The sequence below is a fragment of the Leuciscus leuciscus genome (genome assembly GCF_965113295.1).
Source record: "Leuciscus leuciscus genome assembly, chromosome: 12".
Taxonomy (NCBI): domain Eukaryota; kingdom Metazoa; phylum Chordata; class Actinopteri; order Cypriniformes; family Leuciscidae; genus Leuciscus; species Leuciscus leuciscus.
The window spans coordinates 29,092,743-29,164,831 of NC_138736.1; the positions used below are offsets into that span (position 1 = coordinate 29,092,743).

General features: G+C 39.0%; 4 protein-coding genes and 1 pseudogene across 6 annotated transcripts; all 5 read left to right on the forward strand.

The window, feature by feature from the left end:
• The first annotated feature begins 6,709 nt into the window (after positions 1 to 6,709).
• Positions 6,710 to 13,035, forward strand: LOC309510354 (interferon-inducible GTPase 5-like; annotated as a pseudogene). The gene is made up of 3 exons (XR_014211658.1): positions 6,710 to 6,895; positions 10,934 to 11,507; positions 11,747 to 13,035. The product of XR_014211658.1 is annotated as an interferon-inducible GTPase 5-like (transcript).
• Positions 13,036 to 24,540: 11,505 nt separating this feature from the next.
• Positions 24,541 to 30,976, forward strand: LOC309510361 (interferon-inducible GTPase 5-like; the record flags this gene model as incomplete). The annotated part of the gene is made up of 3 exons (XM_082185112.1): positions 24,541 to 25,102; positions 25,323 to 25,462; positions 30,241 to 30,976. 3 exons carry the CDS (start codon positions 24,541 to 24,543, stop codon positions 30,727 to 30,729), a joined length of 1,191 nt encoding a protein of 396 aa, XP_082041238.1. The 3' UTR covers positions 30,730 to 30,976.
• A 1,966-nt stretch (positions 30,977 to 32,942) lies between these two features.
• Positions 32,943 to 38,772, forward strand: LOC309510352 (interferon-inducible GTPase 5-like). The gene is made up of 4 exons (XM_082185103.1): positions 32,943 to 33,086; positions 33,338 to 33,420; positions 36,050 to 36,617; positions 36,846 to 38,772. The coding sequence occupies exons 3-4, from the start codon at positions 36,050 to 36,052 to the stop codon at positions 37,472 to 37,474; spliced, it is 1,197 nt and encodes a 398-aa protein (XP_082041229.1). The 5' UTR covers positions 32,943 to 33,086; positions 33,338 to 33,420; the 3' UTR covers positions 37,475 to 38,772.
• A 1,771-nt stretch (positions 38,773 to 40,543) lies between these two features.
• On the forward strand, positions 40,544 to 52,587 carry LOC309510353 (interferon-inducible GTPase 5-like). The gene is made up of 4 exons (XM_082185104.1): positions 40,544 to 40,821; positions 41,050 to 41,132; positions 47,756 to 48,323; positions 48,546 to 52,587. The coding sequence occupies exons 3-4, from the start codon at positions 47,756 to 47,758 to the stop codon at positions 49,172 to 49,174; spliced, it is 1,197 nt and encodes a 398-aa protein (XP_082041230.1). The 5' UTR covers positions 40,544 to 40,821; positions 41,050 to 41,132; the 3' UTR covers positions 49,175 to 52,587.
• A 13,693-nt stretch (positions 52,588 to 66,280) lies between these two features.
• Positions 66,281 to 71,458, forward strand: LOC309510355 (interferon-inducible GTPase 5-like). Of its 2 annotated transcripts, none has more exons than XM_082185105.1 (4): positions 66,281 to 68,287; positions 68,416 to 68,526; positions 68,642 to 69,203; positions 69,423 to 71,458. In XM_082185105.1, exons 3-4 carry the CDS (start codon positions 68,642 to 68,644, stop codon positions 70,049 to 70,051), a joined length of 1,191 nt encoding a protein of 396 aa, XP_082041231.1. In that variant the 5' UTR covers positions 66,281 to 68,287; positions 68,416 to 68,526; the 3' UTR covers positions 70,052 to 71,458. The 2 variants fall into 2 exon arrangements, with proteins under 2 accessions (XP_082041231.1, XP_082041232.1); XM_082185106.1 differs by having other exon boundaries at positions 68,471 to 68,526.
• The last annotated feature ends 631 nt before the right edge of the window (positions 71,459 to 72,089 follow it).

Here is a 72,089-nt window from a genome sequence, read left to right on the forward strand (position 1 = left end):
CTACAAAACGTTGAGGTATGCTCCATGCACATTTTATGGAATGAAACACAGCAATGTGTTGCTATGCGTTACTTGCAACAGCTGTTACTAAGGCTAGCCTTCAGTCAAATATTGGTGTGCTGGTGAAGAGTTCTTCTATGGATTTTAATGACATCTCAGTTAAAGCTTTTCAAACAATCATTTCAATGTGCTATCAATACATTTAAAAACTTTTAGTGTGTCCAAATCTTGTAGGAAAGATAATATTTATGTTGAGTTGAACACACCTGAATGCCATACAGTTACTATAAGTGCGTGGGGAAACTTTTTTTTGGTGTGTTCAAGTCCTTCTGGGAAGTTCGTATTTATGAGTTGGGAAGTCATAATTGACACACTTTGTTGGCGCAAGATGGCGATGTACCAATTCTAAAAAACGTAAAAATCCAGCAAGATTTTTTTTTTAACTCTACTTCTTTCAAAATGATGAGTAAGGAATGCACATCAGTATATGTTTACAATTTCATCATTGTATTTAATCGTTATTTACGGTTATCATAATTATAGAATACTATCGTATTTTGAATAAGTGACTTATATAAGTGACTTATTTACCATCAATACACTTTGCATCTCCTGTTGCGTCCGCCATATTTTCTCACTGACACGCCCCCAACTCAGAAACTCTGGGGTTAAAGAAAGTTCCACTTGTAATTACATTAAATTTGTGTATTTTAAATGCGGTGTTCCTGTGCATTCAACTCAAAAATACAATCTTTCGGACATGACTTGAATACACCATTAATTTTAGCCCAGAGTTTCCAAATTGAAGGCATGTCAGTGAGAAAATGCATCTGTATTCATGGTAAATTTGTCAAAATTAATGAAATTATTCATTTTTATCTACAATAAAATGAGCTACGTTGCATGTACAAAATATAATAGTATTGTACAATTATACAATAATTCAGTTTACAGTGTCTCATAAATTAAATAGAAACATTAAACAAAACACACCTGAAGTGCATTCTTAATCCATAATTTTGTAGAAGTAGAGTTCAAAAAATCTTGCTGTATTTTTTTTTTAGAAAAGGTACATCACCATCTTGCTCCGACCAAAGTGATTTGAACGCACCATTTGACTATCCACCACTAAACTCAAGCATAAAGGTGATTAGCTGTAAAGATTCGGGAGTGCCTACAATCAAAAGGTAATGCAAACATGCACCACTGCCTTTAATCAAGAAGCTAATCTTTAAGGGCCTAATATAATCTCTTTGTTCAAGTTTTAATTAGACATTTGAAGTCAGGAGGACTTGGACGTAAGTAAGTGAGTAACGCTAACTGTGCTGCATCATAAAATCCCATATCAGTGTGTGCTGACACACAAAGAGATTTCTATCTGCTTATGGCCACCCAGCTCCAGACTGATCGCTCTCCAAAATTCTTCCACCTCCACTAAAGTTTATGGTCTTAAAAATGTGCGGCATACTGTGTTTCCTCCAAGATACAAGACTACGTGGAGTCTGTTAGGAGATCAAAGTATTTTTAGCCGTTCTGCTAATCCACAGAACATGATCTTTCTCTCTCTAATAACTTGGAATTCTTCTCATTCCTGTTGGTGTCTGGCAGAGGAAAACTCAGGAGGCTTCAAACCCACATTGTTCTCGTGCTCGGGGCGCAAGGCCCGCAGAAATGGAGAGCTATACGGCCGAGGCCAGTGTTTGACTTGGCTCGTGAAAGGGAGACACTGCACCACCCTGCCTGCCATCTGGCTAAACCGGGCTTTTAAGAATAGAGTACTGAGAAACACAAGAACACCATCAGTGTTTTTCTGACAGGACCGTAAAACACAACGCAATTTCTCTTGCACCTGCAAGTCATTTCACAACACGGCTGAAAAAGATGCCATAAAAAAAGACTTGTGTAATAATCAGCTCAGGAATGTATTACGGTCTCCAAGACTAATTTTTTTTGCTGGTGACATATTATCCATCAAGTTTTACAATGAGGATTTATGGCAGGCTTTGTTGGAATTTTGGCTGTTATTTTAGACGTTTAATCCAAGCCAAGTAATTATATTTATCATAGGACAAACATAATTTATCATGAACTGTAGCTACTAGCTAATAATATTTAATATATTATTTTTTTTTTAGATCATTGAGATACTCTTCCACAGTATTTTTTTATTATGCTTATGGAAATAATATTAAATACATTTAATTTTAAACGTTTTTTTGTCTTGTTATGCAAAATGTCATGATGAATATTTTATTTATTTTTATTTAAAAATTGTGCATAATTTGTGTGTGGTAATTATTATTAATATTATTATTAATTAATATTATTATAATTGTTTATTATTATTTATTTATGTTCTGCCAGAGATGCCGAGATAGGCTCCAGCATCCCAAAGTGGTTTGGACTGATAAATTGGATGGATTGATTATTATTATTAATATTATTTAAATCATGCATTAAACCATAAAATTATGACAGGTCCAAAGTATGCACATTTAGGATATTTCTCCAAGCAATATACAATAATGCTATTTATATTCAATTGAAAAACAATAAATGCAATGCACTTGCTGAAAAGCAACAATCAAGAAAATCACTTCTTAAAAATCCACCAAAAAATTAACTATAAGGCTTATGACAGTATTTTAACTGAAGGCAAATGTCAAAGTGTACCCAGAGATTGAGTAAAGACCTAATTTGGCAGAAACTTTGTTTATAGATTGTGTTACCTAGATGTCTGATTTGGTTATATCTGTGACAAACAGACGTCACACTCCTTTTGCAGAAACTCTTCAGCTGGTAAGTTCACACGGAGGATTTCCCGTCTTTTCCTCACAGCTCACTCAGGGGTTATCGGGCAAGTAAATGAGTGTGCCTTTGCATGAACTCTCTCACGTCATTCATATAAGAACAGGATAGAAGGTTATCGCCTGTTATTTCCTTGTTCTCCAGCAGCTCTTGCTGTGCCTGATCCTTTGGCCTGGTGTGCAGACCAACTCTGAGACATCCTGCATGCCACATCATTCCATGAGCACACGTCAAAAACACAAACTTATGCAAGACCTGTATCTGATTTTCAAAACATTTTTTAAAGAATGCTTCAAACCTATATGTTAATTAAGACTTTAGCTGGGATTTTTACAACAGATCTTTGAGTATGGACTGCAATAGCGCCTCTCTATGGTCAAATGCAGGCATTTTTTTGCCTTATTTAAAAGACAATAAATACAATTTCCAAACATTATCTTGCTCACTTTCATGAGAAAACTGAAAGGGAGGTCAGATGGTCAGATAAACAACTCTTATTAATAATACTGAAACACTATGAGTCAATAAAGTTCTGTTGTAGCCTTTCAGACCCCCATCCCCCAACAAAAACATTTCCCTGTATTTTGATACTGCTTTTTTTAATAATGTTTTGGATAGATGGTTATAAATTGTCTTTTCCTGGCTGCAGTACAGAGTGTGTTGCTCTTTCACAAGCTGCACGCACACAATGAGCTACTTCATATGCATGTAAAAACTCATCTTCGCATATAATTGCACTATAAATACAATGCAGAGACGCATTTCATGAGATCGGGTTGATAGAAGACATATACAAAAAAATAAGTATCGCCTACTTCAAGTATACTTGAAGTATACTTCATTTTAAGTATATTTAAGTAAAGTTCAAGTATATGCAGTATTTATTATACTTTGGCTGCGTCCGAAAACTGATCAATTTGCTGCCTTTGGAAGATACAATCCAAGGTCGGAAGACATCAAGGCACGTCTGAATGCAATGCTAGTTTCACTTCTTGTCTCCTGAGATACCTTCATATGATAGATTTTTTGAAGGCAGCATAGATGTATCCTTCCCTGCCTTTGATGTCCCACAATCCTGTGCTTTCCATTCTGTGACAGTTGAGCTAGAACAATAAAGATGGCGTCTGAAAGTTGCGGCTAGTCGTCAGTTTGTCTGTAAATGTACATTTTTTATCAATGTTTTCCACTTATAATGTAATTTCTAGCGAGAAATCACTATTGTAGTCATTAAATATTCACTTAGTTTTCACCAAAGCTCGCTCTATTTTGCTGTAGATCATTAAACCGCTACGCTGCCTCAGAAGTCTGAAATCAGTTTCGTGAGGGACCTTTGTGCGCTAATGCTGCCTACAAAGTCATTGCCTGATAGGGCAGGGAGGCAACAAGTCAGCTGCCTTCGTTTTCAGATGCAGCCGCGATGTAGTAATTATCAATGTACTAATAGTATACCTGTAAGTGTACTATACTTTGGACTAAATTGGCCCTCTTTTTAGTGTATAATAGTATACTTTTAAGTATACTTTAAGTGTAACAGTAGTAAACTTTTCAGTTTGTACTGCAATTATAATACAAGGGAACTTATAGGTATACTGATTCTTGTAGCACATTTTGTAGTTTATGAAAGTAGACTTTGAAGTATACTTTGTTAACTACTAATTTAGCAGTTTTATACTGCAAGTGTACTTGTAATTTTTTTTTTTATTCTGAACAAATAGTTTAGTATCTATATATTATTTTGCACACTACTATGTTCCTATTTACTGTATCTGAAATACAGTATACATATACTTTTTTTTTTGTAGATTTGAAGTAAATTCCTATATGAAATTCCAGTTCAAAACAAAACAAACAGAATAAACACAGTGTTTAGGGTAGGACAAGCAATAGTCTCTCCGGAATCAGTCAATATAAAGTATGTAGAACACCTATACTTTTAAGTTCTCACTATAGTTTGAATGGCCAATATTAATTTAAATGTAGTGTTTTGCATATGTTTCTGTAATGGTTAGGTCTGGGGGTTGGGTTAGGCGAAAATATCATTAACCTGATATAAAATCGATGGAAGTCTGTGCAATGTCCTCACAAATAGAGTGAAACAAACGTGTGTGTGTGTGTGTGTGTGTGTGTGTGTGTGCGTGCGTGCATGCGTGCGTGCGTGCGTGCGTGCGTGTGTGTGTGTGTGTGTGTGTGTGTGTGTGTGTGTGTGTGTGGTTCTGGTATTTCCTATGTTTTGGGGACATCTTGGTCCCCATGATGAAAACAGCTTATCTTTATTTAATTCTTTTTAAATGTAAAAATGAAAACAACATTTTTTTGTGAGGGTTGTGTTATATAGGGGATATAATATAGTTAGTAGAGTAGACCTATAAAAGTCATTATGTCTATGGGGAATGTCCCCATAAAACATGGAAACCCAACATGTGTTAGTGTTATATCTATTATTATCCACCTGCAAATACATTGTGTATTTGTATTGGTGTGTATATTGCAGCAGCTGCAGCATATGTAACTGATCTTTCTGAGATGTATAAGATTTCATGTTACGTGTGTCACACAGTGTGGGGAGTTGATAAATAGTGCTAAGGCAGGACAGAACATTCTAAAGAGCTAGACATGTCTTGGAACACAGTGTACAAACGTGTGTGTTTGTGTGTGTGAGTGAGAGCGATAGACTTTCAAAGTTGTTTTAGTGAGATATCTAACCTCAACTATCCCTTAACACTCCCTCTAGACAAAAAAATGTAGTTTTCAAAATAAAACTTCACATTGATTCAGGCACACAAACATTCAAATCTCAACTGTGGGGAAAATAATGGGTGGACAGAGGTTCAGTAAACAGAAACGCCAGATAAGGACATTGCTGACGAAGCTACACTGATTATAATTTCCTCGTTTCTCTTCTTGTTGTTCTCATGATCTGAAGAGCATCACACCATCAACAGCAAGGAAAGGTGGTTGTAATACAGTAACCAATAAGGAAAACATCTCCCTGAGAGGTACAAAGACAGAAATAAAGATGTGTTTGTTTGTATTCATGAATCAAACATATATATATCTGAACTATTTTTCAGGAAACTATGTAGATGTTATAAGCAAAATGAACTGGTTGTCACAGTGTTACATTGTTATGTTAACAGCAGCATACTTTTGGGGGGTTTATGTTAACTTGCAGACAGTCATTTTTATACAAGTTAACCATATAGTTTATTGTAGTGCCTGGTCAAGCCCCTTCATGTAACCTGGTTTCTTAAGCTTCTACGTTATCTTCTGAGGGCATTGCATAGAAAAGCAAGCAGCAAATAGGCCTATATGTTGTGCGAATAGATCCAGATCTCACAATGATTTTTATCTTGCAATAAAACGGTCACATCTGTTCCACAATTATCTTTCAACAAGGTAGTCACAGGCTATGACCCCATTTCTCCTCCCTCACACTAATTTATTAACAGACTTTCCATTTAACAGAAGCTTTTCAGTAAAGGTCATTGTGTCATCTTTGCTGTAAATGCATAGAATACCACCTGAGCCTATGATGCGCGCGCACAACCTCAGACATCTCTGGGGGGGAAAGCACATCTGAAGTGTTTGAGACCGTTTATCATGTAAAACCCTAATGCGACAGAGACCTCTGGTGGAACATTTTGGAATATTCAAGACGTCTAGAGGCATTAATGAAACTGTAAGTTGAGAAACATTGATTATTTATTATGACAAATCCCTGAAGTTCCACAAGTAATAGCCTACCATAATATGGAGACGCATCGCGAAAATCGTGAATGTGCAAGTTGTGTTTTTATTTTTACGCACTTCATCTGTGCAGCGTGTTGCGCGTGAGAACTACACACTTCTGATTGGCTGTGATTTGTGACATATTGTGTCGCGTTGCGTCTTTCGTGGTGTTTATGCGCAGATATTAACCAATAGAATCTATTTTGGCCATATATAGACTATTTATAGGCTATCTGACAAGTATTTACAAGTCTCTGCCTGTTTCAGCTGTAGTGAAAGTGACAGTATTGCAGTGGAAAAGTTCAAGTTCAAACAAAGGGTTCAAGTTGTTGCTGTGTGAATTGCACCGAACATTTTGGTAAGGTCTCTACGGTCGCCACTGTAATGACTTCTTACTGTTTCACTGCTCATCCAGATGTTTTGACAGCAATCACGTTAATGTTGTAAACTGAAAGTCAAAAATTCTGGTCTATCTGAGCTATCATCATACATGACTAGTGTGAGGCAGCAAAATACAAACATTTATCAAGTATGTATGTGTCTAGCAATACTGTCATGTGGAATACATGTGTTAGAAGTTTATTTTAGCAATCAAATACAACATTTTAAATGGCAGATGAACCTTGCATTATTAGTAATGAATTCTTACCACAGTGAATTTCACATTTGTGAAGGAAACAACAGCACTTCTTGCATCTTTTGTGCTTTGAAACATAATATGAGATTGAGAAACTGATCTTGATTTTCTTTATAGGACAAACTATGATAAGCAAAATAAAGGACTGTTGAGTTCCAGCATGGAAAGGGACTTCAGACATTTAAATATCATGGCATAAGCTGTTGTTTGTGCATATTTCCTTAAAGGCAGGGTAGGTAGGATTTAAAAAAAAAAAAAAAAAAAACATTCCAAATTTGTTTAAACTGTCTTTATATACCAATACATAATTAAAATGTAAGTACTCTGAAAAAGAGAGTATAAAAATCGAGTGTCTGTAGACCTCTCACGACTGTTTGCTGGACCTGGTTTACACACGCAACTGCGTCACAGACAACATTTTGGTGAGACCGCTCCATGTTTCAGATCATTTCCTCATTACTTTCAGTCTACAACTCTCTACCCCTGCACCTCCAACCCCACCACCAGTCACTTTCAGACGAAACCTGCGCTCACTTTCTCCCTCCCACCTTTCCTCTGCCATGTCATCTTGTCTTCCCCCACCCTCACAATTCTCATCTCTGGATGTTAATACCGCAACGGATACCTTATGCTCCACTCTAACCTCTTCTCTAGACAATATCTGCCCTCTCTCCTCCAGGCCTGCACGCGCTACTCCCTCCAACCCCTGGCTATCTGAGGTTCTTCGTGAACACCGGACCGAACTCAGGGCAGCGGAGAGGAAATGGCGCAAATCAAAAGACACATCCGACCTGAGTATGTATAAATCTCTCCTCTCTTCCTTTTCTGTGGATGTTCATGCTGCAAAATCTTCATACTTCCACAACAAGATCAACAGCTCCTCCAACACACGATCTCTCTTCAAGACATTCAACTCTCTCCTCTGTCCACCTCCACCACCACCCACCTCCTCTTTAACTGCCGACGATTTTGCGAACTTCTTCACCAACAAAACAACAACTATCAGCAGTCAATTCTCAACTCCACACACACAGGAACCCAGTCTGACCCCTTCCACAGCCGATACCCCTTTGTTCTCCTTTTCTCCGCTAACCGAGGAAGAAGTATCTACACTTCTCCTCTCCAGTCATCCTACCACCTGCCCTCTAGACCCCATCCCCTCACACCTTCTTCAAGCCATCTCTCCCACACTTCTACCAGCACTCACACACATCATCAACTCATCCCTACATACTGGCACTTTCCCTATAGCATTCAAGCAGGCTCGGGTTACTCCACTACTTAAAAAAACCAACACTAAACACATCATCTGTAGAGAATTACAGACCTATCTCTCTCCTACCATTCATTGCGAAAACACTTGAAAGAGCTGTTTTCAACCAAGTAATATCCTTCTTGTCTCTAAACAACCAGCTGGATGTCAACCAATCCGGCTTCAAGAAAGGGCATTCAACTGAGACTGCATTACTGTCGGTCACAGAAGCCCTACGGACCGCAAAAGCTGCTTCCAAATCTTCAGTCCTCATTCTCCTGGATCTGTCTGCTGCCTTCGACACTGTGAATCATCAGATCCTTATGTCCAGCCTCTCATCACTGGGCATCACAGGAACTTCACTCCACTGGTTCAAGTCCTATCTCATGGGTAGGTCCTTCAGGGTCGCATGGAGAGGCGAGGTATCCAGAGCACATCAGCTGACCACAGGGGTTCCCCAGGGTTCAGTTCTTGGTCTCCTCCTCTTCTCCATCTACACCACATCACTGGGACACATCATACAGGCCCACGGCTTCTCCTACCACTGCTATGCTGATGACACACAGCTCTTCCTCTCGTTTCAACCAGATGATCCCACAGTAGCTGCACGGATCTCAAGACTGAGCTTCTCGTCCTCCCTGCCAATCCGTCTCTACAGCACGACTTCACTATCCAGCTAGACTCATCATCAATCACCCCATCAAGGTCGGTCAGAAATCTTGGAGTAACGTTTGATGACCAGCTGACTTTCACAGATCACATTTCAAAGACAGCTCGATCATGCAGGTTTGCACTGCACAACATCAGGAAGATCAGGCCTTTCCTTACTGAGCATGCAACACAACTTCTCGTCCAGGCCCTGGTCATTTCTAGGCTTGACTACTGCAATGCTCTTCTGGCCGGACTTCCATCATGTGCAACTAAACCTCTACAAATGATTCAGAATGCTTCAGCTCGTCTTGTCTTCAACGAGCCCAAAAGAGCCCACGTCACTCCTCTGTTCACCTCTCTGCACTGGCTACCTCTCGCTGCTCGCATCAAGTTCAAGGCATTGACGCTTGCTTACAGATCCATCACACGCTCAGCTCCCTCCTACTTTCACTCACTCCTACGAGTCTACACCCCTACCAGAAGCCTACGATCGGCCAACGAGCGACGTCTCGTGGTTCCATCACAGAAAGCCACTAAATCTCTTTCCAGAACATTCTCATTCACAGTTCCATGCTGGTGGAACGCTCCCCTGACCCTCATCCGGAATGCAGAATCCCTGACAACATTCAAAAGACAACTGAAAACCCATCTCTTCCGTGAGCACTTAACCTCTTAAAAATTTTTTTTTTTTAAAAAACCTTCCCTTTAAAAACCTCGCTTATCGGGCTTATGCTACTCTGAATAATGCCTGAACTTCGTATTTTGAGCACTTCTTGCGTTGTTTTTGCCTCTTCATGATGACTTGCTTAACTTAGTCCTAATCTGTAAGTCGCTTTGGATAAAAGCGTCTGCTAAATGACTAAATGTAAATGTAAATGTTGTAAACACAGCTAATTATTTCCATTCACTCCACCCCCTCCCTTCTGAGCTCCTTCCAAAGCCACGCCCCCAAAACACATGAACGCGCGACGCCAAACGCTCAGGCTCAGCTGGAAGATGCATTTATTTACCTGAGACGAGTGGAGAGGAAGGAGCGCGCAGTGCATGCAGTGACATCATGTCAGAATCACATGTAATAAAATACCTAACTTTATCACTATAAATATAAACAAATAAGATGGCTTTTAGTACTCACTATCAAGCTAGCATATCGATACTGGTAAAGTTTAAAATATTTTGTTTGATTCGGTAACGAGCTATATTTATAAGGCAAAGCTAAAAACAGGTTGCATTGATACACGTTTTTCCATTACCATCAGTTACACTGTGATGAAGGTGAATTTCGTGTAAGATTCATAACATATACGGTGTTTTGCATGTAAGAGTTTCCATGATGAAAACAGTACCGGAGACAAGTAACGTTAGCTGCTACCGCATCGTCGGTTCGAGGACAGGTCTGGGGTCGAGGGCGAAGCAGAGGAGGTCGTTCAAGATTCTTTTTTTGCCTTGTTTGCCTTCGCTGCCTGCATATGCAGGTGCTTTGAATTTTGAATGCTCTTTCTCTGCCATAATTTTACTCTTTGTAGGTTCCGCGCCTCTCTTGCACTCCTCAAATCAAACGGGTGCGCGCATATGGGCAGATCTTGTAGCAACAGGGGTGGTAGCCATGGTTGCGAGAGAGAGTGACAGTCGCCCAAACCAATCAATTGTTTCGTCCCGGATGGAAATAATGAGCTGTGTTTATTGCAGATTAAAAGGTCTACAGTCACTCGATTTTTATACTCTCTTTTTCAGAGCACTTACATTTTAATTTTGTATTGGTATATAAAGACAGTTTAAACAAATTTGAAAAAAAGTTTTTTAGAAAAATCCTACCTACCCTACCTATAAAGCATTTTTTATAACACTGTTGACAGATCTTTTTTAGAATGGCTATGTCTGAAGATTGTATAACTCACCAGGAACTGGAGGAAATTAAAGATTCCATATCTACTCAGGATCTCCCATCAGCGATAAACACAATCAAAGAATACCTCAAAAAGCAAGATCTTGTAGAACTTAACATTGGTGTGACGGGAGAGTCAGGTTCTGGAAAGTCCACGTTTGTCAATGCATTCAGGGGTTTAGGGGATGAAGATGAAGGCGCTGCTGAAACTGGCCCAGTAGAAACCACTATGGAGCCTGAAGTTTACCTTCACCCTAAATACAAAAATGTGAAAGTGTGGGATCTTCCTGGCATTGGAACACCAAACTTCAAAGCCAACGAGTATCTTAAACTGGTTCAGTTTGAACGCTATGATTTTTTCATCATCATTGCTTCGGATCGGTTCAGAGAATGCCACACTCAGCTGGCCAAAGAGATCAAGAACATGGGGAAAACGTTTTATTTTGTTCGTTCTAAGATTGACTCAAGCATTAATGCTGAAAAGAGGAAGAAAAGCTTTGACAAGAAAAAGACACTGTATACCATCCGAAAGGATTGTGAAAATGGTTAGTTTATTCAGTTCACATGTTTTGAGCAACAAAGACATTTAGATTTATCTAAGAGATTTATCTTTATGATTAATGTATTAAACCAATATGTTTTTCTCATGTAAAAACAATGATAATTTTAATTACACTGATAATAATTTATTAGCCTATATTATTTATTAATTTATGATTATAAAATATATAATAATCCTTTATTTTTTAAATATTTCATGATGCCCTTTCCTGTTTCTGTCTAGGCCTGAGAAAGATTGGTAGAGGATCCTGTCGTGTTCCTGATCTCTGGTTGGGAGCTCGGCAAGTATGATTTAAATCAGCTCCAGGAGAGGATGGAGAAAGAGCTTCCACAGCATAAGAGACGTGTGCTGATGTTGGCTTTGCCGAATATTACACTGGAGATTAATGAGAAAAAGAAGAAAGCTCTGGAGGAAAACATTGGAAAAGTTGCTTTCCTGTCTGCTTGTATTGCTGTTATTCCTCTTCCTGGTCTTTCGATCACTGCAGATATAGCCATCATAGCAGATGAGCTGAGAAAGTACTACAGTGTGTTTGGTCTGGATGATCCATCCCTTCAGAAGCTTTGTGAAAGATCTGGGAAAACCGTAGAGGAATTGAAGAGTCTGATGAAGTCTCCTCTGCATCAAGGGATAAACACAAATTCAATATTAACCTTGCTGGGTGCTGCGTCTCTTCTTATATCAGAAGATACTGTAGAGTTACTTGTGAGCTTTATTCCTATTATTGGCAGTTTGGTGGCAGGGGGAATGTCTTATCTGACTGTCTCAAGAATGCTGAAGAGAGCTCTGAATGACATCGCTGATGATGCCAGGAACGTGCTGATGGCTTCACTGGAGACTGAAGAGTAAAAGACAAGAATGTTCAACAGCGTTTAGAACTAATTGCTATTGGGGTATTTATAGACAAAAAACATGTATGACATTTAATACAAAATATCTAATAGACATTTATGATGTAGATTTCACGTTGTATTCACATTACATGCATTTAATTATCTGTTACTTTTATCCAAAGCAACTTACATTTGATTTAAAATACAGACTTGTGCTTAAATGTATAAGATTTTTTATCTTTGGAGAAATGACTTTTGTTTGCAAATATATATTTGCTCAAAATTTGCATTTCTTTACATCATTTTGTGTCTTTCCTACTTGATAGATTGCTTTTGGCCCTCTCTTCTTTCCAATTTACTTTCCATAATAACAGCATCAAAGCCTCAGCTGCCACTGCTACTCATGACTACATTACATTAAAAACATTTATCACTTTGTGATAAGTTGCCGTTTGTGTGTTGGCTCATCAACGGACTCCTCCAAACCTGGTGAAAGATACAAAGATCAATATTCCAGATTCAGTCATCCAGTTTCTCTGTTGTTCTCTGTGGGTTGTTTCCCACCTGAACATGTGTTGAATAAATAGCATCTGGGTTCAAACTTAAATGTAATAACTTAAGAAGCGCAATTACAATATTTTGAAATAGGGTACAAGTACAATTGGCCAGATAAAGCTGAAGTGTCAAAGATTGTTAAAATTTAATATCAGCTGTTTTAACAATCTTTAACAAGCTATTTAAACTATTGCCACAGTAACAACTGTCATAAATCAACTGATATTGCAGTTTGTTCAAGTGGGCAGGGTAAATCCATTTACAACGGATCCGTTATCACAAAATAAAAGATCCATATGATCTTCCTTGCAGTTCAAATGGGAGTTTCAGCTGAAACGTCTGGGGTTTCCTTACATTGCTCAGTAATCACAATATTTTATTTAGCCTTTATCATTATTTTGTTTGTTGCTGATCCAAAATAGTCCAAAATAAAGATTTGCATGTGTGTATTTGGATGAAAATGTCAAACGTTCTTAACGTCTCTTACTCTCATTACCACCGTGAAAACATTTAGCCTTTTGAGATTACCTTCAAACAATGTTTGATTGTACAATTCAGTGTGTACAATCGCTCTCGGGCACTTTTGAGGCAGTGCCTGAGTTTGACAAAATTCCTGACACTCTTTATTCTCATTGTACTGCTTTTCATAAATGTTACAGAACAGGTTTGAATAATCTGTCATACTCCAATCAGCCAAATAATAACTTTAAATAAAGTTATTTTATTTTAAACTAAAAGTTATTTATTTGTAATTATTTATCAAGGATTTTTCTTATTGTTCATGCCAAATGATTTTGCGTATTTGTAAGTACTTTCATTACAATTCATTAATTGTTCCCTTCAGGAAACAAAAAGAGATCAATGCAGCTCTGAATAAACATACCATGCTATTTTAAGCCTCGGTGAATGCAGATTTCCACCCAGTGTGTCCACAATAGGAAAGTTAAAAAATAAGGTTAAATTATATCAAAATGATTACAATATTTATTTTTAGTTTTAACTAATTTTAGCATTTCATCCACTTTCTTAAACCATTTCCTTGTCCTCGAAGTGGTGCATTAATTCTGATTAAAATATATTAGAAAATGTCTTGACTTTAATGACATTATTTTATTTTAAATTAAATGTTTAATCATTTGGCTAAGGAGTTTTGGTGATTGTTCTTATGTGATTTCATGAGTATTTGCTTGTATTTTACATCAAATGGGGTTCAACCAAACATTTCCATAGATCCCAAAACGCACAATATTGACATAGGTTACTGACAGCACCATTTACATATGAACAACTTTAGAGATTTACAAACATTTCTGAATCTTTATTGAATCTATGAGTACTCACTTGGGTGGTTGTGTTGTATTTATAATCAATAAGTTTAATTATATTTTCAATACCATCATAATTATTTAATTGAACTGACACAGTTACTTATGTAAAAAAAAAAAAAAATATATATATATATATATATATATATATATATATATATATATATATATATATATATATATTTCTTTTTTTTTCTTCTTCTTTTTTTGTGGCTAATTCCTGTTCCTGGTCTTTCATTTGCTGTGGATTTGTAGACATTGAGCCATTGTAAAACAACAGATATACTGTAAATCTACAGGAATTATCATGCAACTGCAATCACAACCAAAATCTTCTCACTATTTACACTGCAGTTAAATGGGTCTATCAATGCCCCTATAAATGTGCATATTTCAACATGTGAACTCCAGGTAAATATTGATGTCCCTCTGACTAGTTCCTATGGTGATGTGGCAGTGAATGTGAAAGTATTATTTTGGGCGGATCTCGCTCTGCTTCTTTTTTTTTAACCAGTATATAAGTTACAGGCTTCATTTCAGATCTGCTGTCAGTGTCGTCTTGCTGTGTGGATTGTTGTGAAGATTTTGGTAAGAAAGATGTTTATAGAACTTTTAAAAACATTTGACAGCAATGTATTTCTTGTTGTAAAATCAAATGTTACGAATTGTTGTGCTATCCTCATGCACATTTAGTGTGATCCAGCTAAATAATTAAAAAGTACATAGTATAAATGTATTTAAAGTCTCCTTCAATAATGTAAAATCCATTTTAGAAGCTTTTTTAGCAATCAGATGTTACATTGAAAATTCCTGTTGAATCGATAAGGCTTTACATTATAAGAGTAATTCATGTATTAATTTGCAGTCCTTGATTGAATATTTCAAGCTTTTCTTTACAACAGTGAATTTCACGTTGGTGAAGGAAACAACAGCTTCTCTATTCTTAGCCTAAGTTATTCCAGTGTCTCCTGCTCTGAAACATAAAGGTGAGATTGATAAGATGAATGGGGTATGTGTAACATATGGAAGAAAAACAATGACAAATGTTTTTGAAACAAAAAAGCTTGTTGAATCACACTAAAAAATATGTATTGAATTAACACTGCTTGCATTTTAATGCATTGTATTTTTAGGGCTTGCATTTTTATGGGCTGAAATTCAACATGGTTGTATATTTAAGCTGTGAATATTTAAATTCAAAACATTTCACACACGTTTTCATTATTAAAGGAACACGCCAACTTTTTGGGACTTTAGCTTATACACCGTATCCCCAGAGTTAGATAAGTCCATACCCTTTTCATCCCCGTGCGTGCCGTAGCTCTGTCTGATGCACCCACCGCTAGCCTAGCTTAGCTCAAAGACTGGAGGTAAACGGCTCCAGCTAGCATACTGCTCCCAATAAGTGACAAAATAATGCCAACATTTTCCTATGTTGTGATTTGTATAGTCACAGCGTGTACAAAAAACAAGGACACATGAGACACAGACATCTTCTAACCGTATACATACTGGGAACTATATTCTCAGAAGGCAAAGCACCGATACTTGGGTGGAGTACACATTGATTTTAATATCAATGTGTACTTGTAGTAAACTTGTAAGTGTACTATTTCAAAACTGCTTGGGACTAAATTGGCCCACTTTTAGTATATACAAGTATATGTTTAAGTGTACTATAAGTGTAACAGTAGGAAACTAAGTTTATCATTTGTAATGCATCTGTACTACAGGTGAACTTATAAGTATATTAGTAGTTTACTATTTTATTACAAGTAGTACATTTTTTAGTTTATGAAAGTACACACTGAAGTGTACTCAGTAAACTACTAGTTTAGTAGTTTATACTGCAAGTAAACTTTAAGTGAACATAACATTATACTTATAGTTTACTATTTATATATATTAGTGTTGCACTTGCAGTATAGGCTAATACTATGTTCAAATGTAGATATCTTTTTTTTATACTTAAAAAATACCTTTAACTGTACTTTAATTTTAAAAACATTTTATTAGCTTCATGCATTCTTTTTTATCAACACTTGAATGTCGGTAAGTTTCATAAAGAAAGGCAACATTTTAAACAAAAAGGTTGAGAAAATCATATTTTTTGTCAACGACTACACGCCATAGACATAAATGGACACAGCGACCCCATTGGATTCAACTGAGAAAGGTGAAGTCAATTAGAAGCACTCACTTCCTGATGGCTGAGCGTACTGCGCAGACTCAAGCTGAGCTTGAAGACGTAGATGTGACGTGAGCAACCCGTCTGTCTTCTAGTAGCTGTGCCAAGAGAAATCTGAATCATTCCCTTCCAAAACTTGCAGAGACGGAGAATGTGAGTAGCTGTCCATGAGCTAGGAGCAGAATAAACTTTTGCTAAGTATTCAGATTAATTATTTTGTCATTTTGCCTCCACGTCCCCCTGATTGCCCGCAAGCTTCTCCTCCTGTCCATACGGTAATTTCTCTACTGTGCGACAGAGAGTTGCGTGGTTGTGACGCAATCGTTAGCCTATTTTTACAAAAACGGCTTCTACGGGGCCATAACGTAAGATACAAGGTAATGGAGCCTTTACATTTTCGTGTTTCTTTAGAAATAAATAATGGACAAATGGAGTCTTTAAACGCCTCAGATGTAAAGTTATTCGCTGTCAAAGTGACGCCAAAATGAATGGGAATCAATGGAATGCTAACAGCAGGTGATGGTCTGCTAATCAATGGCGGAGCCCGGGGAAGCTTCAATTGTTTACGAAACATTGGCCCCCTGCTACACGCCTTGATCAGATTCAGAACGATGATCAAAACACAGATGGAGTAGATCGAGTCCAACACCCCCAAACTTCACAGTCGGTTTCTCTTCATGGGTTTGACATTTCATTTGGAAACATTAAGCAGTTTTGATTTACATGCTGTTTAATGTTTGAAGATCACGTTATTTTACATTTGCATGGGCAATCTTCTATCACTTGTTTCAGCTTTTTCTTCTCCTGTGTTTTGATCCGGAGATTCTGTACTAGAAGATGTGTCATAGCGCCCCCTACTGTATAACAGTGAAAACATGGATAGCTGGAAAATTCAGTAAATTCCTTTACATTACCAATGGACTAGCCTACACAAAAATTCAGATACGCAGAATTAGAAATATGTCTGTTTTATATCAATATTCTAATCAATATTTTCAAACAATGTAAGTTTCATAAGACTGTATATGAAAAACTATGTAAAAAAAAGTATATTTAATAGGCTACTCGATCAAAAGAGTTAACACAACTACAAGCCAAGTATACTTTGAATACTTAATTATACTTTTAAGGATATCTCAATCAAAAGATTGAGTACAAGTACAAGCCAAATATACTTGGACATTTCTCTCAGTATAAGTCAAGTACACTTAAGTGTAATTTTATTATATTTCTGAAAAGTACATAAAGTATATTTCTGAGAAGTATATAAAATGTAGACTGAAAGTATACTTTCTTATTTTTAGTTTAAAAGAAGTATACTAATAGAAAACTTGAATAAACTTCTTTTTCGTAAGGGCTGCTATGGGATAATTTATATATGCTATTTGTGCTAAAGCAGTATGACTCACAGCAGCGTATCGGCATATGTATTGGCAGAAGCCAGTCCCTGTACTTGCAATAATTAACAGCAGCAGGAAAACAGATCTATCCTGCAAGACAAAATACATTAACATTGTCATATCAATTACCATGCTAATAATATTCCAAGACTTGTCATGACAGAACTGTGAAAATAAAATAATTGGGGGAAAAACATAATTTTGGAAGTCAGCATTGACAAATATTGTGTTGTAAATATAATTCAGAGTTGATGCAATTACAGACCAGTACTCCTATTTTTTTTGTTAATGGGGTGGTATAATGCCCTTTTCACAAGATGTAAAATAAATCTCTGATGTCCCCAGAGTGTGTATGTGAAGTTTTAGCTCAAAATACCCCACAGATATTATTAAATATCATGTTAAAGTTGTCACTTTTTGAGGCCAAGCAAAAACGCACAGTTTTTGTCCCTGTCCCTTTAAATGCAAATGAGCTGCTGCTCCCAGCGCAGAGGGCGGGGCTTCAACAGCTTGTGTCCTTTTAAAAAACTTTTAGCCTTTTATGTTCAAACCGGAGTCAGAAAGATAGAGAGACTCAAGAAGAAGTGACAACATGTAGACAACTTTTCTGAATGGTTAGTTGATGAATTTATGTAGCTTATGTGTAGTTAACTTCTGGTGATTGTGAAAGCAAGTGGAAGGGTTTGGGTGTATGCTCTGATCATATATCTGATTTTTTAGGTGTATACTCTCACAAGCTTTGATACTTCGAGTTGCATCTTGTCAGAGCCTTCTTGCTCAGAAATATTTGGTAAGAATGAGAAATCGTACTCGGTTACTAACGTAAGATATCTTACGCTAGGGGAAAATCCTTTTTCCGCGAGATATTGAAGCCAAAAATTATCCTTAATTTTGTAATAATGCAAAACGCGTTGCGGCAGCATGCAGACATAGGCGAGGCAGCTCGCGCGCCTATTGGCTGTTCTGCGGCAACTGCAGCAGCCTATCGAGCGAGGCCTGGCGTGACGCCAGACCCAATGAGGGTGCTTTGCGCCCGCTGCGTCACGTCCCGCCTAAATGGGCGTGGTCTAGGCCTATAAATACCGCTCGCAGGCAGCTATTATCTGGTTTTTCATCATCGAAACAACCAGAGCGTGTGCATGCACGGCAAGATACGCAGTACTCGTTCCCTCTTCTAGAGAGAACCGAGGTTACGTTAGTAACCGAGTACGTTCTCTTACGAGAGGTCTCTCGTACTGCGTAAGATATCTTACGCTAGGGGACCCAATGCAAAACACCGTGCATGCTGGGATCTGACACCAAAGACCCAAGGGCGAAAGCCCGGGGTTCATATAGTGCACAATCACCCAGGGAACTCACAGGGAGTCCGGGAAGAGGGAGGGGCGAAGCCGCACTCTTCCACATATGGCAGCGTCGCTTAGACGCGAATTTCATCATACAGACAGGGCGGGGTACGGCCTGAACTGATGGGGAAATGTGGGTCTTACACAGTTTGCCCAGGCACATCTTTGTGCTACTGCTTTTCACTGTCGATCATCGAGCTGTGCTCAGTAGATGCAGCATTCTGAGCTGATAGCATCAGGTCAGATAATACTGGTTAACTAGACCGACAGCAGCCTGGCCTGCAGGGCGGGAACCTCTAGGTTGTAAAACCTTATAAATGTAGACGGGGAGGCCCAGCCCGCCGCCATACAAATATCTTGCAAGGCAATCCCACTCGACCAGGCCCACGAAGAGGCCATGCCTCTCGTGGAGTACGCTCTGACACCCAACGGGCACTGCATGCCCTTGGAGGCGTATGCTAGCGCTATAGCATCAACTATCCATCTGGATAGGCTCTGTTTCGACGCAGCTAGTCCCTTAGAACGCCCGCTGAACGAAACAAAGAGCTGCTCTGTCTGTCTGAACAGAGAGCGCGTGTAAGTCCCCTATGCGCTTCACTGAAGCGAGAGCCAGCAGAAACACAGTCTTGAAAGACAGATGTTTCAGATCAATCGTCTGTAAAGGCTCGAATGGTCCACCTTTCATGGCTTCCAGCACCGTAGAAAGGTCCCATACAGGGACTGAGGGAGGTCTGGGAGTCTCTTAGCCCCTCTTAAGGAAGCGGATGACTAAATCGTTCCTTCCTATTGACTGACCAAGCGTTGTTCTCGAGAACGCTGCTATAGCCGCCACAAAAACTTTGAGCGTGGAAGGGGTCCTGCCCTTATCCAACAGCTTTTGCAGGAAGGAAAAGCACCTCCATCACTCCGCAGTCTGTGGGTGACACGCCACGGGCTGTGCACCAGCCCGAAAACACTGACCATTTCGAGGAGTAGAGACGTCTCGTAGACGGAGCCCTAGCCTGCGTGATCGTGTTTAACACTTAGGGAGTTCAACATATACCCGTTGATGGCCCAGACATGAAGGGACCACAATTCCGGGTGAGGATGCCAGATCGAGCCGTGGGCCTGAGAGAGGAGGTCTCTCCTCACTGGCACTGGCCACGGGGCAGTGCTCGCTAGCTGCATCACAACTGGGAACCAAGGTTGGTTTTCCCAGAACGGTGCTACAAGCAGTACTGAGCATCCTTCTTCCCTGATCCGCTCTATCACCTGAGGCAGGAGAGAGACGGGGGGAAAAACATAGAGCGGGCGGCGGGGCCATACATGAGCCAGCGCGTCCCTGCTCTTGGAGAAAAATTCCGGACAATGAGCGTTTTCTTGAGACGCGAACAGGTCTACTTCCGCTCTGCCGAATTTCTTCCACAGCAGTTGGACTGTCTGTGGGTGCAGAGACCATTCACCTGCCGGAACATTGTTCCTGGACAGTCTGTCTGGTCCTATGTTTAGGAGCCCTGGCACGTGTGCTGCTCTCAGCGAGCGCAGGTTGCGCTGAGCCCATACCAGGAGGCGTTCTGCCAGCCTGTGCAGGTTCCTGGACCTGAGGCCGCCCTGGCGATTTATGTAGGACACCACAGACATGTTGTCCGAGCGGACCAGGGCGTGGCGTCCTTTTATTTGGGGACAAAAACGCGTCAGCGCGTTGTCTACTGCCAACATTTCGAGGCAGTTTATGTGCAGAAGCTTCTCCCGTTCTGACCACTGGCCGAAGAACGGTCTGCCCTCGAGCAGCGCTCCCCATCCCGAGGTGGATGCGTCCGTAGACACCACCCTCACCCTCGAGGAAGTCCCCAGGCTTACACCTGATTGGTACCAGTCGTCCGCTTTCCAAGGTTTCAGAGCTGTGACGCACTTCTGATTGACCTTGAGACGAAGCAGACCGGACGTCCACGCTCGGCGTGGGACTTGCGCTTTCAGCCAGAACTGCAGTGGGCGCATGCGGAGCAGGCCCAGCTGGAGCACTGATGATGCTGAGGCCATGAGACCCAGCATCTTCTGAAATTTCTTGAGCGGGACAGCGGAAAGAGTTCGCTGCACGCTGAATGTCTACCGCGCACTGTGGTGATAGTCGCGCTATCATGGACAGCGAGTCCAGCTCTGTGCCCAGGAAAGATATCGTCTGACCCAATTGACTCTGAGACCCAAATTCTCGAGGTGATCGAGTAAAATGGTCGTGTGCTCTATGAGCACTGAGCGAGATTGCGCTAGAATCAGCCAAACGTCCAAATAGTTCAGTACTCGCACGCCCCTCATTCTGAGGGGTGCGAGCGCCGCATCCATGCACTTCGTAATGTACGGGGTGCCAGGGATAAACCGAACGGCAGGACTATGTACTGATATGCCTGGCCCTCGAAGGCGAATCCCAAAAATCGCCTGTGACGTGACGCTATCTGTATTTGAAAGTACGCGTCTTTCAGATCTATTGATACGAACCAATCTCCTCGGCGAATCTGCGCGAGGATTTTTCTGGTCGTGAGCATCCTGTACTGTCGCTTCACAAGCACTCTGTTCAGTTGCCTTAGATCTAGTATGGGTCTGAGACCCCCGTCTTTTTTCGGTACCAGGAAGTATCTGCTGTATAGCCCTCCTTCGCTCTGAACTTGAGAGAGAGAGGCTCTATGGCCCCTTTGCTCAATAGTTTCGCCACTTCGGCTCGAAGTAAATGTGCTACTTCTGTTTTACCGTGGTCTCGACGTGCGCCGTATAGCGGCGAGGGCGTCGGTGAAACTGCAGCGAATAGCCTCTTTTTATAATGTTTAGCACCCACTTCGAAACCCAAGGCAGCTTTGCCCATGCATCTGCATGAATAGCTAGGGGTTGAATACGAAGCGTGCTCCGTTCGCTCAGCGACGGAGAGGCTTCGGTGTGCTGTAACACAAGCGTCGCGCTCGTGACATTTGAGGCAGGGGCGCGCTGATAACAGCGGGCAGATTGCCCGCGCTCGACTCCTCTGCGGCGGTCAACCGAGAGGGGGAGGGCTGGGCGAGTCCCGTAGGAACTGTCATGTCTGTGCGTGGATGTGGGTGCGGGATAGCGGGCACATTTACCACACCGAAAGCATTGTTCGCTTGAGTGAAGCGAATGCACGTTGGTTTCGTTTTTACAGAAACCGTGAGACATGCATAACGTAGTGTTTGTGGGCACTGGGTAGTGGGCACATTTACCACGTTTGATGCGCAATCAATCTGAGTCGATTTATGTGTGCGAGCCCTGTGTGACGGGCTGTGCTTGTGTGTAGAGATGGGCACTGGACAGTGGGCATTCTTTCTACACATAAAACACCATCGGCCGTGGCCGGGACACCAGAAAATTCACTCTTATGGGATTTATCTGGGTAGCCGTAAAAGCGGCGTTTGTGTGCAGGCAAGCGTGCTGCGTCGCCGACTTGTTTACTGCAGAATACACTGGAACAGTCACATTTACTGGAACTGAACGAGCGAGAAGTTGCCATAGAAACAGAGAGCGTCAACATGCTGGCGTTGAATTTCAGAGGGGAATGAGAAATGTATGAGAAAATGGAGTTCGGTCAGTCCGCAGCGGGACCAGAAACACTCTCTTTTCTCCTTACGCCAGTGACGCACGGAAAACCATAGAAATGGTGTTTGGGTGCAGGCGAGCGGGTTGTACAACGCGCTCGTTGGCTGCAAAATACACATCTGCAGTCGCATTTTCAGGGAACTGACAGAGCGAGCATTGACGGCATAATTTTATCTGCCGGTAGACCCGGGATCGAACACGGGTCTCTCGCGCGCAAAAACCTGAGAGTCTGCCACTGGGCCACAGAGGGAGACATATTGTAACTCAGTTAGCGCGAGTATTATCAGAGAGCGTCAACGTGCTGGCGTTTGTTTGCAGGCATGCGTGTATTACAACAGGCTTGCTCAATGCAATACTGACATTTCCAGTCGCCCGAACTTCAGAGGGGAATGAGAAATGTATGAGAAAATGGAGGTCGGTCCGTCTGCAGCGGGACCAGAAACACTCTCTTTTCTCCTTACGCCAGTGACGCACGGAAACCATAGAAACGGTGTTTGGGTGCAGGCGAGCGGGTTGTACAACGCGCTCGTTGGCTGCAAAATGCACATTTGCAGTCGCCTTTCAGGGAACTGACAGAGCGAAGCATTGGAGGCATAATTTATCTGCCGTTAGACCGGGATTAGAACACCGGTCTCTCGTGCGAAAAACCAAAGATTCTGCCACTGAGCCACAGGGGGGAACACAAAGGCTTTCAGATGCACAAGCATATAAGAGCGTCAACATGTTTTCTTCGGCGTTTGCTTGCAGGCGTGCGTGTATATAACAGGCTCGTTTGCTGCAATATTATATTTCCAGTCGCCTGATCAGGGAACTGAGAAATGTTTGAGAAATTCAGGTCAGTCCAGCCTCGGTGGGACTATAAACACTCTTTTCTCCTCTCCTTTTCTCCTTCAAAAAGACGCCCAGCTCTTTTAGTGCAATGAGAGTGTGTGTCGCGGCGGCGAGCACACACACATACATAAACACAGTAGCAGAGAAAGGATATAATGCCGGATAGCGCAGCAGGAAGGCAAGGAAGGCGGCGCGGCCAGCGACTTCAGTTACTCGTCCCGCTGAAGGTGCTCTCTCTCAGACGGCGCGGCTTCTCTCCAGCTCCAGCGATGCGTGTGCTTCGCTTGAAGGATGAAAAATCAGATAATAGCTGCCTGCGAGCGGTATTTATAGGCCTAGACCACGCCCGTTTCGGCGGGACGTGACGCAGCGGGCGCGAAGCACCCTCATTGGGTCTGGCGTCACGCCAGGCCTCGCTCGATAGGCTGCTGCAGGCCTCGCTCGATAGGCTGCTGCAGTTGCCGCAGAACAGCCAATAGGCGCGCAAGCTGCCTCGCCTATGTCTGCATGCTGCCGCAACGCGTTTTGCATTATTACAAAATTAAGGATCATTTTTGGCTTCAATATCTCACGGAAAAAGGATTTTCCCCTAGCGTAAGATATCTTACGCATTACGAGAGACCTCTCGTAAGAGAAGTATATCTTCCTGCATCACTTGTTCATTAAAAAAAAAACATAGAAAACACATTTTCTAATGATTAAATTTAATAGAATTTATGTGTATTCTGATACTTTATAGGGCCCACCAATAATTCTCTAACTGAATGTATGAAACTTTCTTTAAATACCATTAGAACCCCTCTGTGAAGGAAACAACTGTGCTTCAAGCATTTGATCTGTAAGCATAAAGGTAAGAGTTTGTCTCTGATTGAGATATCTACACATTTGTACTTGTGTTAAATACAACAATAATGTCAAGATATTCCAATCATGAGGCTTATGTTTGTATTCCAACACATTTTTAGATGTCATCTGCCAATTACTTTGACATAACAGAAGAGCTGATGAAGCTCCAAGAAATGATTTCTACAAAAGATATTCTATCAGCGACAAACACAATCAAAGAATACCTCAATCAGCAGGATCTTGTAGAACTTAACATTGGTGTGACAGGAGAGTCAGGTTCTGGAAAGTCCACATTTGTCAATGCATTCAGGGGTTTAGGGGATGAAGAAGACGGCTCTGCCAAAACAGGTATAGTGGAAACCACTACAGAACCAGAGGTTTACCTTCACCCTAAATACAACAATGTGAAAGTGTGGGATCTTCCTGGCATTGGAACACCAAACTTCAAAGCCGACGAGTATCTTAAACAGGTTCAGTTTGAACGCTATGATTTTTTCATCATCATTGCTTCAGATCGGTTCAGAGAATGCCACACTCAGCTGGCCAAAGAGATCATGAGAATGGAGAAAAGGTTTTATTTTATTCGCTCCAAAATGGACTTAAGCATTAAGGCTGAAAAGAGGAAGAAAAACTTTGACCATAAAAAGACACTGGATACCATACGGGAGGACTGTGAAAACGGTTAGTTTATTCAGTTAAAGATATGGCAATGTTTTAACAAACAGAGCAATAAAAAAAATTCAGGTTGTCAATAACATTATGCTTTCTTGTGGATATATCTTTGGTAAAACAGATATTAACATGCATGTAATTATTGATAAATATTGTCCATGAATAATACAATATTCCTTTAGTTATGATTACATCACTCATAATACCTTTATTTTATACCTTTTTACAGGTCTGCGAAAGATTGGTATAGATGATCCTGTCGTGTTCCTGATCTCTGGTTGGAAGCTCGGCAAGTATGATATAAATCAGCTGCAGGAGAGGATGGAGAAAGAGCTTCCACAGCATAAGAGACGTGTGCTGATGTTGGCTGTGCCGAATATTACACACGATATTAATGAGAAAAAGAAGAAATCTCTAGAGGAAAACATTGCAAGAGTAGCCTTCCTGTCTGCTTGTGTGGCTGCAATTCCTCTACCTGGTATTTCAATTGTAGTGGATTTAGCCATCATAGCAATTGAGATAGAGAAGTACTGCAACGTCTTTGGTCTTGATAAGCAATCTTTGGAGAAGCTCTGTGAAAGGTCTGGAAAGAGTATAGAGACTGTAGAGAGTCTGATTAAGTCAGTTTGGCATAAAGGAATATGTACAGGTTCAATCTTATCTATACTAACAGAAGCATCCTTGCTGGTAACAGAAGATGCTGTTGAGTCTGTTGTTAGGTTTGTGCCTCTTTTAGGCTCTGTAACGGCAGGAGCAATGTCCTATTGGGCTGTATCAACAATGCTGAAGAAAGCTCTGAATGACATAGCAGAAGATGCCAGGAATGTGCTAATGGCTTTACTGGAGACTGAAGTGTAATTAGACAGATTACCCGTACCAGCATATTTAACCAGTGGTTTCAAAGTTTGTAATATTCTGCATACTTACAAGTTAATTCTTTCAGAAAGTACATAATAGTTCATAAATACAAAGTTCTGGCATGAAACTCTAGATGGTGCAGGCTAAAAGGTTTTTTTACTCACCTGTTTCATAATCACATCATTATCTATAGGGCACAGCTGATTGGTTCTTGCTGTATCAGTAGCCAATGAGCTCACTACTCAACCTTCAAATATAGCATTTGCAGTTATCAACTCACTAGTAAAGCTTTAAAGGCAGTTCTCTTCCCATTAGTGAATATGTTTTTCATTTTTGTAAACTTAGATCTTCTGCAACAGGGATATGGAATATAATTTATTATTTATTTTCCAATTAAGTTATTTTAGAAATATATACATATGTATTGCAATTTTAAACATAGATGATTTAAATGACATAGATGAAGTACTTTAATATATTTATCTTACTCTTTGGTTGTCACAGTTTAGTCTGTTTTGGTTTCGTTTTCATGGACTTTTAGTTTGCTCATCTTTGTTTCCTGTTTCCTTTGTTCAATGTTTGTGTTTGCTCCTTAGCTGTTATGGCAATTCATCATTTGAATCATTTACAGGATACACATTCTACAATGTAGTGAAAACTGTATATTGTGAATACTACATAATCATATGAGGGAAATACACATTAAATTGTGATGTTCATGCATTTCATTGTTTGCTGTTTTATTGTTTCCAGAATACCCCTTTAAATATATTCCAGTGATATTGCATGACTGAAAAGAACATTGTTTGACTGTACAGATCTAAACAGGTTTCATACCAGATTTCTCTGCAAGTTTAAACTGTATTCAGCAAGTTAAAACTGTATTATTTAGATTTGCATCCAAGCAACCATAAAGGTAAATTTAGGTATCTGTATGTATAGGTGTTTTGGTCATAAGCCTAATGTGATGGGGCAATAGGGGTGCTTGTAACTGCTCTTGACTACGCCACTCCAATTTTGGTTGGGTAGGAGATCCCAAATCACTACGGGGTTCCCCGCTCGGCTCAATTAAATGAATAAACTTAAAGGACAAGTTCGGTATTTTACACTTAAAGCCCTGTTTACAGATCGTATCTGATGAAATAGAACGGTTAAGATTAAAATTTGGACACATGCTCCTGTCCCGAGAATTTTAGGTTTATTTAGCTTTTGTGGACCTATTTTGCCAAACGCGTCACACCCGTGATTCTTCCGTTGAGAGCTTGAATAATAGACACTCCAGCCCAGTTGGTGGCGATAATGCACCTTTGCCAATTGCAAGCAAACCACGGGCATTTCATTGAATACACAGAAGAAGCAGAAGAAGAAGCGGCGGAGTAATACCATAAAGGTGCTGCGGTCTCACAGCACGTCCTATACAAGTTTTTGAGTGAACACCCCTGACCACTCGGTGAGTTTCACGTCTTTGTAAACGAAAGTTTAATGTGTTTTTAGGAAGGAATCTTCCAGTGCACATAGACAACCATTGTGGGGGTGGGGGAAGCGAAATAAACCTAAAATTCTCGGGACAGGAGCATGTGTCCAAATTTTAATCTTAACCGTTCTATTTCATCAGATACGATCTGTAAACAGGGCTTTAAGTGTAAAATACCGAACTTGTCCTTTAAGGCAAAAGTGATGATCAAATCAAAGCATAGTTTTTATTAAATACATGAATTCTGGTCTCATTTGATTCCACTCAAAAGCTGGCCAAACTAACTTAGCACAGGATGGCAATACAAATAACTATGGAGGGAGACAACACTTCCAAAAGAAAATATACACAACCAATAAATAAATAAATACAATAACCCCAAAAGAAATCAAATTTCCTGCACAGCAAACTGAATACACAATTACACACAAAACTCTTTCCACACCACACTTGGTGAATCAAAGTGAGTATCTCCCCCCAATATAACATGTCTTAGTGGGTTTTTTTTCATTTTTTTTTTCTTTTTTTTCATAAATTTCACCTTTATTGTAAGCCGCTTTCTCCTCTGTCATTTGAACGACCGGTTGACTTCCTGATTCTATGAAACCACTCCCTCAGAAACAGGCAATGGGCTCAGATTGGTTAGTTGGGCCGGTGTGTTGTAATTGGTTAAACTGCGTAGTGCATGTTGTCCGGAAACTTCACGCCCATTACCTTTACGGGCGAAAGTTGCATGTGCTCCGGTCAAATGTAAATAATGGTGCCAATACTGCCGTATCAGTTTGAGCCAGAATCAGACCCAAAAAGCGGCAATGAAGAGAATCAAGCAACCTCCCCAAACACGGCTCTTACAAAACGTTTCTGAATGGTACTAATTTTTTTTATTATTATTATTCTATTCTATTCTATTCTAATCTACTATTATTATATAAGAATTTCGATACGCTGTTACTTGAAAATGCTACTGCTGCTTGTTAGCTTTTGAGATACGGTTTTCTCCTGATTAAACATTTAATATAACTGAATAAATGACTGAGTAATACCGTTTTTTAAAGTTATTGTTTTTGAACTTTATACACGTTTGTCTTATACACACAAAATAGCATCGAACTAACTGGCTATAAACAAACAGCGTTGGCATTGGTTTACATTCTTGATCAAATCGAAAAATTACGTCATAAAATATACATGGAAAATACATTTACAAAATTAGTACATAATTACAAATTCAGGTCCAAAATGTTTGTACGCGTTTGTACGTGTAAGTGGCTACTAAAGCCAGCGCTGGCATTTGTTTACGTCCTTGATAAAACTAAAACATTACGTCTGAAATTATACATGCAAACATTATTAAGTCTTACTTATAGGTTGTGGCCCAACAACTGCTGCCTCTGGTTTTAAAGTTGGAACTGCTTCATGTTTTAGTAACAGTTTCTTGTTGAATCCGGCATTGAATTCGTGGAGATTCTGGAAGCTGTCTTCCGTAAAACGCGCAGCACATGAGCTATTACGATTGAAATTTTCAGGAACATAATCAAACATAAATTTTAGCCATTGTTGACGAACTACAGCGTCCGTATGAAGCCCGAACACAGAAGACCTGGCAGCTGGGTGAAAATAACACACTTTCGACGGCATGGCTACAGCTCTCACTATAACTCTTCCTCTTCGACAAAGCCGCAGAAATATGGCCATGCCCCCTTTTCTGCATGGGTTAGTTACGTATAAAACCCGGGAAGTATCTCGTTGTAGTCCCATTAGAGTCGTTTTTGTAGGCATTAAACTTCCTGATTTTTAAAAGACGATATCTCTGCTTACGTTGAACTTTCAGCGCAGCAACTTTGCAGATAATGTTCATGCATCAACAGCAACATTACACACCATTTAAAATGAAAAAAGTGAAATCACAATCAACCACCCCTTTAAAGGGAAATTACACCCTCTACAGATACCCTCAGCAGTGCCCCCTACTGACTTGGCTACACTAAGATAAAAGAGAGACTTGCAAATGTTTAATTTGCATGCTGATACAGTGCACACTGTCTTGTCACACTGTCACACTGTTTTATAAATAAATAAAACAAATATTATAAATTATATAAAATATACAAAAATTATAATGTATACAATTTTAAATATAAAATATAAAGTAGCTATAGGCTATATAGGTCACTTCATGCTGTGATTGATTTGCAAAGTTTACATCTGCACAATCACAAGCTTTCCCTGACATTTTGGCATATTGCTGTTCAGAAGTAAAAATTGTCCTAATTTATTTTCATTTACAGTTAATAAAAAAGAAACCAAAAACATTTAACTGTTCTTGGTGTTAATCATACACTAGGCCTAAAAAACTGACTTTCACCATGCAAGCATTTCACTTGCGTTTTAAAGCAGTTAAATAAATAACATCTGTTCATTTTGTATCAGTGCGATGAGTGAAAATTGTTAAACCAACAAACCTACTACCTCTGTTGTATAGCCTATACCCTATATGTCATAATGATCGTCAAAACCTTTATCTGATCAAGGTTATGATTAAGGTGGAAAAATAACCAGAATCTCTTTAGAATACAGGTAAAAAGGTGTTAAATTTGGTTGTTTTAATACATATTTATTCAGTTTATCGTTGTAGGACTATCAGGTTTTTTTATTTTTTTTTTAGATGGCTACATCTGATGATGACTTTGCAATAGCACAGGAGGACTGGGATTAATTTAAAGAATTCATATTCAAGATCTACAATCAGCCATTAACACAGTGAAGGATTACCTTTTAAGAACAACACTGTGTTGTGTTCAATAGTGGCGAATATTTGCCGAATATTACACTGGAGATTAATGAGAAAAAGAAGAAAACTCTGGAGGAAAACATTGGAAAAGTTGCTTTCCTGTCTGCTTGTATTGCTGTTATTCCTCTTCCTGGTCTTTCGATCACTGCAGATATAGCCATCATAGCAGATGAGCTGAGAAAGTACTACAGTGTGTTTGGTCTGGATGATCCATCCCTTCAGAAGCTTTGTGAAAGATCTGGGAAAACCGTAGAGGAATTGAAGAGTCTGATGAAGTCTCCTCTGCATCAAGGGATAAACACAAATTCAATATTAACCTTGCTGGGTGCTGCGTCTCTTCTTATATCAGAAGATACTGTTGAGTTACTTGTGAGCTTTATTCCTATTATTGGCAGTTTGGTGGCAGGAGGACTGTCTTATCTGACTGTCTCAAGAATGCTGAAGAGAGCTCTGAATGACATCGCTGATGATGCCAGGAACGTGCTGATGGCTTCACTGGAGACTGAAGAGTAAAAGACAAGAATGTTCAACAGCGTTTAGAACTAATTGCTATTGGGGTATTTATAGACAAAAAACATGTATGACATTTAATACAAAATATCTAATAGACATTTATGATATAGATTTCACGTTGTATTCACATTACATGCATTTAATTATCTGTTACTTCTATCCAAAGCAACTTACATTTGATTTAAAATACAGACTTTTTTAAAATTTAAAATGTATAAGATTTGTATCTTTGGAGAAATTACTTTTGTTTGCACCTATGTATTTGCTCAAAATTTGCATTTCTTTAGGCTACATCATTTTGTGTCTTTCCTACTTGATAGATTGCTTTTGGCCCTCTCTTCTTTCCAATTTACTTTCCATAATAACAGCATCAAAGCCTCAGCTGCCACTGCTACTCATGACTACATTACATTAAAAACATTTATCACTTTGTGATAAGTTGCCGTTTGTGTGTTGGCTCATCAACGGACTCCTCCAAACCTGGTGAAAGATACAAAGATCAATATTCCAGATTCAGTCATCCAGTTTCTCTGTTGTTCTCTGTGGGTTGTTTCCCACCTGAACATGTGTTGAATAAATAGCATCTGGGTTCAAACTTAAATGTAATAACTTAAGAAGCGCAATTACAATATTTTGAAATAGGGTACAAGTACAATTGGCCAGATAAAGCTGAAGTGTCAAAGGTTGTTAAAATTTAATATCAGCTGTTTTAACAATCTTTAACAAGCTATTTAAACTATTGCCACAGTAACAACTGTCATAAATCAACTGATATTGCAGTTTGCTCAAGTGGGCAGGGTAAATCCATTTACAACGGATCCGTTATCACAAAATAAAAGATCCATATCTTCCTTGCAGTTCAAATGGGATTTCAGCTGAAACGTCTGGGGTTTCCTTACATTGCTCAGTAATCACAATATTTTATTTAGCCTTTATCATTATTTTGTTTGTTGCTGATCCAAAATAGTCCAAAATAAAGATTTACATTTGTGTATTTGGATGAAAATGTCAAACGTTCTTAAAGTCTCTTAGTCTCATTACCACTGTGAAAACATTTAGCCTTTTGAGATTACCTTCAAACAATGTTTGATTGTACAATTCAGTGTGTACAATCGCTCTCGGGCTCTTTTGAGGCAGTGCCTGAGTTTGACAAAATTCCTGACACTCTTTATTCTCATTGTACTGCTTTTCATAAATGTTACAGAACAGGTTGGAATAATCTGTCATACTCCAATCAGCCAAATAATAACTTTAAATCAAGTTTTATTTTAAACTAAAAGTTTTATTTATTTGTAATTATTTATCAAGGATTTTTCTTATTGTTCGTGCCAAATGATTTTGCGTATTTGTAAGTACTTTCATTACAATTCATTAATTGTTCCCTTCAGGAAACAAAAGGAGATCAATGCAGCTCTGAATAAACATACCATGCTATTTTAAGCCTCGGTAAATGCAGATATCCACCCAGTGTGTCCACAATAGGAAAGTAAAAAAAATAAGGTTAAATTATATCAAAATTATTACAATATTTATTTTTAGTTTTAACTAATTTTAGCATTTCATCCACTTTCTTAAACCATTTCCTTGTCCTCAAAGTGGTGCATTAATTCTGATTAAAATATATTGGAAAATGTATTGACTTTAATTACGTTATTTTATTTTAAATTAAATGTTTAATCATTTGTAATTATTTAATAAGGGCTAAGGAGTTTTGGTGATTGTTCTTATGCCATGTGATTTCATGAGTATTTGCTTGTATTTGTCTATAACTTTAGAGATTTACAAATATTTATGAATCTTTATTGAATCTATAATACTCAATTGGGTGGTTGTGTTGTATTTATAATCAATAAGATTAATTATATTTTCAATGCCATCATATTTATTTAATGGAACTGACAGATACTTGATTTGAAATGATCACATTTCGCTGTTCTGTGTGACTTTTTGTGCCATATATTCAACTCTTATATTGTAAGAGTATAGCCTTCCTGGTCTTTCATTTGTAGACTTTGAGCCATTGTAAAACAACATATAAATCTACATGAATTATCAAGCCACTGCAATCACAACCAAAATCCTCTCACTATTTAGACTGCAGTTAAATGGGTCTATCAATGCCCCTCTGTGTTAATGTGCATATTTCAAAACATGAACTCCATGTAAATATTTATGTCCCTCTGACTCTAGTTCCTATGGTGATGTGGCAGTGAAAGTGAAAGTATTTTTTTGGGCGGATCTCGCTCTGCTTTTGTTTTATAACCAGAGTAAAAGTCAGTAGGTCTGCGCAACAACAGGCTTCATTTCAGATCTGCTGTCAGTGTCTTCTTGCTGTGTGGATTGTTTAGAAGATTTTGGTAAGAAAGATGTTTATAGAACTTTTAAAAACTTTTGACAGCAATGCATTTCTTGTTGTAAAATCAAATATTCAGAATTTCCTATCCTTCAATGCTTATAATATAAAATCCCTTTTAGAAGCTTTTTTTTTTAGCATTCAAATGTTACATTGAAAATGCCTGTTGAATCAATTCGGCTTTACATTATAAGAGTAATTCATGTATTTATTTGCAGTCCTTGATTAAATATTTCAAACTTTTCTTTACAACAGTGAATTTCACGGTGGTGAATGAAACAACAGCTCCTCTATCCTAGTCTAAGTTCTTCCTGTGTCTCGTGCTCTGAAACATAAAGGTGAGATTGAAAAAATGTAAGAGGGTCTGCATAACGCTTTACAGTTCAGTTTTCAAACCGTACCTATTACAGTTTTTCAAAAATGCTTAACAGTTTTTGAAACTATGGCTCAATTTCTCGAAACTCTACACACAAAACCACAAAACATGCACACAAGATGCAAAACATCACACATCTCTTGCAAAAGCAAATACTTCATCCAAAACTATTTTAATTCTTCTAAAAAATTTATTTTGTGAACTCTACATACAAACATCAAATGATTAGCCACATACTACAAACTACATACGGATGTGAAAAATATAAAATATTTTGCTTGTTCAGTGTGCAGTGGAGTGTACAGGAGTTTGTCACACGTGCATGTATATGCACAAATACACTGTATATACAGTATGAATGCACAATTGATTAACTTTACAGCTGAACTGAACTGAATCAACACTGAACTGATTTGAGCTGAATAATGACACTGGCTTTAAGTCAAGTCAAGTTTATTTGTATAGCGCTTTTCACAATACAGATTGTGAAAAGACCTTTAGACCTGCTTTACAGCAGAATCAGATTTTTTTTACTATTGTGAAGCTGCTTGAAACAATCTGTATTGTGTAAAGTGCTAGAGAAATAAAGGTGACTTAACTTGTATGCATATTCAGTATATATTTACATATATATATATAAAACACTGAGTTTGATTTCTAAGTGATCAATTTCTAAGTGTTTTCACATGATCATTGGGTGTAGGTCATCAGTAAATGAGTGTGACATTTACATGGCAGTGTTTCCCAAATGAAACAAAAGAGCTGTTAGTTTTGAGTCAAGAGTCTAACATGGCTTAACTGTGAAACAGAGTTTTGCAAAAAGTTTGTTTTACAATAGCAAACTGAGTTTAAAGCACACGATGTTCTTGTATTTTTGTAGACTTGGTCTGAAGTTTAGGTATATGAGTGATGGTTACGTGCATGTCTGTAGCCTATATTTAGCACTTGCATACTGTTAAAATAAAGTGACCCAACTGCAAAAGCCAAAAAGGTAACTGTAAAAAACTCATGTTAAAAGCATGTTACAGTTACTACACTAAGAAGAGTTGTGCAACTGTTAAATCACGGTCAGTGAGAGAGATTTTATTCTGCTTCAGCATCATGTCTTCATGTTGGTACGGCCTGAGGACTTTGTCCACATCACAGACAATGTCATCTCTGCAGGCAAAGGGAAAAACCCTAAAGCCAGATCCAGCCTTGACAACATTCTCCACACCTTGCTCTTTCTCCTCCTCATCCTCTTCCTTCTTGTTCACCTCCACTTATGCTCATACTCTTCCTTCTCTCCCTCTTATATTGTTTCCATCCATTGTTGGCATCAACAATCAGTGCAACATTTTTAGTCAGTTTTGGCACTCTGAACTGACTTATTACAGTTGGTTTGGTCACATCATTAGAAATAAGTGTGAACTATTTTTTTTTTAGAGTTGTTGTGTGTAAATGATGATAACTGTTGCAGTTGTGTTTAACTTTTGCCTGCCTGTGTTTAGCGTTTTGAAACATAAGTGGCCATCTTGGCCGAAGACGAACTCTCAGGCGTGGCGGCGGCCATCTTGGCCGATGCCGATATTTAAAAAATGGCAAATATCGGCTGATATATCGGCCTTAGCTCAAGTTTTGGTTCAAGTTTTCAAGTTTGAACCAAAGTTCAAAGTTGGTTCAAGTTTTCCCTGGTGTCTGCGTGCGCAATAAGTGGGCGCGCAATATGCTAATGTTTCATCTTGACGTCACAACGAAACGGCTTATGACTTGTTTGAAAAAAGATTTAAAAAAATCGGACTCAGAGTCGACTCTTACTTTTGAAAGACAATAACTTTATATACGGTGAACTTTCAGATTTAAAACTTTGCAGGATGTTTTTATTCACTTAGAGCTATGTTACACACTACATGAAAGGTAATTTTCAAAAATCCATAATAGGAGCCAGCCCTTTAACAATAAACCAATTACAATATGACACAACAGACAAGGGAACACACGGCAGGATCACAAGACTAAAACCAGGGCATCACATGACAGACAAAAGACAGGAACAAGAAACAAACACCCAAAACGTGACAGTTTGCTTTTGCAAGAGATTTGTGACGTTTTCCATCTTGTGTGCATGTTTTGAGTTTTTGTGTGTAGTTTTGAGAAATTGAGCCATTTCCGAAATTGTGTGTAAGCAATTTTTAAAAACTGTAAAAGACTGTTTAGTTGATGGCCCATTTGACCTCCCATCAGTAAAAATGGGAATTTCCCTCATTTTCACAGACACATCTTAAGCCTAGTCCCAGACTAAAATGTATGTTTTAACTGAAATCAACCTGCACTGACATATCGCAAAATATGTCAGTGCCATTGTTTTGTCTCAATTTGCACACCAGTAATGTTTTTAAGGCATTTTTTATACAAGCTACTTAAATGTTATAATTAAACTAAAGCCTAATCCTGGCTTATTCTAAGCCCTGTCTGGAAAACTGGGCCTTTAAGTTTCAGGATTTTAAGTTTCAGCTAAAATGGGCCAACACATAGAAAGGGACTTCTGACATTTTAAACTGTTGTTTTAAGCAACATCTTTTCAACAGTTTATTTTTATATTACTTTTTTAGATGGCTACATTTGAAGATTATTGTATAATAACTCCGGAGGACCTGGAGGATATTAAAGATTCCATATCTACTCAGGATCTCCCATCAGCGATAAACACAATCAAAGAATACCTCAAACAGCAAGATCTTGTAGAACTTAACATTGGTGTGACGGGAGAGTCAGGTTCTGGAAAGTCCACGTTTGTCAATGCATTCAGGGGTTTAGGGGATGAAGATGAAGGCGCTGCTGAAACTGGCCCAGTAGAAACCACTATGGAGCCTGAAGTTTACCTTCACCCTAAATACAAAAATGTGAAAGTGTGGGATCTTCCTGGCATTGGAACACCAAACTTCAAAGCCGACGAGTATCTTAAACTGGTTAAGTTTGAACGCTATGATTTTTTCATCATCATTGCTTCAGATCGGTTCAGAGAATGCCACACTCAGCTGGCCAAAGAGATCAAGAACATGGGGAAAAAGTTTTATTTTGTTCGTTCCAAGATTGACTTTTGCATTACTGCTGAGAAGAGGAAGAAAAGCTTTGACCAGAAAAAGACGCTGGATACCATTCGAAAGGATTGTGAAAATGGTTAGTTTATTCAGTTCACATGTTTTAAGCAGTAAAGAGATTTAGATGTTATCTTTACGATTAATGTATTAAAACAATATGTTTTTCTCATGTAAAAACAATGATAATTTGAATTACACTGCTAATAATTTATTAGCCTATATTATTTATTAATTTATGATTATAAAATATTTAATAATCCTTTTTTTATATATATATTTCATGATGCCCTTTCCTGTTTCTGTCTAGGTCTGAGAAAGATTGGTATAGAGGATCCTGTTGTGTTCCTGATCTCTGGTTGGGAGCTCGGCAAGTATGATTTAAATCTGCTGCAGGAGAGGATGGAGAAAGAGCTTCCACAGCATAAGAGACGTGTGCTGATGTTGGCTTTGCCGAATATTACACTGGAGATTAATGAGAAAAAGAAGAAAGCTCTGGAAGAAAACATTGGAAAAGTTGCTTTCCTGTCTGCTTGTATTGCTGTCATTCCTCTTCCTGGTCTTTCGATCACTGCGGATATAGCCATCATAGCAGATGAGCTGAGAAAGTACTACAGTGTGTTTGGTCTGGATGATCCATCCCTTCAGAAGCTTTGTGAAAGATCTGGGAAAACCGTAGAGGAATTGAAGAGTCTGATGAAGTCTCCTCTGCATCAAGGGATAAACACAAATTCAATATTAACCTTGCTGGGTGCTGCGTCTCTTCTTATATCAGAAGATACTGTTGAGTTACTTGTGAGCTTTATTCCTATTATTGGCAGTTTGGTGGCAGGAGGAATGTCTTATCTGACTGTCTCAAGAATGCTGAAGAGAGCTCTGAATGACATCGCTGATGATGCCAGGAACGTGCTGATGGCTTCACTGGAGACTGAAGTGTAAAAGACAAGAATGTTCAACAGCGTTTAGAACTAATTGCTATTGGGGTGTTTATAGACAAAAACATTTATGACATTTAGCGCAAAATATCTAATATACATTTATGATATAGATTTCACGTTTACATGTGAATCAGAATTAAATGTGTACGATTTTTACCTTTGGAGAAATAACTTTTGTTTGCGAATATATATTTGCTCAAAATTTGCATTTCTTTACATAATTTTGTGTCTTTCCTATTTGATTGCTTTTGGCCCTCTCTTCTTTCCAATTTACTTTTCATAATAACAGCATCAAAGCCTCAGCTGCCACTGCTACTCATGACTACATTACATTAAAAACATTTATCACTTTGTGATAAGTTGCCGTTTGTGTGTTGGCTCATCAACGGACTCCTCCAAACCTGGTGAAAGATACAAAGACAGTTTTATCAAAAACAGTTTCTCTGTTGTTCTCTGTGGGTTGTTACCCACCTGAACATGTGTTGAATAAATAGCATCTGGGTTCAAACTTAAATGTAATAACTTACGAAGCGCAATTACATCCCAATATTTTCAAGTACAATTGGCCAGATAAAGCTGAAGTGTCAAAGGTTGTTAAGATTTAACTATTAATTATTAAGACAGGGCAAATCATTTTACAAAACTTAAAATGAATGCAGAAAGTAAGGTTTCATATACAGTATCTTGATGATCACAAAATAAAACATCCATATGATCTTCCTCGCAGTTCACAAATGGGAGTTTCCGCTGAAACATCTGGGTTTCCCTCATATTGCTCAGTAATCACAATTTTTTATTTTGCCCTTTTCATTATTTTGTTTGTTGCTGATGAGTCCAAAATAAAGGTTTGCATGTGTGTATTTGGATGTAAATGTCAAACATTCTTAAAGTCTCTTAGTCTCATTACCACTGTGAAAACATTTAGCCTTTTGAGATTATCTTCAAACCTGTGTGTGTACAATCGGTCTTGGGCTCTTTTGAGGCAGTGCCTGAGTTTGACAAAAGTCCTGACATTCTTTATTCTCATTGTACTGCTTTTCATAAATGTTACAGAACAGGTTTGAATACTCTGTCATACTCCAATCAGCCAAATAATAACTTTAAATCAAGTTATTTTATTTTAAACTAAATGTTTATGTATTTGTAATTATTTATCAAGGATTAAGGAGTTTTTTTCTGATTGTTCTTGTGTGTTATATGCCACATGAACTAACTTTTAGTATTTCATCCAGTTTCCTATCCACGTTCTTTGTCCTTGAAGTGGTGCTTTAATTCTGATTAAATTTTTTTTGGAAAATGTCTTACTATCAAATCGTAACTTTAATGCGTTTTTTACAGTTTTATATTAAATGTTTAATCATTTGTAATCCCGAAACGCACAATATTAACATAGGTTACTGACAGCATCTAAAATGACTATCATTTAAAGATTTAGAGATCTACAAATGTTTATGAATCTTTATTGAATCTATAATACTCAATTGGGTGGTTGTTGTATTTATAATAAATAAAATGAATTCTATTATTTTCAATGCCATCATATTTATTTAATGGACCTGACAGATACTTGATTTGAAACTAGATGTACCGCATCGCGGTACAAAATATGACCGCCGCTCAGGCCTTCACTGGCTTTCCACAAAAATAAATGACGTGGAGTAATTTGGCTGTATTGCGTGTTTATGTATATACCTTAAAAAAGTAATAGTATGTGCATGTCTGTCTGTGTGTGTGTGTGTGTGTGTGTGTGTGTGTGTGTGTGTGTGTGTGTGTGTGTGTGTGTGTGTGTGTGTGTGTGTGTGTGTATGTGTGTGTATTTGTGTATGTGTGTGTCTGTGTGTGTGTGTGTGTGTGTCTGTGCGTGTATGTATGTGTGCGTACATGTGTGCGCGTGTGTGTTTGTGTGTGTGTGTGTCTGTGCATGTGGATTTGTATGTGTGTGTATGGGTGTGTGTCTGTGCGTGTGGATGTCAGTGTGTGTGCATGCTTGCGTTTGTTTGTATTCCTGCATGTGTGTGTGTGACAGTATCATCCTAAACCAGCAACCCTTCGCTCAACAGCACCATCTACAGGCCGATGAGTGTACAGTCACTAAATGTGCACATAAATGAATTTATTTTATACCCCCCCATGGATGAAATTCTACAAAACTTAGCAGAGGATACCCCCAGAGGTTGTCAAGTTAATCATACACATGAAATATGGTGCAGTTCTGAACATCTCCACTGAAGATAGGGGCGATTAAAGCAGAATAATATTGCATTTTCATTTTTTATGGGAGGGGCGCAAATCACAAATGAGTGATTATGGGCTAGGTTGATGTGCCATAAAAATTTCTTCATCCTCGGTGCCACGGTTCAGGTAGTTATTTAGGAAAAACTGAATTTTTTGGGGTTTGGGGGGGCCCAGCGCAGGGGGGGGGGGGGGGGGGAGTGGCCCCCGGGGACCAAACGAAATTTTTCCGTAGAAGTCTAGTGGGGCTACATGCCCACCAAATTTCATGTTCCCCGGTGTTTCGGTGTCCCTGGTATCGTTGACGAAAAATTTACGAGGGCCCCAGCGCAGGGGGGGGAAGTGGCCCCCGGGGACCAAACGAAATTTTTCCGTAAAAGTCTAGTAGACCAACATACCATAAAAATGTCTTCATCCTCGGTGCCACGGTTCAGGTAGTTATTTAGGAAAAACGGCATTTTTTTGGGTTTGGGGGGGCCCAGCGCGGGGGGGGAGTGGCCCCCGGGGACCAAACGAAATTTTTCCTTAGAAGTCTAGTGGGGCTACATGCCCACCAAATTTCATGTTCCCCGGTGCTTCGGTGTCCCTGGTATCGTTGACGAAAAATTCAGTAAGGTGACGAAAAAAAAAAAAAAAAAAAACTTTGACAATCCCTATATGACCGGCTAGCTACGCTAGCGGCGGTCATAATGATCACATTTCACTGTTCTGTGTGTTTTTTTGGTTTTTTTTTTTTTTTTTTTTTTTTTTTTACCATATATTCAACTCTTATATTGTAAGAGTAGCCTTTCTGTCTGTTTCTTTGTGGCTACAGTTTCTGTTCCCGGTCTTCAATTTTTCTGTAGATTTGTAGACATTGAGCCATTGTAAAACACTATCAACGCCCCTGGATGTTAATGTGCATATTTCAACACATGAACTCCATGTAAATATTTATGTCCCTCTGAGTCAAGTTCCTATGGTGATGTGGCAGTGAAAGTGAAAGTGTTTTTTTGGGCGGATCTTGCTCTGCTTTTGTTTTATAACCAGTATAAAAGTTAACAGGTCTGCGCAACAACAGGCTTCATTTCAGATCTGCTGTCAGTGCATTGAGTGTGGATTGTTTCGAAGATTTTGGTAAGAAAGATGTTTATAGAACTTTTAAAAACTTTTGACAGCAATGTATAATGTATGGATAATCCAAAATAATCCATGATTATGTCAAATCCATTTTAAAAGCTTTTTTAGCAATCAAATATTACATTGAAAATCCCTGTTGAATCAATAAGGCTTTATATTATCAGAATAATTCATGTATTAATTTGCAGTCCTTGATTAAATATTTCAAACTTTTCTTTACAACAGAGAATTTCACGTTGGTGAAGGAAACAACAGCTTCTCTATTCTAGTCTAAGTTCTTCCTGTGTCTCGTGCTCTGAAACATAAAGGTGAGATTTAAAAGATAAAAGGGGGTCTGTGTAACGCTTTCAGTTTTCAAACCGTACAGTTTTTCAAAAATGCTTAAATACAATTTTTGAAACTATGGATCCACAAAACATGCACACAAGATGCAAAACATCACACATCTCTTGCAAAAGCAAACACTTCATTCAAAACTAAAAATGCTATTTTGTGAAGTAGCTCTACGCACAAACATCAAATGATTAGCCACATACACGCCTAACCACACACGGATGTGAAAAATATAAAATATTTTGCTTGTTCAGTGTGCAGTGGAGTGTACAGGAGTTTGTCAGTCGTACATGTATGTGCACAAATACACTGTATATACAGTATGAATGCACAGTTGATGACCTTTACAGTTATTGAAATTAAATGAATCAACACTGAACTGATTTGAGCTGAATAATGACACTGCTTGTTAGACCTGCTTTACAGCAGAATTAGCCTAATTTTTTTTCTATTGTAAAGCTGCTTTGAAACAATCTGTATTGTGTTACAGTGCTACAGAAATAAAGGTGACTTGACTTGTATGCATATTCAGTATATATTTACAAAATAAACAGAAATGCGAGGGTCAAAAATATATTTGTTTCTCAAAACATTGAGTTTGATTTCTAAGTGATCAATTTATGTGTGTTTTCACATGATCATTGGGTGTAGGTCATCAGTAAATGAGTGTGACATATAAATGGCAGTGTTTCCCAAATGAAACAAAAGAGCTGTTTGTTTTGAGTCATGAGTCTAATGTGGCTTAACTGTGAAACAGAGTTTTGAACTCTGGATCAAACTGAGTTTAAAGCATGTGATGTGCTTGTATTTTTGCTGACTTGGTCTGAAGATTAGGTATAAGAGTGATGGTTTCGTGGTACGGTGGCCGAGAGAAAACACATGCAAATAACCTCCCGCCGCAAAATAAGAAAACATCTTCATCAGTTTTACAACACACGTGTGCTCCAAATGCTCACAACACAACCAAATACAGAAACGCGCTGCAAAAGTTCACAACACAACCAAATACTGCTGTTAACATAACGGTTGCAAATAAATATATTTGTTTATTTTTGGTTTTGGTTTTTACAAAAAAGTTTTTCAAATATGCGTTATATACGAGTGTCTCAACTTTAAAACTTTAGACTCTACATTACCTAACATTTCTTATTGTTAACTTTAATTTCTTAACATTACTTTTCTTTATGAAAATTTAAACATATGTGTACAGTGTAACTGATGTATAGATTAATATATTTCCCTCATGTTCTTTTTCTCTCTCTTTTTTATTTATTTAGTTTAGTTTTCAGCTCATTGTTCTTTTTTCATTTGTATTCTGATGACATTGAACATATTGTTAATACATTTTGTATATTGCATACAAGTTTTATGTCATAAAAATGTAATCACTGTATGTTTTGCAAAAAACAACAAAAAAGTTCAAAGAAATAAAATAAAATAAAATAAAATAAAGTAGACTTTTGAGCTGTAAGCACGTCCCAGCCTAGTTCGTCACTTATTGGGGTCCCCTGGAAACATTTCCGTTGTGGTCTGTGTTATTTGCAGCGCGTTTCTGTATTTGGTTGTGTTGTGAACTTTTGCAGCGTTTCTTTATTTGGTTGTGAGTATTTGGAGCACACGTGTGAAACTGATGAAGATTTTTTCTTAATTTGCAAGTGTTTTTTTTCTACTTGCATGTGTTTTGTTTTCTTCAGTTGCAGTGCGTTGAGCTCTCTCGGCCACCATATCGTGGGCCTCAAGTTCCACTTTTAGTTTCTAAACAACTTAAAAAAATTTTTTTGCATTTAAGATCTCTGTCTTGTGATGTCCACATGGTTTGCATAAGCAAGGAAAAGCGTGCAGGGCAATCCATTTTACAAAACTTAAAATGAGTGAATGATTTGTATACTCATATTGAACTATAGAACATCTAAAAGTATGGTTTCATGAATAATGTCTTGAGAAATGCTAAGATACAACAAATGTAACCTACAAATTACAGTTTAAAAAAAATGCTTACACACTAAAAGTGGAATTATTTTGACAGCTCTGGAATTCCCAGCCTGATCACATGAAATGCGTCTCTGTAGCATGCATTTTATTTATTGTGCAATTTGTACGTGGAAATTAGTTTTTACGTGCATATGATACACACTTTATGGCGTGTAATAAAGTTTATTAACTGTAATAAAGTTTATTAACCCCACACCACTAATCCTACCCAAGGGTTTTACAGTGCGTATCATAAGCAAAATAAGTAACTGTTATCTTTTTGTTGTCGTTTATATGTAGCAAATTTATGTTAGTTAAATAAGTGCAATCTTGCATTTCTTTTCTTTTCTTTTCATTTTGTTTTTTTGTTTAATTTTTTGTCAACTGGAATAAATGAAATACATGAAATAATATATATATAATTAATTGATAGTATGTTTGGTTTTGGTCCTCTCTTCCTTTTAATTTACTTTCCCCTTGGATAAAAAATGCTGCAACATCACCTCTGTCGCCACTGCTATACATACTTATGATGCCTTACATTTTAAAAAAAAGTATCACTTTGCAGTGAGTGTGGTATTAAGTTATTTTTGTTCTATAGCGCAAAATTTTTGTTTTGAGTTCAAGATAAATATCAGAGCAGGATGTTGAATTTACATGTACATATGTATTCTCATGTCACCTGTAAAGATTTGAACAAATGAACCAAAATTCCCTCTTACCCAAGGGGTTTACAGTGCGTATCACATGCACGTAAAAACTAATTTTCGCGTATAAATTGCACAATAAATGCATAGGCGATGGGGGACCTTGAGGCCCACTTAGCGAAACCATTCACTCATGTATCTAATCTTCAGACCAAGTCATTACATGCTTTAAACTCAGTTTGATATTGTAAAACAAACTTTTTGCAAAACTCTGTTTCACAGTTCTCTACATTAGACTCATGACTCAAAACAGCTCTTTTGTTTAATTTGGGAAACACTTAAATGCCACATTCATTTACTGATGACCTAGTGATCATGTGTGGAAGCAGTGGAAGGGTTGAAGAGCATAAACAGCTGTGCTCTACCCGGCAAATTAAAACTCTGGTGCTTTCAGTTTGGTCTACTGCCGAGGTTGCTGTGGCCACTGACTGTGCACAAGGTTTCTTTGACAACAGTAGAGAAGCTGGAAGCTTTAATAAGTGCATGCATCAGGAAATGGTTGGGAGTTCCACGCTGCCTCAGCAGAGTGGGACTTTATAGTAAAGGAATATTGCAGCTACCAGTCTTTTAACCGAGGAATTTAAGTGCGCCAAGGTCAGACTGGAAATGACATTAGCACACAACAAATGTGTAAGGGGGGTGGCACCTGTGTTGAAAACTGGAAGAAAGTGGTCAGCAAAGAAAGCTGTGGAAGATACAAAGGCTGCCCTTCAAATTGGTGATATTGTGGGGCAAGTACAGCATGGAAGAGGGGGTTTTGGGCTCAGTTTAGCTCCACCTATGGCACAAGGCAGCCCCAGCTCAAAAGAGGAAGCTGGTAGTCAATGAGGTGCAAAAGCAGGAGGAGAGGATGAGGTCCATTTCCCAGGCCAGGCAGGGAAAATGGATGAGATGGGAGAGTGTGGAACAATGCAAGATGGGCTGGCAAGACCTATGATCAATGGAACAGAGTAGAATCAGTTTCCTTATCAGGTCAACATATGATGTTCTCCCATCACCACAGAACCTAAACCTCTGGGTAGGAGAGGATCCCTCATGTCCTTTGTGTTCATCACCTGCCACATTAAGGCACATTTTGACAGGATGTAAGGTGGCTCTTAGCCAAGGACGGTTTACTTGGTACCATGACCAGGAACTACAATGTTTGGCTTTAGCATTGGAAGACAAGCGTAACATGACCAATAAGTTGCCACCTGTTGTAGCAAAACATTACACACAGAAGACAATATTCCTCCGCCCAGGAGAGCAATCACCAAGAAAAGGCGTTAAAACCAATTCTCGCCTAGGACAACTGGAAGCTGCTAGAGACTGGAAAATGCTGGCAGATGTTGATCAACGGCTTATTTTTCCACCTGAGATTGCCACCACTAACCTTCGACCAGATATTTTCTTGTGGTCTGGATCAGCACGCCTTGTTCACCTGATAGAGTTAACAGTGCCATGGGAGGATAAGATGAGGCGCATGAGAGGAAGAAACTGCGCTATGCTCATCTAGCCACTGAAGCAGAACAGCGAGGATGGAGAGTCCGGGTTTATCCAGTGGAAGTGGGTTGTCGGATTCAGTGGCCAAGAGTTGCGTTGCACAGTGAAAAACTTATCTGAAGCAGCAGAGAGGAGCAGCAACTGGCTGTGGTTTAGATGAAAAGATTCTGGCTAGCTGTGTACAGGCCACCACACAATACGGTTTCGAAGAATTTTTGAAAAACTTGAAGAGTCTGTTGGATTATTTGTGTAGTTTGCATAGTTATCATAGTTATTACAATCCCGTGTACTGTATTTTGTGTGAATGAGGATTTGGATTGGACAGATATTGTTGTGTGTTGCAGTAGGTAGTATGCCATCCGGAACCGTTGAAAAAAGAAAAGGTTATCATGACAGTTATCTGTTATCATGTGAAAATACTTATACATCAATTGCTCACTTAGAAATCAAACTCGATGTTTTGAGAAACAAATATATATTTGTCTGTATATTTTGTAAGTCAAGTCACCTTTATTTCGCAGCAGCTTCACAATAGTAAAAATTTCAAATTCTGCTGTAAAGCAGGTCTATGTTACACACATTCCGTTGGGTTTTTCTTTAGATTTGTTTTCATGGACTTTTAGTTTGTTAAAAGATACAATATAGTTGTTTTACCTTTTTTGACATCTGTGTGCAGTTATGTGGCTAATCATTTACAGTTTTTCTGAATTGCTAAAACACATTTCTTGAAACCATCACTTTCAAAACTTTAAACACAAAACCAAATTTTCAAACCACATTCAGAGAACCTCTGACTCTTCTGACAAAATCAAACAATTGCTTCAAAACCATTTATTCAAATAGTTTTTCTGAATTGCTAAAACACTAAACTCCATTCTCTGCAACTGCAAAATCACGGTCAGTGAGAGAGATTTTATTCTGCTTCAGCATCATGTCTTCATGTTGGTACGGCCTGAGTATTTTGTCCACATCACAGACAATGTCATCTCTGCAGGCAAAGGGAAAAACCCTAAAGCCAGATCCAGCCTTGACAACATTCTCCACACCTTGCTCTTTCTCGTCCTCCTCTTCTTCCTCCTTGTTCACCAACTCTTTTACACAAACTCTTCCCTCTTCCCTCTTACTGTATATTGTTTCCATCCATTATTGGTATCAACATTCAGTGCAACATTTTGAGTCCATTTTGGGACTCTGAACTGACTTTTTATTATTGGTTTGGTCACATCATCAGAAATAAGTGTAAACAATTTTTAGTCGCTGTGTGTAAACCATGATAACTGTGTTGTAGTTGTGTTCAACTTTTGCCTGCCTGTGTTTAGCGTTTTGAACATAAGTGCATAACAGTGCGAAATGTGTATTAGTGAGTGAAAAACATGTTTAGAGTTTTGAAAAAAGAGTGTATGAGATTTGCAAACAGTGTTTTAACTACCTGAACTTGTTTCATGTTTTACAGAAAGGGTGATTTATTTGAAAAATTGGTCTAGGCTATTGAGAATTTGGATCAGAGAATGGGGTTTAGTGTTTTAGCAATTCAGAAAAAACTTATAATGGTTTGTGTGTAGTTATATGCAAAAACACCATTAGACGAGTTAAAATAGTTTTGAATGAAGTGTTTGCTTTTGTGAGAGATGTGTGAAGTTTTCCATCTTGTGTGCATGTTTTGAGGTTGTGTGTGTAGAGTTTTGAGAAATGGAGCCATTTCAGAAATTGTAAGCAATTTTTAAAAAACTGTAAAAGACTATTTAGTTGATGGCCCATTTGATCTCCCATCAGTAAAATTTTTTAATTTTCCTCAGTTTCACAGACAAGGCTTAAGCCTAGTCACAGACTAAATGCATGTTTGCGCTGTTTAAACTGAATCCTTGGGCGTCATAATACTGACGCTTTTGACATTTCGTCTACATCGAACGCACATGGCACCCTTTAGCGTCAATATGAGACGCACAGAGCTTTGTTCGGTTATGGGTAGGTTTAGGTCTGGGGTAGGGTTAGGGTTAGACCGCTAGGAGGCGCCTTCTGGCCCATTTCTATCTGCGTCTCATATTGACGCTAAAGGGTGCCATGTGCGTTCGATGTAGACGAAATGTCAAAAGCGTCAATATATGACGCCTTGGGATGAGAACGGGCTGATGAGAATGCGTTGGACATATCTTGAAATATGTCAATGCCATTCTTTTGTCTCAAGATGCACACCAGTAATGTTTTTTAAGGCACTTTTATAAAAGCTATACATTTTTTAATTAAACTAAGGCCTAATCCTGGTTTATTCTAAGCCCTGTCTGGAAAACTGGGCCTTTAAAGTGTCAGGATTTTAAGTTTCAGCTAAAATGGGCCAACACAGAGAAAGAGACTTCTGACATTTTAAACTGTTCTTTTAAGCAACATTTTTTCGACAGTTTCTTTTTATAACACTGTTAAAATTGACGTTACTTTTTTAGATGGCTACATTTGAAGATTACTGTATAATAACTCAGGAGGACCTGGAGGATATTAAAGATTCCATATCTACTCAGGATCTCCCATCAGCGATAAACACAATCAAAGAATACCTCAAAAAGCAAGATCTTGTAGAACTTAACATTGGTGTGACGGGAGAGTCAGGTTCTGGAAAGTCCACGTTTGTCAATGCATTCAGGGGTTTAGGGGATGAAGATGAAGGCGCTGCTGAAACTGGCCCAGTAGAAACCACTATGGAGCCTGAAGTTTACCTTCACCCTAAATACAAAAATGTGAAAGTGTGGGATCTTCCTGGCATTGGAACACCAAACTTCAAAGCCAACGAGTATCTTAAACTGGTTAAGTTTGAACGCTATGATTTTTTCATCATCATTGCTTCGGATCGGTTCAGAGAATGCCACACTCAGCTGGCCAAAGAGATCAAGAACATGGGGAAAACGTTTTATTTTGTTCGTTCCAAGATTGACTTTTGCATTACTGCTGAGAAGAGGAAGAAAAGCTTTGACCAGAAAAAGACACTGGATACCATTCGAGGGGATTGTGAAAATGGTCAGTTATTAAGTTTATAACAATGATTTGAACAACAAATGGTTTAAGATGTTGTGTTTAAAATTGTAACATTGAACAAATCAAGTTTACTAATGTAATAAAACAACAATTATAATATTAGCCTATTTATTAGATATAATTATTATTATTATAAAATATTTAATAAAACTCTTTTTGTACTTTTTTGTATTTTATGATGCCCTTCCTTGTTTCTGTCTATAGGTCTGAGAAAGATCGGTATAGAGGATCCTGTCGTGTTCCTGATCTCTGGTTGGGAGCTCGGCAAGTATGATTTAAATCAGCTGCAGGAGAGGATGGAGAAAGAGCTTCCACAGCATAAGAGACGTGTGCTGATGTTGGCTTTACCGAATATTACACTGGAGATTAATGAGAAAAAGAAGAAAGCTCTGGAGGAAAACATTGGAAAAGTAGCCTTGGTGTCTGCTTTTATGGCTACAGTTCCTGTTCCTGGTCTTTCAGTTGCTGTGGATTTAGTCATTGTCCAAAAAGAGATTGAAACGTACTACAATACATTTGGTCTAGATGATCCATCCCTACAGAAGCTCTGTGAGACATCTGGGAAGACCATTGAGGAACTAAAGAGTCTGATGAAGTCTCCTCTGCGTGGTGGGATACACCTAGCTTCAATATTATCTTTACTGGGTTCTGCAGTCCTGTTTGGAGCTGAAAATGCAGTTGAGTATGTTGTGAGCCTCATACCCATTCTTGGCTCTGTGGTGGCAGGAGGGATGTCCTATATGACAGTCTCAACAATGCTGAAGAGAGCTCTGAATGACATAGCAGAAGATGCCAAAAATGTGCTAATGGCTGCAGTGGGAACTGCTGTGTAAACATGCCAGAACTTGCCAGGATAGAAATTTACATGTAGCTGCTACATGTAGTTTTTTTTTTTTTTTTTTACTTGCATTTGAGGGGGGGAAAGTACAGCTTGTATCCGCGAAAAAAAATATATAAAAAACGCTTTTCTATGCTGCCAGGCCAGTAGTTGGCGATATGTCACTTTATAAACGCTACATATCTTTAGACTGAACAAGTAATATGCATGCGCATGACATCACCGTTTTCACAAATTTCCGTAGATAACGGTCTCGGTTTCAAAAACTTGCACTTTGAAAAAACATTTCAAAAGTTTGCATTTTCAGGCCCCCAGAACGCTGTTTTTCATGCAAATGAATGAGCAAAACATTAAAATGTACGTTTTTAGATGAAAACGATGTCATGTAAACAGCCCCAAAGAGAATTGCCAATTAGGATTTATGTTTAATGATAGCAAAGGTCTTACATAAAGTCTTATGGAATCAAATAAATGTAGGGCAAATTCCACTCGAAAGGGAGTGTAGCGGACCCCGCCCGAATGATGGACAAAACTTTACTGATGTTAATGAAGTTTATTGAGTACGTTTTCACTCCAAAAATCACCGTAGGACTCCAAAAATCACCGTAAGAGCTAAACAAACAAAGTACAAGAAGCGCGAATTACCGACTAGTACAAAACTCTATAACATATAGGGAATGAACTTGTGCTCCCGGGGACAGCTCAGCGACAAGAGGAGGCGTGTTCCAGTGCAAACGTTCCCTGGTGCTATATTACACTATTTCAGAAAACAGTTCTGCCACAGACAAGGAAAAACCTAGTCTAAAGTCAGTGGTGCGTTATTCAGATGCTATTTTAAGGGCGCATGCTTGGCCATAATGTAGCGTGTGCAAAACACGCATACACTTTGCTGCTCTCATCTACACAGACGCAGCAGTTCCTATTTTGGCAAACCATACATATGAAAAATATTACCAAACGAGGGAAATCATTGTGGTTTCCATGAAGATGTGACAAAATAGGCATAAATCTAGCTACCAAATTATTATACGCCTGTTTAACCAAAGCTAATTTGGTTGGGTTTCACCCATCCCCATACAATGTCACTTCTCTGTCTTTTACGGCCCTGACGCACTGATTGGTTTATTGCACATTACGCCCAAACCACACCTATGAGTAATGTAGCTACTTCAGACCAACCCATTTTAGATTTGCGTCGGGCGCAAGAGTCATTTATCCCGCCGGTATAATATCAACAGTGCCCGAGATCCGCCCACAAAGTTACTTGCGTTAATTTCGCGTTTGATATTTGCTTTTCAGATCGTTAAAATAGGGCCCATATTGTGTTAATATATTACAATATATTGAATAATATACAAGGAATTGCCGCTTTTCATATATTGAAAAATATGTGACAATATATTATATTTACTAATATATGGCAATGTTTGTAATTTGATATTCAGTAATACACATCATAATATATAGATGTATATGTGATCAGATATGGCACTGCATGTGTAATATATTGCATATATATTTAGTCATGCAACATAAACACACATAGAGAAATATATAATGTAATATAGTTATTTTTATATATTTTTTTATTATTATTTACATTATAAATGTTTCATATCTTCAAGCTAGTTAAAGGGATACTCCACCGTTTTTTCATATTAAACTATGTTATTCCCTTAACTAAGACGAGATTATACTGTTGTATTACAAATTTATTAAATGTTTAATTTAGGTTTCAACATTAAAAGTTAAGACTTTGATTTTAGTAGGGTCAGTTTCTAGCTAGAGACTCCGGCCAGTCCTGTTTTCTCTATTGTGTTTTAAATGAGTCAGATCACTGAGAATCTCACCTTTTGTTCTGCAAATGGCTTTCGGAGCCCAAATGGCTCTTGGAGCCCCAGCCCCAGACGTTGAATCGTTATTCTGATTGGATTAGCAATGCAATAGACTGTTATGCTGATTGAATTAGGATTGGCCAGACCCTCAGAGTAGGGTGTGTTCCTAGTTCATTTGCATGCTTTGTTCAGAGTCTCTGCCTCTATGTAATCCCTCCCCCTTGGAATGTATATAACTACAATGCATACTGTATTAGATTTAGATTGTTGGAGAACTGCAGCCACGTACAGCGAAGTTCTCAATAAAGAATAAATTCTGTTTGAACGCGATCCCAACGTCTCCTGGTCTTTGCTTCGATGAAGGAATAAAGTTTCCAACAATACATACCACTCTCATCTCAGTGCGTGCACTTAATCGCTCTGGCGCGCGGTGACACTTTGATAGCAGTTAGCTTAGCCCAGTATATTCAATGGTATCTAACAGCAACGAATTTAGAAGTGACCAAACACATCAACGTTTTCCCTATTTAAAAACAGTTACACAAGTAGTTATGCGACCAAGTAGGGTGACACAAAATAAAACGTGACGCTTTTCTAAGCGGGTTAAAAAGGATAACTATAATGTATGGCGGAATAGCACTTTTGGGAGTACTTCGACTCGGCGCAGTAAAAAGTCACGCCTGATCCTCTTCCCACTATTCATGGATTTCATCAGGTCCCTTTCCACAGGTGTATTAATCAAGCACAATGCAGTCTGCATTCATAATCTAGGTGCTTGATTTTATACACCTGTGGAAAGGGACCTGATGAAACCCATGAATTGACAGAAGTGAGAGGAAGAGGAGCAGGCATGACTTTTTACTGCGCAGAGTCGAAGCATTCCCAAAAGTGCTATTCCGCCATACATTATAGTTATCCTTTTTAACCCGCTTAGAAAAACGTCACGTTTTATTTTGTGTCATCCTACTTGGTCGTATAACTACTCATGTAACTGTTTTTAAACAGAGCGATTGAGTGCACGCACTGAGATGAGAGAGGTATGTATCAACTCGTCTTAGTTAAGGGAATAACATAGTTTAATATGAAAAAACAATGTAGTATCCCTTTAACAAAAGCACAAGTACACCTGTATTTACTAATGAATTTAGCCAAGTAACTATTATTGTTCTGAGGAGTGCACAGTCATTACTTAAAAAAATTAATCAGTAGAATCATAAAGATGTTTGGCCAATAGTCAACTGAACCACAGGCTCTACTCTTCAGTACAATGGTAACCCCAAAAAGTCACACATACCAGAAAAACTTTTAAATTCCAAAATAATAGAACATTAAACACAAGAACATTAAACAACAGATCTCCACCCTATATTAATATTGAGCAAAACACATCAAATAACACTTAATCTTAACATTTGCTCTCCTTTAACAGTCAGAAGCAAAGCATGCTAGGAACTAGAAATCTGTTGTAACTCATTCAGTGAATGTGTGTACAGTGAACATACATTCACATTTATATGGGAACATGTATGTGCAATATATGTACAAAATAAAGGATAAAACTTTGTGAATATAACATGTAATGCTATTTTTGTCTTCATTTATTTTATATGTATTATTATATAGCCATACATGGTCAATACATATAGCAGTATATTGAAAAATATAAGCACTAGTTTCCCATATATGTGTCACAGAGTCAGCCACACTGTCACAGCCCCAATCAATCATCACCCAGTCACCAGTACCCACCCACTCGTTCACAATCACCAGAGTACTGACTTGCTGCACCTGCACTCCCTCATCAACACAGCCTACATATTCCTAATTCAGCATCCACTCATTAGCTGTGTCCCAATGTGAAGGCTGCATCCTTCGAAGGACTGAAGACTAAGGGCGTTTTTCCACTGGGTTCGTTTGCTGCGGTCCGAACCCGAGTGCGCTAGTTCCCGGCGCCTCCCGCAGCGTTGGTCTGGTTTCACACTCAATTAATGGTGCGTTCAAGTCCTCCTGGGAATTTCGTACGTACGAGGTGGGAAGTCGTGTTGACGACGTGAGGTGCGTTCAAGTCAGTTTCGTCGGAGCAAGATGGTGGTGTACCTTCTTTTAATGAATAACACGAAAATATAGCAAGTTTTGTTAACTCTGCTTATAGAAAATGAAGAACAAAGAATGCGCATCGGGTGTGTTTTTCTTTTTATGTTTTTAATTAACTTATGAGGCCAATGTAAATTAACTGTATCATTATATAATTAGTTAATTGTTATATTACAAGTAGGCTATATCATATTTTGTGCAGAGAGCTTACTTTGTTATAAATGAAAAAGCCTTACAATGTCACTGCTAAACCTGTAAGTGATAGGCTATATTTTACTATCACTTTGCTCAACTACAGACGTTGCATTCATTGATTCCGCCATGCTTCTCACTGACACGCCCCCAACTCGTACAGATCGGGGCTTAAAGAAAATCCCGAGCTCCCCACTGGTATTTACGACATTGTGGTGGCGTTCATGTGCATTCAACTCGTAAATACGATCTATACGAGATGACTTGAACGCACCATAATTGTATCGAACCCAGGTGCGTTTGCAGTGATCTTACGTCATCGCAAACGCAATCAAACAATGATATCGACAGTGATACGCATGCGCGGGATACTATACTTCCTGAACAAGCGCGCACCCGAGTCCGTGTTGCTTGCACATTAACGCGAACCGCACCACAGTTCGGGAGCAACCGAGCTCAGACCACCTCCTCCAGCTAGTCTCGGGTTCGGTAGGCTACTCTAGTGCGCACCCGGGTCCGATGACAGCGTTCACATTAACGATTTTTCATGCGAACCGTGCCCCGGTCCGCACTAAACTGCCAGTGTGAAAGCGCCCTAAAAGGATGCAGCCTTGTAGCCTTCTAGGATTTCCTAATTGCGCAACCAGGTGTTTCTGATCACCGCTCCTGGCGCCAAGCAACGGTGCGAGAGGACAGCTGCCATCCTGATAATTCATTTGATATAGCCTAATTGAGTAAACAGCTATGGAGCCAGAATTGGCTATTGTCATTTTTATGTTTTATATTTTACTGGAGGACATGGTGAGGATGTTTCAGCCCCGGCGCTGCCAGGTCATGTATTTTCGGTTTTGCCCTGTTTGAATATAAAACCCAATTGAATATAAAAAAAGTCCAGTATTTCTCGCGCTCGTCATCGGCAGCTGTCACAGTTGCCAGGCGACAAGAACAATCCTCCGTAGGCTTCAGATGCGCCCTTTGATATGGGACGCAGCTGTAGTTGGCAACAATTTGTTAATATTGTGACAATAGACCTACATTTTGTTACTTTAATTTTCGGAACTGCATATTTCGTTAAGTATTCACGTACAAATGTGAAGTAACCTACTGAAGTACTTTTCCCCCCTCACATATGATTTTACATTAAACTACACAAAAGTATATAATGTAACAACCTTGAAAATATTCAGAAGTAAAATGCAGTAGTAGCATAATATAAATGCAAACCTATCATAAAAACCCTGACAATAATTTTTTTTTTCTGCAGAATACATACCTCTAGTTTTACTCTTGATACTTTAAGTACATTAGAGTATGCAAGATAATTTTGCTTAACTAAGGTTTTTCCCCAATGCAGTATTATTAGTTATTAAAAGTACTTTTTTCAGAAATATACTTTTTGACCTGTGACATGAAACCTGTGACATGAAAGCCATCGATTGAGTCAGCCCTGCAATCTTAGTGGATAGTGTAAATATGCACTCATACTGTCCATCCTCTCCTCTCCTCCTGTGCTCTACTCGCCTCTGCCTTCATGCTGCTGGTGCTGCTGCCCCTGGCTCCTCCTCACCGTGGGCACCCACTGCTGAACTTGGCCCTGGTGTGTCCTCAGGGATTGAGGCGATGAGGACAGGGGGGCAGAGCAAATGAACCATGGCTTGTTAACAACAACACAATACATTTCAGCAAAGACGTGCGTATTAACTTTCTTACTTTGTAAGAAACAAAGTTTCTCCTTTCTTCAAAGTTTTTTTTATTTTTTTTAATTGCTCTAAAAAAGCAGAAAAGGGTACTTAACACAGGAGTGCAATCTTAAGTGCATTGTTAACACTGCAAAATATGACACATCAAGTAATGCATACAAAATACTTAAGAAATCATAATTTCTGGAAACTCAAATTTGGTTAAAACCTTTTAACCCCATTGCCTTACTGCTTTTCTTATTGTTGTGGGCTTTATAGGTTGAGTGATATTTCTTATAATACAAAAGTGAGATAGACTAGTGCAAATATTACAAATAGGTCGTTAAGCTAATATTAGTACAAGTTTTGCCTCAAACTACCTGACAAATGAAGCCACGCAATGATGACGAAGGAGTTAAGATTAAGTTTATTAGAAACTTTAACTCTGGGTTCGCTAAGCTATTTGAGTAAATGAAAACATAATACTTACATTTAAATGTGAATTTGCCATCCTCCACCGAACTCTAGTCTCGGCCGCCTTTAAAAATAAAGAAATAAATGCTGTCGTCAACGTTGCGCAATGACTTTTGGGTAGAATAGGGTAGGATAGGCCACTTAGGATCCTTTTTATGTATCCTTTCTTTCACGGGGAAACGAAGAGTGCATTTGGCGTCGCTTTTGAATCAGGGTAGCCTTCGTCGCGTCGCGATGACGCAACCGGCTTTCGAATACGGCCTTCCAAGGATGCAGCCTTTGAATTGGGACATCCTTCATCGCGCCGCGGTGACGCAATCGGCCTTCAAATGCGACCTTCCAAGGATGCAGCCTTTGAATTGGGACGTCCTTCGTCGCGCCGCTGTGACGCAATCGGCCTTCAAATGCGGCCAATCGTCCTTCAAATACGTCCTTCGGAGGATGCAGCCTTCACATTGGGACACAGCTACAGTCTGGTCTCGTTGCAGTTACACTGCTTACTGTCAGACTCCTTACCTGTCTACTTAACTGTGATTTGTCTCGTTAAGCTTCCAGTCTTCTATCCGACTGCCATCCATCGTCCTGATCCAGATATCCTGTCTTCTTGTTCACTCGTCACCTGCACAGATAATTCACTTCAGTCTTCATCATCACCATCATCAGTCAACAAGTCACCATCCTCTCACAATCGTCTGGTTCCTGCTGTTTCTCACCACTCTGCTCAACTAACACTGTTATCACTTATACACCTGTCTGTTTCCTTCTGTGTTGTGACAGAAGACCAGACCACAATGCAGAGTCCTGCTGAAACCAGCAAAGAACATCCACCGGATCTGTTTACCGAACTCGTGCAAGCAGTTCGGCAAACTCTCCCCTCTGCACCACCTGCTCCTTTCGCCACCTGCCTCTGCCAGTCCCATGGCCCGACCAGCGACACACAACGGTGAGGTGGAGGATTGCAGCGGGTTCTTACTACAATGTTCATTGTACTTTGAGATGCAGCCAAAGCTTTTATGATCTCATTGTTGTCTTGACGAGTGCTGCATTGGGCTCAATCCATCTGGCATTCCAACGGCCCAGTCATGAGTTCCTTAACATCGTTCATCAACCACTTTAAAGAAGTCTTCGGTCAAACTGCATTAGTACTATCCGTCCATGATCAGCTGTTCAACCTCCGTCAAGGAAAATCCTCCATAAATGCATATACTCTTCAATTCCGCACTTTAGCAGCATCCAGCTGGTGGAATGAGACGGCCCTGCTAACAGCTTTTCACCAGGGTCTCAAACCCGAAGTGTGCCACCAGATGGTCATTTATGACGATAACGTTGGATTGGAGAGTTTAATTCAGAAAGTTGTGCGCATCTCTTAACGTCTGTCAGCCTTGTCCCTCGATCAACCCGCTCCGCATCCTCCTCCCATTCTCCATCTGTCGCCCTTCCAGCACCTGAACCCATGCAGGTCGACGCATATCCCCTCACCAGCGTGGAGCATCAAAGGAGACTATTGCAACACTTGTGTCTGTATTGTGGGGGAGAAGGCCATGTCATCCCAAACTGCCCGATTCGACCACCACGCCCAGCGGTGAGTATAAACCAGCTTCTCCCAAAAGTCGCCCCCCTCACTCGTACACCTGTCCAAATTCTCACCCAAAAACTTCCCGTTCCAGCGCAAGCGCTCATCGACTCCGGTTCCGCAGGGAACTTCATCTCTCATCAATTTCTCCAAAGACTCAACCTCCGGAGGAAATGTTGGTCCCAGGAACTAGCCACCCACACCATTCTCAGCAAATCGCTGTGCCGTGGTGGCATTCATCATTTCTCCCCCACAGTTACGCTTTACCTGGGATGCCCATGGATGAACCAACATGAACCCACCATCAATTGGAACTCTGGAGAAATTCTGCAATGGGGTGATTCCTGCTTCAAGAACTGCCTTTCTTCTGTGCCCAAACCGTCTATCCGCCGGACCTGTCAACACACCTTGAAGTCTTCATCCAATATTCAGGTGAACTCCACCTCCGTTGAGAGCCCAGAAACCGAGAGCAAAACTGAAATTACTCCAGAGTACCAGGCATTCCAGGATGTGTTCAGCAAGCAGTTGGCGACCCGTCTACCACCTCATCGGCCATTGGACTGCCTGGGGCTACTCCACGAAAGGTAAGGTCTACCCTTTTTCCATCCCAGAACAGAAGGCCATGGAGGAGTATGTTCAGGAGGCTCTCAAACAACGTTTCATCTGACCATCGATGTCCCCTGCCGCTTCCAGCTTCTTCTTCGTGGCCAAGAAGGACGGAGGCTTGCGGCCGTGCATCAACTACCAGGCACTCAACTCTCAGACGGTCAAATTCAGTTATCCTCTTCCTCTGGTCCCTGCCGCCCTGGAACAGCTCAGTGGGGCTCGCATCTTCTCCAAGTTTGACCTGCGGAGTGCTTACAACCTCATTCGGATACTCGAGGGGGACAAATGGAAGACGGCATTCATCAATCCGACAGGCCACTACGAGTACCAGGTGATGCTGTATGGCCTGTCCAACTCCCCCTCCGTATTCCAGGGGTATATGAATAAGGTGTTCCGAGAGTACCTCTAACGCTTCGTCATTGTCTACATCGACATCCTGATCTACTCCCGGAACCTGGCCGAACATCACCAACACGTGACGCAGGTCCTCCAAAAGCTGAGAGAACACCATCTCTATCTCAAGATGAAGTGCGAGTTCCACATGCCATCCGTCCAGTTCCTTGGATATATCATCGACCAACGAGGTATCCAGATGGACCAGAGGAAAGTGGACACCATTCAGAACTGGCCCCAACCTGTCAATATAAAGGAACTCCAACGCTTTCTAGGCTTCCCCAACCTCTACCAAAGATTCATCCAGAATTACAGTCTTCTCAGCTCACCTCTCACCTCACTCCATCCCAAGTCTCTGTCCTGGAACCCCTTGGCCACAGAAGCCTCCCAACGCCTGAAGAATGCCTTCATCACCTCTCCAATCCTGGTACACCCCAATCCAGAACTCCCATTTGTGGTTGAAGTTGATGCCTCTACCAGCGGGGTTGGAGCGGTTCTATCCCAGCAGCAGGGTGAGCCTCCTCGACTCCATCCATGCGCCTTTTACTCCAAAGCTGTCTCCAGCGGAGCAGAATTACGGTATTGGAAATTGTGAGCTGCTGGCGATCAAGCTTGCCTTGGAGGAATGCTGGAGGGAGCTCACCACCATTTCGAACTCATCACAGATCACCGGAACCTGGAATATCTCAGAGAAGCCAAACGACTCAACCCAAGACTAGCCCGTTGGGCTCTGTTTTACACATGGTTCGAATTCACCGTGGCCTACCGACCTGGTACCGAGAATTGCAAGGCGGGTGCCTTGTCCTGTCACCACATGTCTTTTTTGGGCTAGGGCATGTGAACTGTGCAGAGAGTGTTCGTTAAATAGTCTGTTAAAGGGATAGTTCACTTTGAAATTTAATTTTGGTATGTTTTAGCTTACATCAAGGGCATCCAAGATGTAGGTGTCTTTTTTTCCGCAGTAGTTTCAATTTTGATATTTTTAGGTCAAACCGTTCTTGTCTGTCAGTCATATAATGCAGGTCGATGGTCACCACCTCAAAGAGCATGCACAGAGTCCAAATTAAAACAATTCCCCGTCGTCCAAATTAAACAATTCCCCATCGTAAGTACACATTGATGGCCTAAGACACGAAACGAGCGGTTTGTGTGAGAAAACGAACAGTATTTATATCGTTTTTTACCTCTTGTACACAGCCACGTCCAAGTGATCTGAGAGCGCGGGCGGGTATAGATATATACAATAGAAGTCGCCTTGGCTACGGCAGTTCATTGGAACGAAACCGTAGCCAAGGCGACATCTAGTGTATATTTCTATACCCGCCCGCGCTCTCAGATCACTTGGACGTGGCCTTGAGGTAAGCTAAAACATACCAAAATTTTATTTCAAAGTGAACTATCCCTTTAAGCTTTGGTTACTTGCAGAGTGCTGGTTTGTGTCATTACTAGATTGTGATTGTCTGCGTTTTATGAAATAGGGAGGAGGTCTGCCTCTGCCCAGTGACCAGCACTTTTCCTCTGTATGGCCTGTTTTGTGACAGGAATTACAAAATCTGTTCAGTTTGCCTTCTGTGGCTTTCTGAATTCTCCTGCAGATGGAGGATTTTCATGACATTCTAACACAGCTACCTCACAATGCATTTGTTTGCCTGACTCAATTTTTGTTGCCCAGCTAACCTTCAAATGTATCTTGTGCTGGAGAAGCACCACACATGAGCGATTGCTGTACATGCAGCCCTGCATTTGTAAGCAGTAATTCAAGTAGAATTACATTGTTGTGGTTAACAACTTCAATTCCAGAATACTCAAAAAGTTAAAACATATTTTCTGCATATGTCTCAAACGATTCTTCCGTACTCTGTTTCCAATTGAAAATCAATTCCCATCCAATAGGACTACAACCACGCAGATCACGAAGGCATTGTTTTAGTCTATTAAAGATTTCACTCTCAGGCTCATGTTGATACATTGACTGCACAATGGTGCCTGTCATCAAAACCTGCTGTATCTTATAGATCAGAACATCTGGAATTGAGCTGATAACAATTTGCCAAATATCTTTTGGTTCGAGCTGAAATGCATGTTTTTGACTAACAATGCATCTCCACCATGGTTCAAATGGCTCTTTCAAAGGGAATGGTCCGATCTCTGCTTTAAACAAGTTACATTCAGTTACCGTTAAAGGATGCCGAATGGTTGACTCTGTGCCGTTTGGGTGCTGTATCACCTTAAGGGCTGAAACAGGCACTCTTTTAAAAACTTTATCACATGCTTCATATGTCTGAAAAGATACAGGATTATTAGAGCAGGCTGCCTCATATAAGAAGTGCACATTTTTAGTCCCATCGCTGTTACGCGTTTTGGGAGACTTGGACTTTTTAGCATTTAGCTTAGCCTTAAGATCTGCAATGGTGTCTTTGTGATTTTTACACTTTTCAGTCAAGGCTAACAGCTCAGCTAGTAATCTATCTAGCTGTGTTTGAAAATCTTGAATCTTTGCCTCAGACTTTTGTGCCTCTGCATTTTTAGATTGCACTTCTTTACATTTAGCATCTATACTTGAAGATAGACACGTTGTTAACTCACGTAGCCGTGTAAAACTTATGAAGTTTAAAGCCTCAATTATTTCACCATGTTTTGATTTCTTCTGCTTACTACCCAATGTTTTTCACCAAGTGAAAATTTCATTGTCAATAGTGTCCATGTTAAGACCTTTTCTACTGAGTTTGTACAGTGTAGGCTCAACCTTTTCGGACCATAAATTAAACAGGACAAGATCATTACACATGTTCCAATTTATATTTGGGGAAATTTACTTAGATTTCACAATAATGGGACTACTTTAGATTATTCTGATACTTCTAATCTCTGTTTCATACAATTCATGCGATTGGAGACTTTCCCTACCATGCCATGAAGCAATGAAAACAGACTTACCCACTCCGAGGTTAGAAGGTCAGCATTAATCCGTTCAAAAGTTTCCCCATTTCGATGACCAATTGCTGTGAAGCCATTACTCCAAGGATAAAACAATCCAATGTCAAATGAGAAAAACCAAAGTAGTTGCGGATACAAAAAAGTATTAAAACTCGCGAAAAATGCATCACGTCGGGCTCACCAAAAACTGGAAGGCTGGAAGCTTACGCTGCTATTTTGAACCAGTAATCGGAACAAAAGGCAGTTGAAGGATAACATGTATAATTCAATAATTATCTGACTCTAATATAATTAATCTGACTCCATTAAAGTTGTTGTTATTCTTTAACTTCTTCTTTAAAGGTGAAGGTCTGTCTTAGAACTGATAGGAAAACGTAGGATTTAACCTGAACGTTTAGATAACGAAAGTTATAATCACTTTAGCTTTCAACATAATCAGTGATAAAAGGAAAGATTCTCAAAGCCTTTAAAGCAGGCAAAGTTATTTATTAAGTTACATTTAATATACAGACAGTAGAATGGAACAACATACTATAGAAACTTAGTTGTAACAAATAATGTCGTGCAGAAGAGGCCGTAAAAGCCTTCCTTGTAGTATGAGGTTACGCACCGGTGTGCGGGAGTGGCGGGGTTAAAGCCTTTTCTCCTAGATCAACAGTTACCTTTCCTTCTTATACCCTGAGCAAAGCATTGTTAAACATGAGTGGAATACCAACACCAAACCCAACTGACAGGAAACCAAAAGATGAGGCAAATGGGTGGAGATCCAGAGGGGGAGAAGAACATTAACATATTATCCTCAATGTATGTTTAAGCATTGTACATTAGGATACTTTTTAATATCTCTATTAAGTTCACCACCATTAATTTCAGTTTATAAGCTGTCAGATGAGACCAAACATGGCGTAGGCCTAGTTACATATTAGAACACACTAATAAATAAACAGTATGTAGTTTAAAGCATATTCCTGTGAAGCAAATGGTACAGACGTGTAATTGAGGTGCAAACGACTCTGTCTCTCACGACAGAATCATCCTGTGCCTGGAGTGTCCCAACAGTCCTCAATCAGCATATTGATGAAACCCTTGTACTAGATAGGCATTAGCATACTGTGATGATGAAGGCCATTGTGCCACGTTTAATTCACATGTATACCTTTAAAAAGCTTTTTGAAGTACTAGGGCAGTAAAGAGTTCTGCCCATATTTGCTCAGCCCTACTGCTGCTTTTTTAAGTCAAATGTTTTATGCCCTTCCCTCGCTCACTTCCCTCCGTCTCATTCGCTCAGATGTACATCACTGCTTACGGTGCAGGAGTGCCCACTACTGGCGGAACCCTTGAAATGTGTTTAAATGGAATGCCCTAATCCCTTGATTAATTGGAAATGCGCAATGGAGCTGAATTATTATTTACAGTTTGAATTTGTTGTTCATTCTATAGACCTTTATGTATGCTTGGGCTGTTGGAGAAAATATAAAAAATTCCACAAACGAAAATGATAACAATACAATAAACAATAACAGTCAGTTTAAGGCAGCTACAAGTATTATGCAGTTCAAATAACTCCAATATCATACACTAGAGTTGTGTGGGGTGGGGGTAAATTAAGCACAATCTGCCATGACCTCAGAATCATGTTGCATTATGGTCTATGGATCTGCCTGAAGTGTACATAGCCACGTCCCAATTAAGGGACGGCATCCTTCGAAGGCCGCATTCAAAGCTTCTGAATTGGGATGCAACTCAGTTGAGATCATTTTACAGACTCTAGTCTTTGAATCTCGTTCAGCAAAATACATTTTCCAGCTCTTTCATCTGCTTTGGATTTAGCGATTGTTAAAAAACAGACGGAAATGTACAGTGCGTTTGGACCCTTTAAGCTCTGTGAGAAATCTGGTTAGAGCATATCTTATGTCTTATGAAGTCTGTGTCACCTCTGCGTTTTGGGATAAACCCAAAATCTTTATTGGGTGCTGCATCGCTGGCTGTGGCTGAAGATGTAGTTGATGTTGCGAGCCTCATACCCATTATAGGCTCTGTGGTGGCAGGAGGAATGAAGAGAGGAATCTCAGTGATGCTGAAGAGAGCTCTGAATGACATAGCAGAAGATGCCAGAAATTTGCTGATAGCTTCCCTGAAGACTGAAGTGTAAATGTAAAATGTGACAGGATTAAAGGTCTATTCAACAGCATTTATACTATTAGTATGTTTACAAATGAAAAATAAATCAGCTGTAATTACATGGTGCAAAAGTTCAACCTAAAAGGTCAGTTATTCAGTCATCCAATTTCTCTGCATTACTGTCATTGTCGTCACTCACCTGTGAATATAATGTGTTGAATAAACCTGCATCTGGGTTCAAGCTTCATCCTCTAGTCTGGGTTTCCCTTACATTGCTCAGTGATCACATAATTTTATTTGTTTCAGATTTTTCTTGTGTGTTATATCTCGTGATCTCATGTGTATTTGAGAGTACTTTAGTCACAATTCATTCATTCCTTTCAGGAAACAAGAAAGAAGGTCAATGCAGCGCTGAATAAACATACCATCCTATTTTAAGCCTCAGTGAATGCAGATATCCACCCAGTGATTTAATGAGTATTTGCTTGTATTTTTCGTCAAATGGGGTTCAACCAATATTTCCATAGATCCCGAAACGCACAATATTAACATAGGTTACTGACAGCATAATTTACATATGAACAACTTTAGAGATTTACAAACATTTATGAATCTTTATTGAATCTATAAATACTTAATTTGGTGGTTCTATTGTATTTATAATCAATAAGATTAATTATATTTTCAATGCAATCACATTTATTTAATACAACTGACACAGTTACTTGATTTGAAATGATCACATTTCGCTATATTGTGTGTGACTTTTGTGCTATATATTCAACTCTTATATTGTAAGAGTATTATAGCCTTCCTTGCCTTGTATGGCAACTGGTCTTTCATTTTGCTGTGGATTTGTAGACACTTGGCAATTGTAAAACAACAGACAGAAATCTACAAGAATTATCATGCCACTGCAATCAGAACCAAAATCTTTTCAGTAGCCTACATTTAGACTGCAGTTAAATCAACGCATGGGGGTTAATGCACAAACTCCAGCAAACTCCATGCAAATATTTATGTCCCTCTGACTGTTACTATGGTGATTTGGCAGTGAAAGTGAAAGTTATTTTGGGAGGGGGCGGATCTTTTATGTCCAATGGAAAAGTTAAAAGGTCATCTGCGCTTCATATCAGATGCTGTCAGTGTCTTCTTGCTGTGTGGATTGTTCAGACGAATTTGGTAAGAAAGATACAGACAAAAAAAACAAAAAAAGCAACAACTTTTGACAGGAATATTTCTTTTTGTAAAATGAAATGTTCAGAATTTTTGCCCTATATCTTATACACAACAATAAATTGTTCTTATTTATAAAAAAAAAAAAAAAACATTTATTTAAATAAAGTGTCCTTTAATGCTGTAATGTAAAATCGATTTTAGAAGCTTTTTTTTTTTTTTACATTATAAATGATGTTTTATTAACAAAGTTCGGGAGGAGCAGGTTCAGATAATTAACCAAATTATGCACAGCTGGAGATTAATCAGTAATCAACTCAATGACAGAGTATAAATTCACAGCAGACCTATCTCTGTTCATTGAAAGTTTGTCAGCATCCCTCCTCCACCCCATCTCCTCACTTCCAGTTCCATCTACACTTACCAATTGGGGGGAGTACTCTGGGTTCGGGCCTAACTCCGAGCTCGGAGCCCTCCCCCCGGACAGCACGCCAAATACGCATAAACTTATCGTACTAATTATATGTAGATGTGAACTCGTGAATCATATATTCATTTGGACTCCTGGAATGAATGTACTTGTGAATGTGAAGGAAACAACAGCTCCTCTATTCTTTGTCTTAATTCTTTGTGTCTCGTTCTCTGAAAACAATTTTGCATTTAAGATCTCTGTCTCGTGATGTCTACACGTTCACTTTGCATAAACACAATACCCCTTATTGAAAAGTGTGCAGGGAAAATCATTTTACAAAACTTAAAATGAGTATGATTTACTCATATTGAACTATTGAACATCTAATGGTTTCATGAATCATGTCTTGACAGGATCTAAATGGAGAAATGCTAAGATAAAGCTTAGGAGTGTCACGATATAGGCCTTCCGCCAGATTTGGCCACTGTACAGAAAGCAAGTTGTAATTATTTTGCTGGTCCTAAAACGGGAAATGTTGCATCAGCCTCTTAACTACTGACGCCTTTCTGTGTTTTATTATATGTGTGGCGATGTGAGCATTATGGAACTCTAAACTCTTACATGTAATTTAATTCATGCTCGACGACGGAGGTTGCCTTCGCGCAAAAAGTCCACAAGGTTCTAGAAAATCCCTAATATGTACAAAGACATCCAGCTATAAAATGCAGATAGAGACATTTTGAATGATGAAACATGAAGAGAATTAACATGCTGTGATAGAAATATTTTACGTAATGGGTATTTTCAACATTAAATGTACAGAGAAACGCAGACTAAGGATGCTCAGGTCAAAGGCCATATACTTAACCAAAAAGTGCTTAACACAGTAGAACTAACAGTCATATGACTAGCTCAGATCATTACAAACCAATCACCTGAACAAATCACAGTGAAGAAGACTTGAGTGATTTTTACTCAACTGTATGATACAAATGTACATGGATCTTTCTGTTCAGGAGACTCACTTGGATGTTGTGATCAGTGATCTCCCGGCCGTGAATAAAACTTAATTTCTACAAAATGCTGCGCAGCTGAGAAACAGATTCTACGCTCAAAAGAAAACAGCAGAACATCAAAGTGTGATTGAGGTAGTGATAGTAGCTTCATCGACGGGACGCCGTCACCTTACTTCAGGGAAGTATTGTATTGTATTGTATTGTATTGTATTGTATTGTATTTTTAACAACTGCAAGTTGTTTAAATTGTCCGTGGTAAAGAAGTCAGGTTAAGTAGGTTGTATTCGTATTAAGAATTTCCACGATATACCATTGAGACAATAATGGTTTATCTACAGTATGTCTTTAAGACATCTCGGGTACTTTCATGAGGATAATGTACATATATCTATAATGCAATATCAATCAACATAGACTTTAGCACTGCAGAATACGATAAAACCACATCAGTTCACAGAAGGAAGTTATTTCAACTTGGTTGCCATTAAGTGTAATTGTTCCTTTTGTATGCAATGGTGTGATTCTTTCCCCCAAAAAATTTAAGATGAATTTGACTGATAGCATTTTTTTTTTTTTTTTGATTTCAATAAGCCTCTGCGACTTTGGTATGGATGCAAGGAGACAGGGACAACCAGAAGGAAGGATCTTACTGATATGCCCACCCTTTGAAGCTGAACCGAAGAAACGGACTGCACTGATTAAGTTTGGTCTTCCGTGTTTCAAGTCAAGTAAAATTAAAACTATTGCAACTGTTTGTTTTTTTAATACCAGGGACATATACTCTTGTAACAAGCACCACTTTAACCTACAGCCCACAGATGCCACACTTACCCTGTAACTTAATAGAAAAAGAAGGTAACAGGCACCACTGACCCTGTAACTACATATATTAGTTATTATTTCCCCAGTATAAAAAAAAAGTTTCAAGTTTTAGTTTTACTTGCCTTGAAACAAACTAAAAATCCCAAACTAAAACAGCTGTACCTTTGCTATCAAAACATTACTGTATAAATGTACCCCATAATTTTAAAACATGTATTCGTACACTATTATTACAAAAAGCTACACAGTGTATGTTCTCGCTAAATTGCTCCCAAATGTAATATTTCTGCCTATTATAATAGAAGAATAAGTACCCCTTAGTTCTAAAATACTTACAGTATAAATAATTTGTTGATTTTCCTGCCTGGGTTGTTCGTTTTACTTTGTGGGCTGTAATCTAAAGCGTTACCAATGTTTCTTTAACTGGGGTTAAGCGCAGTGTGAAAAGCCCTTTAGAAGACCATCGTCTTTTCTTTTCTTTTTTTACAGGATATCAGAAATGCATATTGTACAAAAACTGGGTTCTGGTGCACTTTGGCAAACAAACTCATGCTTACTTTCTTAGTCGAAGATAAAGATCAAAACAGGATGTTGAATTTACATGAGTATATTTGCATGAGTATATTTGAGTATATTTGCATTTGGATAACAAAAAGTATGAAATCGCACTCACACAGATACACAAACATTGATTTAATTATTTTGTCTTGTCCTTTGCAGTGTTTTCCATACACTGATTTATCTGTGGCGGCCCACCACAATGTCAACATTGACCGCCACAAAAACATTTCAGTGCTTTCCTGTCATGTCTTGTTTTGGTTTTGTTTCATGTTCTTGTTTCATGTCTCAGTCATGTTTCCTGTATAGTCATGTGATTCCCTGTTGAAATTGTCCGTGGTAAAGAAGTCAGATTAGGTTGTATTCGTATTAAGAATTTCCACGACAACTCCATCTGTGCATGTAAGTTTAGCGTGCGTTTAGGAATGCTGCTACGCATTATTTTCAATTGACATATTTGACGATTACAGTATTTTACTAGATTTGACATGAGGCGTGTTTGTAAAGTTGTTTTCAGCCAAAATAAAAGCTTACGGGTTTATCTCTTGCATGAATAGAAATTAGGACAAAACTAATTATGAAAGTTTAATTTATGTTTCAGTGCATTTGTTTTACGGCTATTACTGTCATAAGGATAATATTATAGTGGTAGTATAGTAGTAGTATGTAGTGTAATGTAGACTGATACACTATATCACAACTAAAAAGAGGTTTGAGTCCCTTTTACAGTTCAGGTACAAGTCAATTTGCTCACTGAAGATGGGTTGGAGCTCTTCTTTTTTTTTTTTTTTTACTTTCAAAGTGCACCAGATTTATACATTTTCTTCCAGGGGGTGCGTGCCCCGGGACAGGTCTGCATTGACAAATATTGTGTTGTAAATCAGAGTTGATGCAATTACAGACCAGTTCTCCTGTTATTTTGCTTATCAGTCCAATATCAAACTGCATGGTTTTCTCATGCATAATTTATTAAATCTACAGGTTGTTGTCCTGTCTTTATAACAACTGCTGGTCCTCTCATGCCATTTGCACATATGCTTTAACAAAGGAACCATTTATTTGTCCATTTGACTAGTTACTGGTGATTGTGAAAGCAAGTGGAAGGGTTTGGGTGTATCCTGCTCTGATCATATATCTGATTTTTAGGTGTACTGTATACTCTCACAAGCTTTGATACTTCGAGTTGCATCTTTCAGAGCCTTCTTGCTCAGAAATATTTGGTAAGAATGAGAAATGTATATCTTCCTGCATCACTTATTTAAAAAAATTAAAACATTTAAACATATATAAAACACATTTTCTAATGATTAAATTTAATATAATTTATGTGTATTCTGTTACTTTATAGGTCCCACCAGTAATTCTCTAACTGAATGTATGAAATTTTCTTTAAATACCATTAGCACCCCTTTGTGAAGGAAACAACTGTGCTTCAAGCATTTGATCTGTAAGCATAAAGGTAAGAGTTTGTCTCTGATTGAGATATCTACACATTTGTACTTGTGTTAAATACATCAATAATGTCAAGATATTCCAATCATGAGGCTTATGTTTGTATTCCAACTCATTTTTAGATGTCATCTGCCAATTACTTTGACATAACAGACGAGCTGATGAAGCTCCAAGAAATGATTTCTACAAAAGATATTCTATCAGCGACAAACACAATCAAAGAATTCCTCGAAAAGCAGGATCTTGTAGAACTTAACATTGGTGTGACGGGAGAGTCAGGTTCTGGAAAGTCCACGTTTGTCAATGCATTCAGGGGTTTAGGGGATGAAGAAGAGGGCGCTGCCAAAACAGGTGTAGTGGAAACCACTACAGAACCAGAGGTTTACCTTCACCCTAAATACAACAATGTGAAAGTGTGGGATCTTCCTGGCATTGGAACACCAAACTTCAAAGCCAACAAGTATCTTAAACTGGTTCAGTTTGAACGCTATGATTTTTTCATCATCATTGCGTCGGATCGGTTCAGAGAATGCCACACTCAGCTGGCCAAAGAGATCATGAGAATGGGGAAAAGGTTTTATTTTATTCGTTCCAAAATTGACTTAAGCATTAATGCTGAAAAGAGGAAGAAAAATTTTGACCATAAAAAGACACTGGATACCATACGGGAGGACTGTGAAAACGGTTAGTTTATTCAGTTAATGATATGGCAATGTTTTGACAAACAGAGCAATAAAAAATTTTAGGTTGTCAATAACATTATGCTTTCTTGTGGATATATCTTTGGTAAAACAGATATTAACATGCATGTAATTATTGATAAATATTGTCCATTAATAATACAATATTCCTTTAATTATGATTACATCACTCATAATACCTTTATTTTATACCTTTTTACAGGTCTGCGAAAGATCGGTATAGGGGATCCTGTCGTGTTCCTGATCTCTGGTTGGGAGCTCAGCAAGTATGATATAAATCTGCTGCAGGAGAGGATGGAGAAAGAGCTTCCACAGCATAAGAGACGTGTGCTGATGTTGGCTGTGCCGAATATTACATACAATATTAATGAGAAAAAGAAGAAATCTCTAGAGGAAAACATTGCAAGAGTAGCCTTCCTGTCTGCTTTTGTGGCTGCAATTCCTCTACCTGGTCTTTCGATTGTCGTGGATTTAGCCATCATAGCGTTTGAGATAGAGAAGTACTGCAACGTCTTTGGTCTTGATAAGCAATCTTTGGAGAAGCTCTGTGAAAGGTCTGGAAAGAGTATAGAGACTATAGACAGTCTGATAAAGTCAGTTTGGCATAAAGGAATATGTACAGGTTCAATCTTATCTATACTAACAGACGCATCCTTGCTGGTAACAGAAGATGCTGTTGAGTCTGTTGTTAGGTATGTGCCCCTTTTAGGCTCTATAACGGCAGGAGCAATGTCCTATTGGGCTGTATCAACAATGCTGAAGAGAGCTCTGAATGACATAGCAGAAGATGCCAGGAATGTGCTGATGGCTTTACTGGAAACTGAAGTGTAATTAGACAGATTTAACGTACCAGCATATTTAACCAGTGGTTTCAAAGTTTGTAGTACTTACAAGTTCATTCTTTCGGAAAGTAATAGTTCATAAATACAAAGTTCTGGCATGAAACTCTAGATGGTGCAGGCTAAAAGGTTTTTTTTACTCACCTGTTCATAATCACATCATAGGGCTCAGCTGATTGGTTCTTGCTGTATCAGTAGCTAATGAGCTCACTGCTCAACCTTCTGCTCAATATAGCATTTGCCTTAGCAGTGCAGCGCGCTTCATAAAACCTCCACCTTCCCCAGCTCCACCTGTATAGATCTGCTACGGGTAATTCATGTACGCTATATTCAACCTGTATATGCTCCCAATGAGCCAAATAATGAGAAACAACCAAATTGCTTACCACAGCTATGCAGACGACACACAGCTGTACTTAGCCCTATCGCCTAATGATTACAGCCCCATTGACTCCCTGTGCCAATGCATTGATGAGGTCAACAGTTGGATGTGTCAAAACTTTCTTCAATTAAACAAAGACAAAACTGAAGTTATTGCGTTTGGAAACAAAGATGAAGTTCTCAAGGTGAACGCATACCTTCTCTCTAGGGGTCAAACAACTAAAAATCAAGTCAGGAATCTTGGTGTGACACTAGAGTCAGACCTTAGTTTCAGTAGTCATGTCAAAGAAATAACTAAATCAGCATACTATCATCTGAAAAATATTGCAAGAATTAGATGCTTTGTTTCCAGACAAGACTTAGAGAAACTTGTGCATGCTTTCATCACCAGCAGGGTGGATTATTGTAATGGACTCCTCACTGGCCTTCCCAAAAAGACCATAAGACAGTTGCAGCTCATACAGAACGCTGCCGCCAGGATTCTGAGCAGAACCAGAAAATATGAACATATCACACCAGTCCTCAGGTCTTTACACTGGCTCCCAGTTAGATTTAGGATTGATTTCAAAGTATTATTACTGGTATATAAATCATTCAATGGCCTAGGACCTCAATACATTGCAGATATGCTCACTGAATATAAACCCAACAGATCACTCAGATCATTAGGATCATATCAGCTAGAAATACCAAGGGTTCACTCTAAGCATGGTGAGTCTGCTTTTAGCTATTATGCCAGCCGCAGCTGGAACCAGCTTCCAGAAGAGATCAGATGTGCTCCTACAGTGGTCACATTCAAATCCAGACTCAAAACACTTCTGTTTAGCTATGCATTTACTGAATGAGCACTGTGCCGCTGTTCGTCCGACTGTACTGTATTGTATTTCATTTGATTTTTCTAAACTGTTTTAATTATTCTTGTTTCTTTTTATTATTTTAATTTCTTCTATGTAAAGCACTTTGAATTGCCATTGTGTATGAAATGTGCTATATAAATAAACTTGCCTTGCCTTGCCTATATTGTACAGCAGCAGCATGTCTTACTTGCTCACAGCAGCGTGTCATGTATGTATTGGCAGTAGCAAGTCCCGTACTTGCTCTGCCGCAGCAGCAAAAAAAGCAGCAGCAGCAGCGTAGCAGATCTATTCCACCAATACCAAACATACAACATTGTCATACCCATTACCATGTCAATCACTCTGAGAGTTGCCATGACAGAAATATAATCGTATTTATGTTATATTGATTGTTATTTTAAAATCAATATAAGATTAACCAATATAGCTTCTAACAGATGCAGCTTACATCTTCTTACTTCAATTAAAGTATATGGCTTTAACTGCTGGGATGTTGTTGCTTGGGGTGGGGGTAGGGTTAGATTTTGGCATATATATTCCTTTGAATTTTTTTTATTTTGTGTGTGTGTGTGTGTGTGTGTGTGTGTGTGTGTGTGTGTGTGTGTGTGTGTGTGTGTGTGTGTGTGTGTGTGTGTGTGTGTGTGTGTGTGTGTGTGTGTGTGTGTGTGTGTGTGTGTGTGTGTGTGTGTGTGTCAGTTATCAACTCACTAGTAAAGGTTAGTTTAAAGGCAGTTCGGGAGATAAATTGATATAACAAGCGTATATTTATTAACAGCCCAGCAAGCATAAATT

Bases quoted from the DNA above. Each gene is read 5' to 3' on its own strand.
- LOC309510353 (XM_082185104.1), top strand. From the start codon at position 47,756: ATGGCTACATTTGAAGATTACTGTATAATAACTCAGGAGGACCTGGAG. The intron at 48,324-48,545 runs GTCAGTTATTAA...TTCTGTCTATAG, and splicing joins TCGAGGGGATTGTGAAAATG to GTCTGAGAAAGATCGGTATA.
- LOC309510352 (XM_082185103.1), top strand. From the start codon at position 36,050: ATGGCTACATTTGAAGATTATTGTATAATAACTCCGGAGGACCTGGAG. The intron at 36,618-36,845 runs GTTAGTTTATTC...GTTTCTGTCTAG, and splicing joins TCGAAAGGATTGTGAAAATG to GTCTGAGAAAGATTGGTATA.
- LOC309510355 (XM_082185105.1), top strand. From the start codon at position 68,642: ATGTCATCTGCCAATTACTTTGACATAACAGACGAGCTGATGAAGCTC. The intron at 69,204-69,422 runs GTTAGTTTATTC...ACCTTTTTACAG, and splicing joins ACGGGAGGACTGTGAAAACG to GTCTGCGAAAGATCGGTATA.